Source organism: Papaver somniferum, chromosome 9 (assembly GCF_003573695.1).
Source record: "Papaver somniferum cultivar HN1 chromosome 9, ASM357369v1, whole genome shotgun sequence".
Classification (NCBI taxonomy): domain Eukaryota; kingdom Viridiplantae; phylum Streptophyta; class Magnoliopsida; order Ranunculales; family Papaveraceae; genus Papaver; species Papaver somniferum.
Window position 1 is genome coordinate 42,393,524 of NC_039366.1, and position 72,089 is coordinate 42,465,612.

A 72,089-nucleotide genomic window follows, 5' to 3' on the forward strand; every position below is an offset into this window, starting at 1 on the left:
GGTGAATATTGATTGCTTTGTTCCAAAGCTATCAAACCCTGATTTGAAGATTATATAAGAGATAACTCTAGAAACTGGGATACCTAATCCGCACACCTTGTGTTTGATATTATTTGCGACTAGAGTTGATTCTCCTTCAACCTTAGATTTATTCCAAAACCTTGTAGGTTAACGACTTGAAGACTTCATTGGGATTGTGAAGCCAGACCCAACTATTTTCTCTATAGTTGTGTATTCTGATCTTACTTCTACTATCGTAATTGAGTATTATCTTTTCTAAGATTTGCTTGAGATTTATATCCAATAAGTAAGATTAAAAGAAGTTACAAACATCTTCGTCTAATCGTTTGTGATTATATAATATCTTGTTTCGCTTCCATACAATTAAGATTATTGTGAGGTGATTGATAATACTAGGTTGTTCTTCGGGAATATAAGTCCGGTTTATCAATTACTTGTTGTGCACCTTGATTTATCAAAAAACGGAACAAAACTCATAGCTATTTCTGTGGGAGACAAATTTATCTATATCAATAGACTTTTCTGTGTGAGACAAATTGGTTTATCAAGTCTTCGACTTTGGGTCGTAGCAACTCTTGGTTGTGGGGTGATATCAGATAGTTATTTGAACTAGTTGTGATTAAGATGAATAAGGTTGTTAAAATACGAGGGTACCCAAATATACTTCAAACTAAAACTTTTCCACCAATAAGTCGTTTCTCCGAAAGTGATTGTCTATGGACTGAGTTGAGACAATACAACTAATCGGTTCACACTTCGTGTGATTGTCTATGGATACGAGATCGAGACAATACGACAACAAGATAACTTGTGTGATTGACTATGGATACAAGATCGAGACAATGCAACAACGAAGTATGTTTACTTGATAAAAGGTTCGGACTTAGCCAAACACAATAAGATTACTTATCAAGTAAATAGGAATTAACGTTTGTGTAATTTACTTTAAATTATAATAATAAAAATTATAAATTGCAGAAAATAAAAGTAAATGATACATCAAGATTTTGTTAACGAGGAAACCGAAAATACAGAAAAACCCCGGGACCTTGTCCAGAATTGAATACTCTCAAGATTAAGCCGCTATACAAAATCAAACCAACTTCGTATAGTTGAGACCAAACAACTAAACCTATAGGTCACCTAGTTCCGTTTGTATTCCCACGCCTCCGACCTGTAATAAGTCACGTACTTGGAACAATTTCTTTGGTTCGTATTCCAAACAGTAAAGAAACAACAAATCTGTTTGGTATCAACTCTTTTCAACCAAGTGATGTGAGTTCGACAAAAGGCTCTTCTGTTTATCTCAATAAACTCCTTTGCCAGGTTCTTAGATCTATCTTATTATCCACTACCAAAGTAATTGTTAAGATTTTGCAATCAATACTTTTGGTTTTACCTATTTCCAATCCCCACTTTCCCTAAATCCTATCCCAACTCCACATATCATATTTTGTTGAACTTTTTTAGTTTGGGTAAACAAAACTCACTCTATTCTTTATCCATAGTTAACCTAAACTCTACACTGCTACCAAATTGATCATAACGTAATTCTCAAATCGCCATCCTAACAGGTTTGAAGGTCGTATTCCATAAATAATATGATAATCAGATAGTGTGGGCAACTAAAGTAAATCAATTCATTAATATACAATAGTTAAACTTGGGAATAATTGAGTACAGTGTAAACCTAATTGAAACAGTAAACTCCCAATTGAACCCAATTTTTAACCATAATCGCCATATTAAAATGTTTCCTTGGCAGCTTAGTTTTGCTATTTAAGCTTTGTTTCAATCGTAAAAACTAAAAAGTTAAAATCCAGTAAAGATAGCAAAGATAAATTAGTGGATTATTAGTTTGGGAAGAAGTAATTTGTATTGGATTGTAGAGAGAGGAAGAAGGAAGATGTTTTTTGGGTTAGTAGTGGAACATTAATAGATTTAGGATTCGATTTTTACAGTATTTTTGTGTTCTTTCTTGTTGATAGATGATTTAGGAATTGGATTCGAGAATGGAAGAAGGAAGATGACGTCTGGTCGTATAATATGGTGGTTTCGTTTACCCAAACTAAAAAGAGTTAAATAAATTTTGGTTTATGTAGTATGGATGGGATTTAGGGAAAGTGGGGATGGGAAATAGGTGAAACCATACTTTTAATCACAAAGAATTTTATTGATGCCGATCTACACAACTAATCAATCTAATCTACCACAAGGATAAACCGATTATAGTTGGATCCTCGTTTACCGAAACAAGTATTATGCACACCAAAGATTATGAACTCAAATCAGAAATCTTCAAAGTCTTCTTTTTCTTCAATAAACACCTGCACACAATCAACTTTAATCTCTTATGATCAATCACGCACATAACGGAGTCTGTTGACAATGGATTATCACAAGACGTCTTTAGATCTAAAAACAGTCTAAAGATCCCCGTCAAAACTTCGGTCTAGTTTGAGTGAATCTTATATCAGAAGAAAAGATTCTCAAGCATAAAAAAACTAGGTGCAATCAAAGTTCAACCACCGTTAGTCAATCAAATCAACCGAAAACAAAAGATAAACCGCAATTATCTAGTTTCCCACCAACGGTTCTAATAGAGCTTCTCAATCCCAAAGAAGTCTTTAAACTGAGCGGCTGTAAGAGATTTCACCTAATTAGGTTAGTCTCCTCTCCGAATAGGCAGCTTCACCAGTAGCAGCACAACTGAGATAGTTTTTCTGTCTCTGAGGATTAGTTTGCTCGAAATGCAAACTTTGGTATTTATAGACCAAGGAAGTTTGGACACCAAGGAATTTGCACAACCGAAAATATTCTCAAGATATGCAATATATTCCAGATTTGGTTTCCATAATTCCTGGAAATGCTTTGTCCAAATAATGACCGAAAATCTCTTAGTAAATCTCCAACTAGTAAATGCACATTACTAATTTTTCATTTTCCAAAAATAAAATTAAAAACCTTAAATAAAAGATTCTCAATTTATTTTATTCGATCTGGGATTTTCTTCCTTTATATATTAAGGAATAACTTTGAACAATTAAAGATAAGCGTTACTGCACATGTTCAAAGTATGTCGACATCTTTACTTTGTAAGTCCTTTTTCATACTTACAATCTTGAAACCGATTTTCCACAGTTCCAAACAAGTTTAGAATTGGTTTTTCTGACTTTCAAGAACTACGTGATTGATCAAGAACACTCAATAACCAAACATGGGTTTCATGGTTCTACCAAAACAAATTTCGGTTCTACCTCCATGTGAGTACTTTGTGTAGTCACACTAGTTACCAAAATTCGATTGACTAGGTACTAGGATCGGTTCCCCACATATATATGGTATCTAACTTGTACTTCCTGTACATGTCCATAGGATCGGTCCCCCTTTGCCTAAAAACGTGTTGCACATGTCCATAGGATCGGTTCCCCTTTCTGCTAAAGACTTATTGCTGCACCTCATACAAGGATCGATTCCCCTTTGTGATAGGTTGCACCTCTTACTAGGATCGGTTTCCCTTTACCCAGAGTCGGTCATACCAATAACTCTAAATCGGTCATACCATCTCAGGTGATTACTTAAGATCGGTTTCACTAATAAAAGTCATACCAATACAAAAGTCAGGCCTTTGTGAATAGTTTTACCAAGAACATAAACAAGTCATGAGCGGTTATACTAATCACACATACTGGTAGTTCAAAAGATAGGCAATGAATAACAATACCAATAATGCCTGGCGATTTCTCTTTCGATTCACAAAACAAGTTCATGAATTTACTTCCTTAAAACAAATGTAAAACATTGTTTCCTAGGATGAAATCTTCACCTTATACCCATACATAATCACAATAACATTCAAACGATTATGTCGATGTCTTATCTACAAAGTTTAATGGTTAAGCAATAAACCTCGTATTGTATTCCTTAATATCATGTCTAACTAGAGTATAATCATTCATGCTTCGTAGTTTTGTTTTCAATATGCACGACTTGAAAGATAGTTAGGGAATGAAACAGTTCAAGTCAAATATCACTAACCTCAAGTGGAAGGATGATGTTGTCGTTGTAGCTCCTTGCTTCTTCACTTCTTTAAGTCTTCGCACTACTTGTAATGTCTCATATCCTAATACTTTCAAGCTAACCTATACGAAGTTGACTCTAGTACTTAATCAAGCGAATCTTAAATGAGTTTTGGCTCACTAAAATATGACAGCCAAACTTGACATACCAACGCTTGGTGGGTTCAACCGATCTATGCTCTAACAATCTCCCCCTTTGTCAATTTTAGTGGCAAAACTCTTGCATCATATGGATAAACAAATTACAAGAATTCGTTACACATACGCTTGATTCCCGAATTCAACAACACAATAGCCTGTATACATTCAATCCTTAAATGTCATTGTTGACATTATAATAACAAAGCTAATACTCTTCCTAAAGGTAAGATAGGTAGATTTTATCAATCCACACGTCTTTGTTATTCCTTTGTAGTCCATATAACTACAAGTATCATATGATATGCTACTCCCCCTTAGTATATGCTTTTACTCTTTCGTTAGATAAACGTTTAAGCACCAATGTCCTTTCCAATATAAATTAATGTTAGAGCATTGCTCGGTCGAACTCGCATGCGTTGCTATCTCAAGCATGTTTGTCAATGTTAGTGATCAAAACTATATGTCTTGATTTCTAGTATACTTAAGACTAAGTCTCGGCCTAGGATAGTTAGGTATAGTTGAGCTCCAGACTCCATGGCGATTATCTTACGAAGACGAAGAACTACTCAAAGAACCAGTGGAACTTCATCCGACCAAAAGGTATATGGAAACTTGAACTCATCTGTCACTCAAAAGTCTATATACTCTATCTCCTACTCTTGAGACAAAAGTCGTATAATCATACTGTTTTTGATTGTCGTTGTTGTAATAAGGATTCAAACTCTAAGACTTGTGAAGACTAAATTTAAAGGTTTAAATAAAGTAATAAATAAAAGAGAGATTCATTGGAACTAGGATTCCACCGAATTCATAACACATGGTTCAATTTATTTATTCTCAACAATTAAAGCTCAATAAATTAATAAACATCGACTCTTGTTTTGCCAAAGTAGATCCTCAAAACATTAGTTATAAATCGTAAGCATGGGACATCAAACATCTAAGCAAGCATGACCCATCTAATAAAATGATAACTAATTAATTCGAATCATAAATCAATTTAAAATAAGTGCAAAAGTCATACAGAAACTAATACAAATTCACCCATGTGTGAAGTTCAGCTTCCTCCGTCGACCCAATGTTGGGGTTTAGCTTCTCATGATGAAAACACACTCAAAAAATATAATTAATAGCTCAAATGGTGTTTACAATGGTGAAATGAAGAAAAATTAAACGCAACAATTAGCACCCTAATTAATAGCTCAAATGGTGTTTATAATGGTCCTGTTTTGTTTCCTCCTGCTAGTCCTCGAGCAAAACAGAAAAATTGACCCGTTACACAGCTGGTCATATAATAAGATAGAGAGAGACCCGCTACACAGCTAGTCATAATTTTTTTAAAGACCCGCTACACAGCTGGCCATAACATGCAAGAAAAAAATGAAAAGACCCGCTACACGGCTGGTCATATAATAAGATAGAGAGAAAGAGGCCCGCTACACAGCTGGTCATAATGTGCAAGAAAAAAGAAACGACCCGCTACACAGCTGGTCATAACCCTAACAACTACAAATTTTTTTTTATTATACTCGCTTAACAGCTGGTCATAAACTACCTACAAACCTTCAATAGACCCGCTCAACAGCTGATCATGATTTGCAATGAAACTCCTGAAACACTAAAGTAAAAAGTTAACCACTCCCCCACACTTAAACATTACATTGTCCTCAATGTAATTGAGTCATCCAACGCAAAACTTAAGATGAGAAATTCATAATGGAAAAAGTAAACAAAATATAAAAATAAATAATATAAAAGTACACCTACTGAAATATACAAAAAGGATCCCCAAAAATTAACAATCTGAAAATTTGGGGATCAACCCAAAATACAACATTTACAAACGACAGCTTCACAATTATGTTATGAAAATATGGTGACTTTGAAACTGTCAAAAACCAAGATTTACCCCTAAACCAAGTTTTTACTGCACAAGGAAGTGCGTAAAGAACAAAATATGGGGATTCTATTGAGACTGGGGAAATATCAATTGATTCATGCACGATATCAGGAATAGGCAAGTCCTCTGGGTACTTAGATGCAAAGTAATCCAACAATACTTTAGAAGCACACAATTCTAACCCTAAATTAGGCAACTTTTGGAAGTCTAGGGGTCTAGAAACAACCTCTAAGTTGGGTGATTGATCTTGTGAGGTAGATTCATCTATGGAATTAGGCAAATCATCCACATAATCATCCACAGGGTCATCTATATGTTCTGTTTGGAACAGAGAGTCACTACCAGATTCATCATCATCAGCAAATAATCTTTGATATTCAAGAACTCTCAATCTTTGTTCCAAACTAGCCGGTGTGTGTTTGTAATACTTCTCATATATCTCTACAGGAGATTCTTCACTTACCTCATGTAGAGTAGAAAATACATATCATTTCCTACGCATATATTCAGCAAGCGTCATCTCAGATGAGGTTTCCTGATAATTTGACTTTCTACGTATATATTCCGCCAGCGTCATCGTAGGTGACATTTCCTCAGAAGAAGTCATCATTCTCAAAAAGTCCCTGAAAAGAAATACAAAAAGAAACGCATAAAAAGGAAAAAAAAATCTAAAATGAAATGAAAATACTGTACAAAAAATAAATAAACCTAAAAAATTAATCTAAAAACAATCCCCGACAGCGGCGCCAAAATGATACTGTTTTTGATTGTCGTTGTTGTAATAAGGATTCAAACTCTAAGCCTTGTGAGACTAAATTTAAAGGTTTAAATAAAGTAATAAATAAAAGAGAGATTCATTGGGACTAGGATTCCACCGAATTCATAACACATGGTTCAATTTATTTATTCTCAACAATTAAAGTTCAATAAATTAATAAAATATTGACTCTTGTTTTGCCAAAGTAGATCCTCAAAACATTAGTTATAAATCGTAAGCATGGGACATCAAACATCTAAGCAAGCATGACCCATCTAATAAAATGATAACTAATTAATTCGAATCATAAATCAATTTAAAATAAGTGCAAAAGTCATACAAAAAATAATACAAATTCACCCATGTGTGAAGTTCGGCTTCCTCCGTCGACCCAATGTTGGGGTTTAGCTTGTCATGATGAAAACACACTCAAAAAATATAATTAATAGCTCAAATGGTGTTTACAATGGTGAAATGAAGAAAAATTAAACGCAATAATTTTGCTCTACCAAAACTCCCCCTCTTTTCCTCCTGTTTGGTCCTATTAGCACCCTATTTTTACATAACAACCCATTACTCAAACATCTTTTCAAAATATTCTTCCATAACTCCACCAGATCTTCTCTTTGATGAAAGATATCTCAGGAATAATTTCTTTCTCCATTATCACACATCTGCCTCTATTTGCTAGAATAAAATCCTAGGGATATTATTATTTTTTTTATTATAAATAAAACCACAGATTTTATTTCTCATTTTCAATAAAAACAAACTCATCAATATATTATATCTTTTAACTTCAAGATATGAAAACTTCTTGTATAATAGGCAACAAGATATCTTTGCCTTAAATCTTTGAGATCTCCCATAAATTATGTGAATCTTTTTCAAATGAAGAAGAAGAGGGTGCCTCTATCCATTTGTTCATTTGTTGGGTGTCTTTAACAAGTTGGGTGACCGTATCTGAAATGATGGGTGCCTTTATCAGTTCCTCTGGCTGCTTTTAACACTTTTTTGGATCTATTTTTCCAAAAGAGCTTATTTCGTTGAAAAGACTTAAAACAAGTTTATTAGTGATAAAATGAGTCTCAGCTAATGTATTTATAGGTGAAAATGCGTCGCACTTTCGTGCTTATCATATAAGTATGATACTTTCATACATACACATTTGCTATTTCGAGCCGAGTTTACTCGCCTATCTTTTTCTCGAAATATGTGTTGGTAAGCTTTTGCTTTAACCATTTTCTTCTTTACCCGTGACGAAAGTCATGATGACATTTCAATCTTGAAAATAACTTTGATGACGATAGTCGATTCTTTTTATCTAACGACTATTATAACATTATAGAAGAATGTTTCAATGATTGAAATGTGGAGTTGAGATTACGTAACCAACCATGGATATAAGCATATATAGTTTGTTCGCACATTAGTGTATAAATCCATGTGCCGGAAACCAAGTGCGTGCATATGTGTGCATGCAGTATTGGTGAAAGAGACAGGTTAGGTACGCGCACCCGTACGTGTACTGGCGGAAGTTTTCATACCGAAAATTTCTTTTGTAGTTTGTGAAGTTTGCAAACTGAAAACCAGTCACCTTAGGTATGCGTACCCGTACGCGTACCCATGGAAGTTTTCAAACTGAAAATTTCTGCTGAGTTTCCAAACTCAAGTCCGGTAGCTATGTTACACGTACCCGTACGCGTACCTAAGCTGGTTATATTTCTCAAATCGGTAGTTTCATGACTTAAAAAATAAATCAATAAGGAATACAATCTTTGCAAACCGTGGATATATTGTTCATGAATTGATTCAAGTGAATCAAACCGATTTTGTTTCAATTGTATCTATGTATAAAGATCTAAGCAATTGAACATCTCTTGAACTAGTTCTTATGAGTCATTTGAACTAGTTATGAGAAAGATGAATACGGTTAATATGAAAGTACTCATATGTCTAACCATTGGTTAACTATTTGTGAACCAACCCAATTTACACGTTTAGGAACGGTTACTCAAACCTAGATGAATACATTTCATTTGTGTGTGAGACAGGCTATGTTTCTATCTAACGGTTGAAAGATATTAGCTTGGATAAGTCAGGTTTTTTATCTAACGGTTAATATTGAATGCTTTGTTACCAAGGTAACTAAGATTGCAAACCCTGATTTGAAAACTATATAAGGGAGACGTCTAGCAACTAGAAAAACTAATCCCCACACCTCCTGTGTGATACTAGTTGGTTTTGCTAGAGTCGATTCTCCTTTAACCGTAGGTTTCTTCTCGAGACCCTGTCGGTTGACGACTTAAAGACTTCATTGGGATTGTGAAGCCAGACGAAACTACTTCTCTTGTAGTTGAGCGATCTGATCTTTCCATTTTCTATCGTACGAGTTCAATTGAATAATTGACTTGAGATTATATCTCCGATAGGGCAAGATAAAAAGAAATCACAAACATCTTCGTCTCATCATTTGTGATTCCGTAATATCTAGTTTCGCTACCATACGATTTAGATTATTGTGAGGTGAATGATAATACTAGGTTGTTCATTGGGAATATAAGTCCAGTTTATCAATTGGTTCCTGTTTACCTTGATTTTTATCAAAATACGGAATAAACTTGTAGGTTTATCTGTGGCAGACAGATTTATCTATTATCGTAGACTTTTCTGTGTGATACAAATTTATTTATTAAAGTCTTCAACTTTGGTTCATAGCAACTCTTGGTTGTGGGTGAGATCAGATAAGGGAATCAAGTGTGTATTATCCTTCTGGGATCAGAGATGTAAGGAGCGCAACTGTACCTTGAATCAGTGTGATATTGATTAGGTTTCAACTACATTCCAGACCGAAGTTAGTTTGTAGTAGGCTAGTGTCTGTAGCGGCTTAATACAGTATGATGTTCAATCTGGACTAGGTCCCAGGGTTTTTCTGCATTTGCGGTTTCCTCGTTAACAAAATTTCTGGTGTTTGTGTTATTTCTATTCCGCATTATATTTTTTGTTATATAATTGAAATATCACATGTTGTGCGTTGTATCGATCAATTGTGAAATCCAACCTTTGGTTGTTGATTGGAAATTGATTGATCCTTAGATATTGGTCTTTGGTACCATCCAAGTTTATATCTCTCTTGTATTTGATAAAGACTCGCAGATTTCTATTTACTTGAGTATTGATCAAATCGAGAGATAGAGATATTAACTCCTTGGTATATTTTTATTAAGATTGAGTCTGACTGTCTAGTTGATTCTCTTAAAAGTATATTCGAGTTAGTCCATACAGATTGCTAATCGAAATATTGGGTGTGGTTGTTAGACCCCCGCTTTTTCAATTGGTATCAGAGCAGGCAAACACGCATAAACACCTTATCAGTCTGTGTTTGTAGCGATCTGACTCTATGGACAAGAGCACTATCTCTGATGAACGCGTCACCAGAAATAAAAGTTCTGTTTCTAATAAGTCTATCAAAGAGAAAGATCCCTCAATCTCTGTCATAGATGAACCCAGTGTTCAAATGAAACAGACTAACACTGACATGTGTTTTTCTAATGAATCTAACTATGTTATTCAAGAGGAAACAACTAGAGAGAGTAAACTAATTCTAAACCTTGATAGATTCAAACAATTAATAAAACATGTTAATGTTGTTCTTGGTGTAGTAAAAGACTGTGGCTCCATTGAAAAGGCTTATCATAAAGAAAATCCAGAAGTTCGATCAACTCGTATCTTACTTGAGGCAAAACTTAAAAAGGATGCTTTGGATGTTGAACATCTCTTGAGTAAACTCTCCATTCAAGGATGTTCAGAAAAGTATGCTATACCATCTACTTCCATAGAAAATGCTAGGTTCACCGGTCACAGAGTGGGTTGTTGACTGAAGAATAAAATAATAATAAAAATATTCATTCTACGACCAACTTAGGCACTTCTAGTTGTGCTCCGGATTTTTTTAAAATCTGGGACAGTCTTGACCGTCAATGAGGGTCGTGGATGTGAGTTGAGAATACCCCATTTTCCACTAGTGTTTAGATATTAAGGAATAACTTTGAACAATTAAAGATAAGCGTTGCTGCACATGTTCAAAGTATGTCGACATCTTTACTTTGTAAGTCCTCTCTCATACTTACAATCTTAAAACCGATTTTCCACACTTCCAAACAAGTTTAGAATTGGTTCTTATGACTTTCAAGAACTACGTGATTGATCAAGAACGCTCAATCACCAAACATGGGTTTCACGGTTCTACCAAAACAAGTTTCGGTTCTACCTCCATGTGAGTACTTTGCATAGTCATGCTAGTTACCAAAATTCGGTTGACTAGGTACTAGGATCGGTTCCCCTTTGCCTAAAAAAGTGTTTCACATGTCCATAGGATAGGTTCCCCTTTCTGCTAAAGACTTTCTACACGTCATATAAATATCAATTCCCCTTTGTGATAGGTTGCACCTCTTGCTAGGATCGGTTCCCCTTTACCCATAGTCGGTCATACCAATAACACTAAATCGATCATACCATCTCAGGTGATTACTTAAGATCGGTTTCACTAATAAAAGTCATACCAATACAAAAGTCATGCCTTTGTGAATAGTTTTACCAAGAACATAAACAAGTCATGAGCGGTTATACTAATCACACATATTGGTAGTTCAAAAGATATGCAATGAATAACAATACCAATAATGCCTGGCGATTTCTCTTTCGATTCACAAAACAAGTTCATGAATTTACATCCTTAAAACAAATGTAAAACATTGTTTCCTAGGATGAAATCTTCACCTTATACCCATACATAATCACAATAGCATTCAAACGATTATGTCCATGTCTTATCTACAAAGTTTAATAGTTAAGCAATAAACCTCGTATTGTATTCCTTAATACTATGTCTAACTAGAGTATAATCATTCATGCTTCACAGTTTTGTTTTCAATATGCACGACTTGAAAGATACGTTAGGGAATGAAACTGTTCAAGTCAAATATCACTAACCTCAAGTGGAAGGATGATGTTTTCGTTGTAGCTCCTTGCTTTTTCACTTCTTCAAGTCTTCGAAATACTTGTAATGTCTCATATCCTAATACTTTCAAGCTAACCTATACGAAGTTGACTCTAGTACATAATCAAGCGACTCTTAAATGAGTTTTGGCTCACTAAAATATGACAACCAAACTTGACATACCAACGCTTGGTGTGTTCAACCGATCTATGCTATAACAGGTTGATATGAAAGTGTTCATATGGCTAACTTCGGTTAACTATTGTTGAGCCAACCTAGTGTACACGTTTAGGTACAGTTACCCATATCTGAATGAAGGTATATTTCATTTGTGTGTAACTAGCTAAGTCCATCTAACGGTGGAGAGATATTGCTTTGGTTTCAAGCAAACTTAGCTTGGCTCTTAGATCAGATTTCATCTAACGGTGAATATTGATTGCTTTGTTCCAAAGCTATCAAACCCTGATTTGAAGACTATATAAGGGAGAACTCTAGCAACTGGGAAACCTAATCCCCACACCTTCTGCATGATACTAGTTGCGACTAGAATCGATTCTCCTTCAACCTTAGGTTTATTCCAAAACCCTGTAGGTTAACGACTTGAAGACTTCATTGGGATTGTGAAGCCAGACCCAACTATTTTCTATGTAGTTGCTTTTTGTGATCTTACTTATACTATCGTAATTGAGTATTATCTTTGCTAAGATTTTCTTGAGATTTATCTCCGATAGGTAAGATTAAAAAAAGTCACAAACATCTTCGACCCATTGTTTGTTATTCCGTAATATCTTGTTTCGCTTCCATACGATTAAGATTATTGTGAGGTGATTGATAATACTAGGTTGTTCTTCGGGAATATAAGTCTGGTTTATCAATTGCTTCATGTGCACCTTGATTTATCAAAAGACGGAACAAAACTCGTTGCTATTTCTGTGGGAGACAGATTTATCTATATCAATAGACTTTTCTGTGTGAGACAGATTGGTTTATCAAGTCTTCGACTTTGGGTCGTAGCAACTCTAGGTTGTGGCTGAGATCAGCTAAGGGAATCAAGTGCGTACATAGAATCCTGCAGAGGTTCAGAGCATACTTAAAATGAAATTTTATTGAGTGAATAGTGGATACAAAAAAATTGTTGGCATTTTTATTTCAGATATTTAGATTAATCAGCTGTTGAAATTGGCTGGCATGTGAATATCTGAAACGATGCGTCGAATCATTATCCAAGTTTATTTTAGATATATAAAACTGGAATCTTGTCTATATAGATCATAAAAATGATACGATTCTTGTTGGTGATGAATTTGATGATTCGTGGGAGCAGTCCCTTCTAGTACTTGCGCTACTGGTTTCTGTTTGAATACAATGGACAATCAGTTAAAATGACAAGTTGTATTCCATTGTACATGGATTCATTAGTTGTATCCGTTGCCTACGGATTTTTTCTGCTTTAGGATTTCATCAGCTGAGTGGAAAAGAGTTGCATAATATAAGTGCACTTTAGATGGTGATGATGAGCATTATTAGTAAAATTTGTTGCCGATGATTTTGATTTTTACTAGTCCACAAGATTATTATTATTTTAGTTTTCGATTATTGATTTGATTGACTAGATAATCAATAGTTTGTTTATTACATGATCATTCTCTTATGATATAAGGTTACTTGTACTAGATTAAGGATCTACAAAGTTCATATCTGTTTTTAGATCTGAAGATAGGCTTGTGATCATCCACTATTAACAAACTCTATTCTGTGGGTGATTGATCACAAGGGAATCAAGTTATTCGTGCAAGTACATTGAAGACCGAGATTTGAAGACAATTAAGATTTTCCAATTATTATTCCGATCTTTGTGATTATACTTCGTTCACACTTGAGTGGCTGGGATCCAACAAGTTTGTTTATCTTTGATGGACCTCCATAACTTGTTTTGTATATTGACGATCTACCATTTGGTGGTTCTTTTCAGGATCCAAATCTGATAGGTTGTGAAATAAAATTGAATTATCTCGATAATCTAGATCTTGGTTGATCTAACCTATACAAATGAGTTTATATTGATTAAATGGATGAGCATTTGTGTATAACTCAACAAATATCTCTGACTTAGTTCTTGAGATTGATAGAGTGGTTATCCAATATAGATTAGTCTTTTACTGTTTCAAAATTTGATCAAAAGGAGTTGAGTAGTAGAAGTCTTCACAGCGGGTGAAGTAACTTAATATAGTAGATTCTATCTTAGAATTCACATGGGTTGACCAGATTGGTAGTAGGGCGCAGGGATACTGAAGAAATTGAATAACTTGGAGTTAGTTTACTTTGTCTCAATTATACGAAGTTGGTAGTAGTCTTTGTATAGCGAATTGATTCTGAGAGTATTCAGAACTTGGACTAGGTCCCATGATTTTTTTGCATTTGTGGTTTCCTCGTTAACAAAATCTTGTGTTGTGTTATTTACTTTACTTCCGCATATTTAGCTTGTCTTTATAATTAAAGTAAATACACTTGTATGTTAAAACATTTGGTTTGGTCTCCTAGTTGGTTTGTTCTGAATTTATACTATATACCAAGTGTACATCTTATGGTTGTTATGGTCATGACGGTCTCTATATATATTAGACGGTTAAGAGTTATTGATGAAGTTGTTATGGAGAATCCATATCTCCAATAAGGAGTGAGAAAGGTTTTAGAGAGCTAAATAAATAATAGAAATAGAAAGTGGGTAAAAAAATCTTCAGTTTGTCCAAGATTGAAATGGGCATTTTCTTTGCAGTAGGGTTCATCTTCTTGCTTTTTATATCAATGATGTGAAACAAAACACTAGGTGGTTGGGAATGGTGCTAATATCTCAGTGTGCAAGGAAATTTTGGATAAAAAACATTTCTTTGTATGAAATATTTCCAACTAATGAGTACATGGAAATAAATAAGGAAATACTTATTGTTGATCTTACTGTTGATGGTGAATGGTTAATTCCTAGGGAGATTCTGAATTAGTTTCCATTGGTGAGCTTCCATATTTGAATATAGGGGAAGATAAGAGGATTTGGAATGGTAGAAAGAAAGGTGATTTTATCTGAAGTCTGCTTTTCACATAATTGAAACTCATTATCCTGCAATGAACTGGACCAAGAAGGTTTGGCATTCTTGTCTTCACCTATCACTTCTTATAACGCATGAAATTTTGTGAGAGGGGTTTTTGCTTTAGATTATCGCATGAAAGAGAGAGGGTTTCATATTGCTTCAATATGTTATATATTTGTGTTGTAAGGATGAAAAGATTATAAAACATATTCCTTGGAAGTGCAATTTTAGTGAGATTATCTGGAAATGGATAGGGAATATGTTTCTGTTTCTAAATCCTAACTATAATAACGTGATGAGGTACGGAAAGGACAAGAATAATGTTATAATGGAAGTTTGGATTATTACATCTTCTATTACAGTGGTGGAGCTTTGGTTCTTAAGTAATATAGTTTCTTTTGAAAATCTTAACCCTTACCTCAATTCCTTCGAGACAAGATTTATGCAAGTTACAAAATATTGCACAGTAAGGATGAAAGGTTTTATGTGGGATACAAGTTATGACTTTCTGAGTGTTGAAGAACTTTGACTCAAGAAGAAGGTTTGTGAAGATACAAAGAGTAAGTAGAAGTGACATTTTGGCTACCTGATTTTAATCCGATTTTGGTACGTTGTGATGGTGCTTAAAGAGGAAATCCTAGGTCAGAAGGATATGGTTTTGTTTTTGTAGAAAGCATGATGGTGAATTTGTGTATGCTGCTTCTGGTGGATTGAGAATTGTTACCAGCTACCTCGCAGAGATAAAGACACTACTTAGTGAAAAGAGCTACTAGTCTCCATATCAGTTCTGATTCAAAGGAAGTAGTAAAATATTTTATTGGAAGGATACTTTGGTTTGTTAAATCTACAGGTGGAGAAAACCTTGGTTTATTAGTAATATCCTTTTTAGGGTACTTTGATTTTAGTCTCCTGTTCCTACTTTTGATGGTTTTTTTGTTTGGTTTTGTTAGTCATGTTTTGGGATTCTTTTTTTCTATTTTTTTATTTTTCTGGTCGATGAGTAATAAAATTTCATTGACCGAGAAAGAAAAAAATCACAGTAGAAAACAATTTTTGATCGGTCACTATAAAGACATAATATGTATGGAACACAACTAGTGTTACATGTGATTATAAATTTGCTTAGGAGTGTACCAAACCCCGATTTGTTTTTGATACGTCCTTCAACAATTTTAATGAAAGGATACATCAAATACAGTGTAACCTCGGCAAACAGTTACTTTCGTTCTTTTTCTTTTTCTCTTTTGAAGCAGTTACTTTCGTCAAACGAAGTATTCGTATTTTTTATACAGCCCTGGTCCGGGTTATGTGACTATAATAATAACTTTGCTAAATATGTTAAGTAATAAAAGATATTGAGTCCCTAAAGGCTCCATGTAAACGTAAGACTGCACCCCATTTAAATAAGCCAAAATACTTCATCCAACAAATAATTTTAGTACAAAAAAATCATTTCCTCATTTATTATTTTTCTTTGGCAATATTGAGATATTTTATTGTATTTTTTACGAGAATTTACATATAAGGGCAAAGTAGAATTTCAAAATGTTTTTTTTTCTTCCACCTAAATCGAAATGCATCTCATCCTTAATATTTTCGTAGTGCATGACTCGCGATTTTTTATGATGACTATTGTTTTAAAAGCGTATTCTCATGACACACTTCATACAGTGCTACTACATCTAGTTCAAGATCATTCTCATCATACTTTTCTAACTTAATAATTTCTTCTTCTGCTTGAGTTACATGACTACATCGTTATCGTTACACAACGAGTTTTTTTTTTGTTTGAAATCAACAAAAGGGAGAAAAGTTATTTGCATATTCGGTAAAAAAAAATAAAAAAGTGCAATATTTCGCATGATCATTTAAAGAAAAATAATTCAGATTTGTCTTTAATCAGTAACCCGGATCCATCCGAGTTTTAAATCCAAGATCGGGTCGAGTACGGATTTGGGTTGTGGCAGGGTGGCAACAAGCATGCCAACGCATATAAAAAATGATATGGAAACATAACCAATAATAATGTTGATATGGCCGAGTTGGTCTAAGGCGCCAGCTTAAGGCGCTGGTCCGAAAGGGCGTGGGTTCAAATCCCACTGTCAACAAGTTGTTTTTGAAGTGAAGGTTGGAATCCCACTGTCAACAATTTTTTTCTTAAATTTTTTGTGGAAGCATTAAGCATTCAAACTGAACCAAAATTATGTATCAGTTGACTACGAGTTAGCTGACTATGGATTTGGTTAAACTTTTTAGCAATGCAGGTAAACAGCGGTTATTACTGTAGATAAAGGTCTAAATGTCTCATACCTGGATGTTTGACGCGACAAGTAAAAAAACAAGGTTAGCTGGTGTAATCTTGGTATTGCCAGAATGAGTGTGTTTTAAGAAGCTTAGACTTGGGATGAAATAAATCGGAAACTCAAACAAAGTGGTCGATTCGCGGCCAAACCTTGGTTACACTAAAATTATTCTGTCATACGACTACCATTATCCAGGAGCCTGCTGCTATTACGGATTTCACATTCTTCATCCCTTCAAGAAACTCAGACTTTCCTGCATTAAGTAGCATCTAATTAGGATCCTAATACTCATCCATAGATGTGAATGGTTGATGCGACCATATATTAAAAAATTGCTGTGTTTAGATATAAAACAGCAACAATCTTCAAAATGATCCACAGTAACAGATCATTACCACATCTCAACCACCATCTATGTTTAGTCCAAAACTTAGGAAGAAGTGATGAAGACTCAGTTGACAGTGATTGAATTGGGATCTCTAACTAGTCCATTTCACTCATGGGCCGTTTCATTTTCTTTTGTCGTTCCATATTAGGCTTGATTCGCCAGTCAGCTGATTTTTGGAACAACAAAGCAGTTCATTCAGATGGTTATATCGCTTAAGCACTAACAAAACCATTATACAGTGAACACATTCCTAAGAGCAACCACAGTCATGAGACAGACCAAATACCAAAAGCCAGACTAAAAGCCAAAAAAAAAATGGTATTCTCAGTGTTCAAGCGCAATGGGAGAGACTAAAATTTGGTGAAGCGTAACTTATACGAACGCTTGATGAAAGACGGAACTTATACTCACGTTTCTTGATGGAGCGTCTTTATAATATGCGTCTGAGTGAAACGGAGGTATAATGCGCGCTTGATTGGGGCGTAGGTATAATTCACGCCGGACATGGGACGGCGATGGAAAGTGCGTCTACTGGGACGGAGATGAAAATTGCGTCTCACACATACGGAGATATAAAGTGCGTTTGGTTTGGGGACATAGAAAGTCCGTATGTTTTGGGCGGAGAGTGGGGCGTTACGGAAAGTCCGTCTGAGTGGGGCGTTTACGGAAAGTCCGTCTGAGTGGGGCGTTTATGGAAAGTGCGTCTGGATTCTGTCTTGGTCGGTGGTGGATTGCATGTTAACTCCTAATGAGGTTTTGAGCATAACATGAAGTTCTGATTATGTGTGGATTCACTGTTGTCATTATGTGTGGTTTACCATGAGGTTCGTATAACATGATTCTCATTATGCATGGATTCCCCGTTGTTCACACAGACGTACATTAAAGTTACGTCTCACACAGGCGCTCATAATACATGCGCCCAAACCAGGCGTACACTAAAGATACGCCTACACACAGGCGCTCACAATACATGCGCCCAAACCAGGCGTTTTTTTATAACTGCGCCCCGTTGGGACGTACATTCTAATTACGCATGCTATGGGACGTATGTTTTATCTCCGTTTGGTCCGGCGGTGTTTATAAATACGCCTCATTCATACGCTCTTTATACATACGCCCGGTGTGAAGCGCTCACTATACAACCGTCTAGATTCATACGCTCACAATAACCCCGTCCCACTATAACTGATTTTAGTCTGGGTTGGAGACCACATTTGGTCTCAAACCCTAATTATCTGGACTAAATATAGCTTTAGTCCGTTCCATTACGGATGATTTTGAGACCAAATTTGGATATAGTCCCCAAATTTAGTCATGACTGTGGTTGCTCTAAGAGACTTAAACATATCCCACGAGGACAAGAATGTTAACTAGGAAAGTGTTAAAGTCCAAGGTGGTGATATCAGTGATCTGAGTTCGAAATTAACATAAACTAAGAAAAAAGAAGGTTGCTTGACTGAAATAAACAAGGGTAACATGGCCAGCTAGATGTCCTCCTACTCCTCCTACAGTTCACATATATGAAAACCTGAATTAGCTTGAGTCAACGAAACCAGAAGAGGAGGAAAAAAATGGGAAAATCCGAGAAAGAAAACCTTACTACCATTTTGCATAAACAGCTAGAAGAAATGCAGGAGGCTTTCCAGGTAAAACCCATTTCTAAACTGATCAATCTTATCAACCCCAACTTGTTCAATTCATCTGCAATTTAGATTTCCGTTTCCGTTATCAGAAGATTCAATTTAAACTTTTTTTTTTTTTTTTTTTTTGAAGGTTTTGGAAAGTAAACCTCGTTCATCTCTTGAGAAAGTAGATTGGGAGAAAGTGATAAACATAGCGGAGCAATTATCAAAAAAAAAAAAAACAGTTGGTAACTACTCTATTCTGCCTTTTTCTTATGTCATCTTGCAACTTGCACTTCAAACGGGTCGTTTATATGCTCTTTATAAACTTATTAAGAATTCATTTGGAAAAATTAAGCTTTGATAGAAACTTTATAGAGTTGTGTTTATGAGATGCAGCTGGATTGCGTTGGATTGTAGAAGCACCAGACTGTGAAGAGTTGGAGGAGAACATGAAGATACACTTTAGCATGCTGCGGGAATTTCTCTTGCTAGCACACAGGAGTAAGATTGGATCCGGGCCTACTCTTGCGGATTTCTTCCATGAATCTGCAAAGCCCTTTGCTCATAGCGTTTATTCATTTTTTAAGGAGGCTGCCTCCAGACCTGGCTAACATGCAGTGATTGTTTGCAGGAATTCTTGATGAAGATCGTAAACTCTCGATCCAACAGCTAGCAGATTCTGTCTGGGAAGCATGTGCATTTCTCAAGAAAATTCCTACCACAAACCACGCAGCCATTGCACGAGAAATAACATGGCTTGCAAAATCCATGGAGGGTGCATTGCGTCAATTAAAAAGAGATTTGAAACCAGCTCCATTTGAAGATCTGGCAAATGATAATACTACTGATGAATTAACAACCGATCTGAATGAAAAAAATGATGACGATTACGTTGATAATGGATCATTTGAGGGTGGTGAGATTGGAAATGGCCTCTCACCTGATGAGATGAAAATGGCAGAATCGGCTGTAAATTTTTTTTCTGACACACTAATAGTAATCAACGAACTTGTCTGCGTCATCACCGGATTGGGTAGGCACTCAAAACCAGCCAACACTGATGTCAAATCTGTAAGGCTACTGGAGTTGTTGTTGGTACGCTGTCGTAGTATCAAAGTATGTATGTAGGAGCTTGGTGTAGATTTATACCCACCACAAGTGGTTACTGCATTGAAGCTGGATGTCCATGAAACTTCAGATGAAGTCAGCAAACTTGAAGCAGATGTACGTCAATTTGAGGACGCTTCCTGTGATAGTTTCTTCCAAGCTTGCGAATGTTCACTGAGAAATATGAAGACTGAATTGTATTCATTGGAACCAGTACCATTAGAAAGTGAATTGCAGAATATGTCTGTCAGTATCTGGCATGCCGATGAGTACTCAACAATTTAAACATTTCTTCATTGTAAAAATCCAATGTGAGTACAACTTCTTTAAATTCTGTAATTGTGAGTATAGGTTACTTTGACAAGTTTCTTCCTATATTTGAGTGGGTGTTGCGAGTTGGCCAGTCGTGTGCAACATTACAGAATCAAAGAAGCAAGTACTAAATGTTCTGTACGTAGATTCTTTAGCTGAAAGAGGCTGCACGCAATATCCTGAGGGTCTTATACTTGATTATGTGGGCTTTATTCACAGGGACGGGCCTAGCAAGGGGCTAACCCGGGCTATAGCCCGTCCCTATATTTAGGTTAATAAAAAATTTGGTATAAGAAAACTTTTAAAAATTAGTAATTAGCCCTCCCTATTAGTGTTCAGTCCTTGTAGTTGTAGTATAAATAATTTTTAGCCCAAAATCCTGTTTAAAACATAGAACTTTCCTTGTCACGTCCATTTTTTTCCCCATTTTTTCTTTTATAAAACATCAATTCCTTTCTACAATCTTTTTTCATAATTAAAATTTGTATACTTGTCTATTTATTTAGTATTTTATAGACAAATTCCAATTAATCACTAACTAGGGTATGATCCGTGCCGTAACGGCACGGGATTTGGTTTGTCCTCTGTATTTCCAAACGTCTTCGACATGTCCTATTAGGTATAATCCCGATTTTTAGATCAAATGCAGAGAAAGAGGTTGTATGCTTTATCAATCCATGCCTTGCAAATGTGCGAAATACAACTTCTTCATATTAGTGAGCATGTCACCACCTAATGTTTTTTCATAGATGATCCTTTCCTCAAAATATCACCATCCTACCAATCAAATTCGTAAACGCGTTATCCTTTGAAGTTCGGTCTTTTAGTGAATTGGTGCCAAATTTGAATTCGAAAGGAAATAAAGAGTAGAAAGTAGAACATATACTAACTACAGAAAAAATAGATACATTTACAAAAAGGAGTAGTAATTAACCTATGGTTGTAATACTTGGAACTAATGATCTCAACAATATTTTAACCTTTTAGTCTGCAAAATAAAACAACCATCTATTTTTCACCTATAACAATTTAAACATTTCGAAAGCAGTTTCCCGTCAACAAAAGTAATGCTTCACGAAAAAATTAAAAATTAAAAAATATAAAAAAAGAAAAAATCACTTCTGCTTGACAGTGTCCAACATCATCATACACATTACTTGTCGAAATAAAACTACTGTACTGTGTGTGTGCCGGCGATAGCTCCACAAAAGGAAGAGTGTTGGTGATCACTGTTATTATAGAGAACTGTTGCTGCACATTAATATAACCTAAAACTCCATCCACGCATCCATCATATAACGTTTTAAACAGATAGCAATACATAACAAATCACCAAATGGTTAAGAAGTTCTTTAACTAAAACCCCTCTATATTCCTTCAAAATAATTGCTATGAGATAATAATCTGTGTGCAGTTTGGTCCATCCCATCTAGTAGTATAGGTCACCATAATTGTGGAAACTCGTTGGGCGCCATATTAATTCAAGTCGCTATAAGATGATAAGGCATTACCCTAATTTATCTCCTTATTAGTACCTCCGTCTCCATTAAAGTGCTTGGCCTGCGTATTAACATCATTTCTGCAGTGAAACGAACAAAATAAGCTTTCTCTTTGTTTCGTGCCATCCTTTATACATACTATAATCTCGATTATTCCTTAAATCCTATAAACTTGATGATACTATGATAATAATTTCATAAATAAAGCACTGGAAACATCAACAAATGGCAAATATACTATCTTCTAGCTACATTGCAATTAAAATAAGAAACAAAAGTCTGCCTTGTTGATATATATGGTAGCCATGAGGGTCCCTGCAGGTGGGAATTTCGGTACGCCAGCAACAACAGATCCATGAGTCGTTTTTCAACCTATTTTCACTTTCTTCTCCAATACTAATGACATTTCACCCACCTGGAATCCCTAGAAACATGTTACAATTTATTATTCAATGACTTTGATACATTACTTACCAATTTCCTCAAAATTATAAGAATTTTGCAGCTACCATCTATGTCAACACAGATATACCTCCCGGAACTGAAACCACGGTGTTCTTCGACCACACAATAACCATATTTAACTCTCCAAAACTATCTAAACTACAACTGTCAATTATTGAAACAAAATGAGGGAAAGAAATTACTGCGAAATTGATTCATGTTGCTGAAAGGTGATCGAATTCAATATCAACAACGACTGCATTGAACGTTTTTGTCTCATTCCCATTTTTATTTCTATCAGAAGCCTTAGTATTCCATTTGATAATAGAATTTCAACATTTCTATAAGCGATAAACGAGATTAGTTTCCAATACAAAACACCCCCTCCCTGCAAACAAAAACATAAGAAACTTCTAAGCAATGACTTAAGCTATAATGAACCTAAGCTTGTTTTCTTGCATGCATTACTAACTGCTAAATACTTAAAAGAAGCCAGATCTCAACACTTTTTAACTTCTAAGCAATGATCCATATTTAACAACCATGATTACATGCCTATTATTATCTCTGTTATTTTTAATACCAGTTCCAACATGAGGTCCTTTAACAGTTTAGGAGTCATGAAAAAAAATAGGAAGCAAATTTGTAGAAAGACTTGAATAATCAGTAGCAATTAACCTCACCGACCAAACATGCACACAAATTTATTTCTAAAATTTACCCTAAAGTATTTTCGAGTTTATAGTCATATATTTAGTCATAATACACTCTCGAGAGTTTTTCTTAAAGTATGTATGAAGCCTCCATCATACGTGCATTGTTGCCAAAATGAAATCAAGGCCATCAAGAGTAGACTTTAAACTCACAGGAATACTGTTGTAACTTATAAGAATCACATTGCTAAGATGCCAATAGTTATGTTGTTACCTGGAGTGGCTGCTTTGATGTACTCTTTTCCAAACCAAAAAAAACAACAACATGGAGTATTTGGCGACTGAAAATAATGAAGATATTTGGTGACCAAGAGAACAAAATTCAATTAGTCGATAATCAAATTGAACTTGAAATATAATTATTCCCAAGTCAATATTTTACCTAACTTTGATGACCATTTTGATTGCTTCTAAGTTATAAGAACTGCTGCCCAAATTAAACGAATTCATCAATGTTGTACACATGATAAGAAAGGCACATCTTTCTCATCTTCAGGATCGTCAAAACTTCTCTAGTACCTATACTCCCCAAATTAGTCACTCATTGATTAAAACCCTAAATCAGAGAAGCAAAAAATAGGCAAAATTTAGTTAAATGCACATCAAAGTAAGATAATCCGAACCCTAAATAACCTGTTGTTGGGGCATGATTCTGAGCAAAACCTCAACCAATTCCATCAACCTAAATTTCGAAAAACAAAACCAAAGAAAATGATTAAAACAATCTGAAATATATTAATAAGAAAGAAACCTAATTTAGATGAAGAGAATGCATCTAGCAGGTTGACACACACAAAAAAACAAACAAACCAATAGAGTGTTAATCCATCCTTGTGTTTGTTTCTCGAATAAAAAATGAGATTAGAAAGAAAAAATTGAAAAATAAACCTAATCTGAACCAACAAAAATAAGAATGATACTTGGTATAATAGATCTTCTCAATGGATAATCTTTCTTTCATTTTTGATCTCTCAGAAGAGTAACGTCTTTGAGAATTATTATTTGATCGCCAAAAAGGGTAACGCCTTTTACATTGAATGGAAATATTATTTGGCGGACATTTCTAGGAGAAGAGAGATGTTTGTAATGGCGGGATCTCGGTCATTCTTTATCTCCCCAAAGTGTAGGGCACCGTTGATTCTGGTTATAGAAAAAACACTTAAATATTGAAAATGTTTTATAAATCGAGAATATAGGTCACGTATTAGCTGATCGATCACAACCGTTCTTTATATGCCCAAAATGTAGAGGGTCGTCCAATGGTAAAAACACCATTGTCCCTTATATTTTGCTTGATCTAGATCGTCCTTTATGTGTCCAAACTGTAGGGAGCCGTCGATGTAGTAAAACACCATTGTCCCTTATAATATAGATAGATTACAAAATTCTTTCTAAAAAATTTGCCGCACCCTTCGGCCGCATTGGCAGGTAGTAATATTCTAGCCCTACCCTTAAAACATTTCTGGGTCCGTCCCTATTTATTCAATCTCTTGAATGGCCGGGTATCGCTTAGTATAGATTTAAATTGTTTGAAAAGTTTCTAGGGATCTTGTCTTGTGCTCTCTTTTCTTTTCATAAATCTTTAATTTTTAATAAAATGAAAAATGAACTTAGGGATTTTGTAATCTTCAGGGATCTTGTAATCTTTCCTAATTATTTCGTTTGCTTTTTACAGAAATAGGCCCGTTTTTTTGGTGCTTTTCATTTCTGGGCCACTTTTTTTTATTTCTTGCTAGACTAGGCAAGTTTTGACCAAAAGTGATGGATGGAAAGTTAGCTACAGTTATCTTCCAGCTGTCCATATCTTCTTAGCTAAAAAGACGTTTTAGTCCTTCAAATCTTCATCAATGACACAGATTGCATAATAAAGAGAACGGGTAAGATGTAGTGCTAAGCCAGACTCTTCCTACACACAATTCATCAGTTGCAGTCACTTCGTAGACTACTTCAGTTGAACTCTATTCAACACTATTACTTCTATCAAACATCACTGCTACAAATCAAACTCTACAGCTCAGCTACAATGTCAGAACTAAAAACTCCCAAGACATCAACATCATCTCATCTCATTCGCCACAATGATATCTTCCCTATTCTCAACTACACTTTCACAGTATTGATACCAATCTCATACCCTGTAATTCACATTTACCCCATAACTTCGCAGTTCAGCTCCCTTAACCACTCCATGACCCTGTACTTATCACACTGACAACACCTGGAACTCCTTCTCAGCACAACCTGCACCACCACTTGCAATCTGAACTGCAGGTACAATCCACAAACCATCTAGAGATCACAATTACATACACAACAGGTACAATCCACTCCAAAAACTTGACCTGAGAAGCCATAGCATCATCCCGATAGAGTTGATAATAATGGGATGCAGCTTCTTTTCCAACTGTGTAACCAACCACAGCTCCAAGACCCACAGCTAAGACGGCACCTGTTAGTAAAAAGTGAAAATAAATGTGTAAATATGTTAATACAGGTAAATCCCATCCCTTACTAGATACATTCAAATTCTTTCTTTTTACTATCCTGGCAATGCACATAAGTTGAATGGTTTTGAATGTGATAATAAAGTCAACATAGTCGCTTCCAGTGTTAAGAAAATCCGCTACATTTAGAGTCCTCTAAGGGACTCAACTGAAGATACTGGTTATTCAAAGTTTCAATTCAAGGGATCCAATTTTCAGCAATTTCAAGCAATTGTTCAAATACAATGTTTGCAGGAGAGCATGGTAAACATGGTACTTAACGGAAACAACTTGTACTTTTACTATGGCGACCATATTCCAAAACTACACCAACCAAGGGGTAAAACAAAATCTAGTGCTAGCAAGAACACCCCTTTGAATATAAACTAGTATAGATAGTTTTAAACGATGGTAACACTAACCCCAGATCCCCCATAATTCAACATCGGAACTTCATATATTATGGGTAGAAACTAAGGAGACTAAGGAAGTCGCTAAACCACCACCTGACTGCTTAAAAGTAAAGTTGGACGCTTCTCCAGAGTAATAATCACTGTTTTGCATATTCTTAAGGGATTATGCAGGACATTTCCATGCAGTCAGATAAATCTATACAAGAGACGGCAGTGCCAAGCAGGCCAAACCTAGGGAATCTATTTCTCTAGAATGAACACATACGAGGTCACAAAACATACTGAAAGGATGCTAGATATCACTCACACAAATGTATGGAGAGCAACAACGGGATTTAATAGCACTAATAATCATTAGCCAATGTCAACCGAAATCGAAAAAATCCGCTACAAGATGACAGCAAAAGAATAAGGTTCCAGTAGTTTTATTTTCTCATAACTCGTTTTAGTCTCCAAAATTTACTAGGAGACTTGAGTGTAATGGCCCATGATAAGCAATACGAATACAACATTTGGTATTCAAACAATAGAGCTAGATGAGTACCGTGAGGACTCTTTGAATATCTCCAGGCAGTTCCGCCCAAATGAAGTTCTCCAACAACGCTTCCTATCGCAGCTACTTTTGCTGCTTTCCTTGCATTTTCCACCTGAAGAAGAGTCAGTGAAAAAAATATTAACAAACTAGTAACAAAACTAACAAAAAGGAAGGATCATATTAGGGCATTGACAAATCTACTTTAAACCATTCAGTCACTAATGGATGAACAACAATATTTAGCCAGCCAATGTAAAATTCTAATTCTCACATAAACTTCAGAATGAAATTTTAATTCTCCACATATCTAGACCTCAAATATGAAGCACAGAAATGTAAGATCAGATAAAAATCTAAGGAACACGGATATATTTATTCCTTTTACACTTACAAAACCTCAAAGGATAATGACTACTCTACAAATCCAACATATGCCAAATCAACGAAATGAAAAATACCGAAATTATGAGAATTTTTGATGAATCTAGATTAAAGAAAAGAAACTGGTTTGCTTGGAAAAGAGAGAGGGGTAACATACCACAGGTCCATGGATAGGATCAATAGAGATGAAAGATTGAACATCAGAATTAGACCATTTGATTCCGTTCTCATTAGCATCTATAAACTTAAACTCATGTAATTCTGTACAGCAATACACATCTCCACTTTTGCTCATTCTCTCAACTCAAACACACAAATACCTTAAACTCATGTAATTCTGTACCTTAGCTCAACACAGCCAATCCCAGAACCACTATGAGTTCTTCCCTGCACTTCACAAAACCACAACAACAATATCCTCACCACCACCTCCTTCCTCAATTATTCATATGTGCAACTTCAGAATCACCAAAACCACAACAGTAAACCACAATTACAACTCCATTATACATTGATCTCAATTCTGGTTATATTCTCAATCAAATAAATTGAATACTTTAATCAGCTCAATTAAAAATACCAGAATTAGAAATAATTAGAGACTTACCCAGCAATTCACGTTCTCTGAATTGTTAAATCACCAAATCATTTCCACCCAGAACCTAATTCCTGTTTTAAGGAAGAACATAAACCCTAACTTATCTCTGAATTAACCTTTCTTCACTTAAGTCTTGATTCCATCTGTATTTCAACTCTAATCCACCTAATCATTCAATACCCACCTAATCATTCCATCTGTATTTCAACAGAACTCACCACAATGCAAATATCGCGTTTCAGTCCATTCAGAACATCCTCACCATTTTCAGCTCTTGTAGTACAACACTTCAAACCTAGCCAATGCATCAGCAAAAACAACTAACAACAGCTGATTAAGCCTCAGTAGCTTCATAACCCCTCTTCCATCAGTTCATCTTCTCCCTGTAATTTGATTAAGCCTTTCTACAAACAACCTGTGTGCAGTTTACTGGTGCTTCACAGATGAACTCCATCTTGATTTACTAGTTCCTCATCTAAATTCAGATACCCCATAACAATTCATCTCCTTCTTAACTTCTCAACCATTCTCTGATTCCAGTCCCATCAAACCTTTGAATTTCATTCTTAATTTTTAAAATCAGAACATCAACTCAGACCCTAACAGCCATAACCATCAGGAATTCGTCTCCATTTCCTTGTTGTAAATCATATCTGATGAGAAACCGTGTATTCTAATTCATTCAAGACACTAGTACTTCCATTAAATCTCTTCTGTTTATTACCATGAATCAATAGAAATAGAAATTGCTCTTTCTTTAGATGATTTCTCGTCATCGAAATAACTTCATTAGACACTGATATTTAACAACAACAAAGAATCTTCAATCTTCTCCTAACTCTTCATCTCCTATCAAAATCAAGAAAAAACCCTGACTATCATCTCCCTCTCTCCCTGAGTTCTCTCGGTTCAATTCGATTCCAATTTTGGTAGCAGTTACTTCAGCCGAACACTCTCAGTAAAGCAGTGACGCACGTACAAAAAGGTTATTTCAGTAATCTTACCACATCCATGAGATATCCCTATATGATATTTTGGCGAGATATTGACAAGTCAACGCGATAAATTTACCGAGATGGTTAAAGTGGATGGAATCCGTTTAACTTGCCTAGTTTTGCAAGAAATAAAAAAAGTGGCCTAGAAATGAAAATGAGGGTCCAGACGAGGCCTACTGATGAGTGCTAAAAAGTGCATATTTCTATATATTTTTGTTGGCATTTAACTCATCTTTTGTGCATTAATTCTACATTTTATCCCATATTCTGTATTTTCATTGTTTTCAAGAATAAATATTTTTATTAATTAATTTTGCATTTTTAGGTTGTAAATAAAGTTTGGATGAATTGCGGAACGAAAAGAGCAGAAAAGTAGTGAAAAGCCGGGAGGAATTACACAAGGAAGCCGCGAAGAATGTTGTGCACAAGACCAAAAGGCTAGAAGTGGGCTCGAAGAGGAAGAATTGTTCTTAAAAAGATATGGGCTTGGCATACCCAAGGCCCAAAACCCTCACCCAAATCCATTTCATATATCCATACCCGTTTCCCTTTCTAGCCGTCAGATTGGATCATCTCAGCATCCTACGGTCGCAGTATCTCCAGTACATCAAAGTCTGAAGCTCCTGTCTAACACTACAGCACCTAACTCCATCTTGAGCCGTCAGTTTCGTTGTATCAGAAATCCGACGGTCGATACCAGTCTCTTCACTTGTAGCCGTTAGATCAATCTATCATTTCCGCATCCCACGACTCATCTTTGCGAATCATCGAGACTTGATGAAACCGCTCAACACACTAGTACCCTATACCTATAACCTAACCAAACGCCCCCTCCTTCTCCATCGACTTCTTCTCTTCCCCCCCTCTCTGCAACAGAACCACCTTCTCCATCATCACCACTACCCACTCCACTGCCACCGCCACCAACTCCTCTACCACCACCACACCTCCACCATCATCACCCCTACCTTCCTACAGTTATTACCCATCTTTATAGCCCCCTAATTCGTCAATTTCTCCCCTGCCGAAACCCTAGGTGAGTGGTTGACGAATTAGTGAAGCTAGAAAAGCAATTGAAGGCATGAGAATGGAGCTGGTGAACGAGGAGAGGAATGGGTTGAAGAGGGAAGCGTCAAATCGCAGGTTTGGTAAGAAAAATCCCTAACCCTAATTTTTCTGTCCATTTAGGGTTTGTTTGAGAAAACCCTAATTACTGCTAGGGAGAGCATGAGGAAGAACAGTGGCAACATGGGTATGATTAAATTAGTCGAATTAGGTGAGAAACCCTAATTTTGTCACTGTTCAATTTGGGGATTTGGGGGAATTTTTTTTGTAAACCCTAATTTGGGTGTCTGGGTATAAAAAGGGGACTGTGGTGTGTGTAATGGATATGCCTGGATTAACCAGAGCATCAGTATAATAGTTTAGTTTTGTTATGAACTGTAGCTTTGAGGGTTTCAATCTTTTCAATTCCATGATTCTCAGTTCAAATGCATTGTTAATTTTAGCTGTTCTGAACTCCAACATGTATTTAATTTGAGTGTGTGATTGTTACATTTTATATCAAGCTCCTGTTCATGTTTATGTTCTAAGTTTATCCACTGTTATGTGCTTCCCATGTTATGTTATTGTGTTTAAATTCATGTTTTGTTTCACTGTCAACTGTTAATGTATGTTTATCTTCATGTCTATCATGTTCTGAACCTCAAATGCTAGGATTAGATGAAGCTATGAACCAGTAAGGAGTCAGATCAAATTATGACATTCATGTTGTGTTTGGAATGCTGAGATAGTCTTCATCATGTGCAGCTCATGTTCAGTGTTGCTAAGCCCTTAGACTAGTTGTGCTTTAATCAGACAATTAGCACTTTGGTAATTATTTTAGCTGTGATTAGAATATCCCTTAGGTTAATGGTGGATTCAACGTCCTAGTGATCATCCTCTTGTCTTCATTGTTTTCTTATTTCTACTTCACTGTTTTCTTCACATCACTGCCCTTGGCTTAGGCCTTGGTTTATTACACTGTCATTTTATTGTCTTTGCTTCACTGTTTATCTCCATTGTTGTTTGCTGTTTTGTGCCTTTCTTATCACTTGCTGTTCACTGTTACTTTGTTAGTTCATTCTTTTTCTTACTTGTTTCCACTTGTTCACTTGTTTCCACTGTTACTCTTGTCTGTCACTCTTTGTTGCACCATCTCTTTTTCACTCTTTGTTGCACCATCTCTTTTTCACTCTTTGTCACTTCTCTTCTTCTTTAGTCCACTGTTAGGGTAAAAGGCCAAGAGCCTAGCTAATCTAAAGGCCCAGTTCACTGTTACCAAGCCCAGTTCAGTCCATCAAAGGCCCAAACTGCTTCACAGTTGATCAAAGCCCATCTTGCTCTTATTGTGAAAGCAAAAGCTTCAAAGTTATTCAAAGCCCATTGATATTCAAAACCCTTTGGTACTCAAAGCCCAATAGCAATTTAGAGCCCAAATAGCTAGAAACTCCAAACACTCCCAGTCTCTGTGGATCGACCCGTACTTGCACGAGCTACAACTGACGACCGTGCACTTGCGGTATTACTGTAAGCCCGCGTTTTTATTTCGCTTCAATTTTATACGCTTTCCCGGGCCCACCACCTACTTCTGCATATAATCCTTTTCTTTTTAATAAAAATTTTCAATTAGCCAAAGAAAAAAACGAACTTAAGAAAATTGTTACCCGTGGCTAACAGTCAGCGGGCTAACAGTCAGTTAATAGAAGTGAATTTGCCCATTCTCTTGGAATATTTATAGAGGGAAAATAATTTTTTGAGCATAAAAAATCAAAAAAGTGCGAAAGCATTAGCCAATCTAGCCATCTCCTGATCTAGGCAGTAGGCACTAACTTTTTCTTTTCATTTTTTGTTCTTTTGATCAATTATGTGTGGGGTTATAAATCTTCTCCCACGCTTTAAAGCTCACAAAACCATAATTTTTGTCAGGTAAAGTCTCCGGTGGCTTATCGGATTTGTGCAAAGCTACATCCTGCGTACCCCCAATTTCTGGACCCAACGGGACAAAACTTTGAGGGTATGTATTTCAGCAATTTATTTTGGTTGTATGTTTTTGCAAGTTGCAGCACCAACTTTATGATAAGTTGGTAGATATCACAGTCAAGCAGGGCAATCTACTACTGAGGTTGGAAGAAGTAAGTTTCACATGTACTATGACTTGGTCCTAATTGTGCAAGTTCAATTTAAATGCCAACACTAGTACTAAAGAATAAAGAAGACATCACCATTTCTTCAAAACTTGGATGGGTGCGTAATAGTACCCGGTGGTTTCTTTACCTAATTTAGCTGAATTGCAATTTTCTACTTTTAGCCGGAAACGCATTCTATATCGGTTACATATCTACACACCATCGGGCATAGATGGTGAGGATTTTGTAACACTTGAGACCAAATGTTAACAGAATGTTTGGATATCAGAAGTAGAAGTGTTTCTGTTTCTGAATTTTACCCGTATATGTGAGTAAAATATTATGACCTCTAATAACGTTGTTGATGAATAATGAGATGCACTTTTTATTCACTTGATAAGATGCCTTGATAAGAACCAAATAAACAGAAACGTCTAGTACTACAGCCATGTATGGTTTAAGGAGGAGCGATTGCCACACTCCCAAAAATGTATGGCACTCATTTATTAGGTTCGTTCTGTATTGACAATGACTAACCTCGGGAGGTCCCTCAAATCATTCAATGCCCAAGTAGCAGTTGCATTGCATGGCAATTCAAAAGGCGTGGCATCGTCGGCGTCTCTTATTTCGCACCAGTGCGATCCGCATTAAGCGATGCGAAACTCATATGACAAAGATTAGTGTTCTAAGTGAAGATTCGGGTCACCATTGCTTATATCATCCGACACTAGCTTTAAAATTTCATTTCAGTGTACCCTTTGGATTATAGTTAATACTACCTAACCCAATTCTTCAATTCCTCAATTAATAAAATAGCTATTGAATACGCAATGTTGACAAGTAGAGGCAAACTAGTATATATTATAAGTGAAGATTCTATTAAGATCATAAAACAAAAATTAGGAGATAGCTAATCATTATCATCACATTGTACTACCTAATACAAAAGAGTCACCAAACCGGATTCACTCTCTCCTAATTTAGACACAATTTTTCTTTTTTCTTTTTTCTTTTTTCTTCTTTTTTTTTTTTTTTTTTTTTTGCAGGATTTTAGTATTTGGGAAAATTTTGTATCTAACTCTCTTAGAACGAAAATAGTACAATAGAAAATATTTCACTTCATAACTTTTTATTTACCGGTGATGACACAATGTGCTATCTGCCACTAAGCCAAACTTTTTTTTAGATTCTCATACATCCAGAATCGTCTTAAAGACTTTCTCTTTCCAAAAATCGGATCAACGAAAATCACCTCTGCTTGAAAATTCTCTTCTTAGATCGGCTCCTTTAGGGTCGATCTAAGAAGATCAATCACCACCCAAACTCCTTTCACTTGTTTTTGCTTGTTTGTACTCTTTAATCTGTTTGTTTTTTTACCGATTACATGTCTATTTTTTAGGGTTTGGTTTTTGTTTTTTTTTTTGATTTTTTTCGATGAATGTGTGGATCATCAGTGTAAATATGTTTTGTGGGAGAAGACCCGAAGCATAGAAACTTCATCAACACTGATCTATGATCAAAACCAAGCACCATCAACATTTTCGGTACTTTCACCAACTTCTCCAAATCGAAGAAGATTTGTTATTTTTTCTGATTTTGGCGGTCATATGATGTTAGTTATAACTGTCTAGTTTTATTTTTCTCTCATGTGCTTGCTTATGCTATTAAATATAATTTCAGTATTAATTAAGGGATTGTTAATGTATTCTTTAAGTCTGAGATATTTTTAATAATCTTTATTTTCAGTACTAGTTTAAGGGAGTTGTTTCTGGATTTGAATCCTTGTTATATATGCTATTTGATTCTTCCTCTAGTTTGTTATCATCATTGGTGATATTATGAGCAAGCAAGGCGACAACTCAAGCTAGGGAAACCAAGAAAAAAACAATTTGTTCAACAAGATTACCATCAAGTTCACCGATCACTATAAATTTTCACACATCTCCAATGCCGAGACAACCCGATTTTTTCCGATTCAGTCTCTTAAAGATCTGTCCAGATTACACTGTTGTTTAAGACACTTTGGATACCACGGCTACCGAAGACACTTTGATTACTGGTTGCGTACTGTTACTGCTACTTGGGTCGTTGCTACCTTAATTTCTTTAGGCATTCAAAATTTCAAAATCCCCGGTTCATGTTATTCACATGTGCTGATGAACACTGGGTTAAATTTGAACCAGTCACTGCATTGTGCTTTGATACATATTGCTCTTGTTTTCAAAATTAGTTTGGCCCTAGCTAGTTGTTTCTCTCAATTATGAGAGAGAGAGAGGTCCTCTGACATTGTTTTTAGGTCTGAAAAGATGAATTTGATACGCAAGAATTGGTGGAGATACTACAACTTGAGTGATTCTTTTATAATCTTGAAATATTCTTATAAGATTTTTCGATATCATAAATCATCTTTATCAATATATTTACTGAGGTTAGCCTCTTTTACAAAAAAAAAATAAATAAATAAAAGAAACCACTCAGTGACACAAGTTTCCGGTTTAATAACATTGGTCGTTACGCCAAATGTACGTGCATCCTATCACGACTTAAAGAAGACATCAGTTATGAAGGAAGACCAGATTTTGTAAACTCAATTGAGTTACTTTATGTTTCTTATTTGGGCGTTTTTCAGAATGGTCACTGTCCCCTAATTTGTTTCACAAAATCATCACACCTTTAATTAGTCTTGACAAAAAAGTCTTTTTCCATCCGAGTTAACTGTTTTGAAAAAATAGTCATTATTTGGTCCTAAATACCCTTACTTCATTGTTGAGGTGATGGTGGTGGTGCGGGTGGCTATACCCAAGAGAGGAAGCAGTGAACCCTTATAGGGAATGTGATATAACGATCCTGAATGCGGGTTGAAGTTCTGGTGCAATTTAAGGATCCTGAATGCGTTTGTCGGAAACTAGCAGCAACAACAACAACAATAACAACAACAGCAGCATAATAGTTCATTGAAACAAAAGCAACAACAGTTCATCGAAAGCGGCAACAACAACAGTAATAGCAGCAACAGTTCATCGAAAGCGGCAACAACAACAGTAATAGCAGCAACAGTTCATCGAAACAACAACAGCAGCAACAACAACAACATCAACACCACCACCATCACCATCACCACCACCTTCAATATCCATTAATGGAGTTACATGAACAACAACAGGGTTAAGCAGGTAATTACCCCACTCACTTAATTCTGATTTGTGGGACATGATATCAATAACTCTGAAATTAACGGTGCAACGATCATTTTGGAAAGTGATTGTAACAGTGTGATGGTTTTTTGAACCGGACTATGATACTGAGTTTGTAAATACCCTTCTTATTTTTGTTTTAAGTAGTTTATAAATTTTTGGGTTACTTGACTTTTTTTTCTTTTTTCTTTTTTCTTCTTCTTTTAACTTTCTTTAAATGTTGTCATTTCTTGATACAATTTTCTTGACTTATCAAAAAAAAAAAAAATATCACGACTCAGTTATAAACAAACTGAACTGAACCAACCTTGTGGTTACAACGCAGTTCCCAGGAACCAAGCAACAGCATACGACATGGATGACTTGGTCCAAAATATAGGTGGAGTTAAAATGCAAGAAAAATCATGAATCATCAACCATAAGTAAGGTCCATAGCCTCCCGTGTGGACCAATTTTTACTTTCCATTTCACACCTTTACTCACCAAATTTAATTACGCACCAATATCCACTGTATTTATGCAAAATGGCTCACAAAATTCACTCCATTAGTGACATGTATGCACTAATCCACTGTACTTAAAAAGTAACGCTAAACAAAATTGGTAGGTAGGTGAGTAATTTGACCAATGTTGAATATCTCTCCGAAATCTCATCCTATATAAAACCCCCAATCTATCCTCTCCATTGTCAGAGCTTGAAACAAACTTTAAGTTCATCAATCTCACCCTCTCTAGAAAATTCAACTCAAAAATTTCTGGTTACAAAAAAATGAATTCAATAAATCCGTCAAAACCTATACTGAAATCATTAAGTTATTTAGATTCTACACCAAAATTGTCAATTCATAGGAAGATTCATCATCATCAATCAAATAGATCTCAAATTTGTACCATCAAATCAATCTACAAGCATGAATCAAGAAATTTCTCAGTTGGTTCAAACAGAGCAGATTGGCAAAGTTCTTGTGCAATTTTGGCAAGTAATGTAGTTTCACAACAAAGTACTGAGAAAACTGATGGTGGTAATGCAGACATAACGTCCATTAATGGTGTTCATCAAACTCTAGATCTAGTTCCGGTTCAGCAAGAAACGAATTTACCAAAGCCTCTTTCGATTACCGATCTATCTCCAGCTCCGATGCACGGTTCGCAATTGCGCGTCGCTTATCAGGGAGTTCCCGGTGCTTACAGTGAAGCTGCGGCTGGTAAAGCTTATCCTAATTGTGAAGCGATTCCTTGTGATCAATTCGAAGTTGCTTTTCAAGCCGTAGAGTTGTGGATTGCTGATCGAGCCGTGTTACCGGTTGAAAATTCACTCGGCGGGAGTATTCACCGGAATTACGATTTATTACTCCGTCATAATCTTCATATTGTTGGTGAAGTCCAATTACCGGTTCACCATTGTTTATTAGTCTTACCTGGTGTGAGAAAAGAATATTTAAATCGGGTTATTAGTCATCCACAAGCGTTATCTCAATGTGAGTTGACTCTTACAAAACTCGGTCTCAGTGTTGCCCGAGAAGCTGTTGATGATACTGCCGGCGCGGCTGAATTCATTGCTACACATAATCTACGCGACACTGCTGCGATCGCGAGTGCTCGTGCCGCTGAATTATACGGATTACAGATTCTGGCAGATGGAATTCAAGATGATTCCAGCAATGTTACTAGATTTGTTATGTTAGCTCGTGAGCCGATTATACCGAGAACTGACCGTCCGTTTAAGACTAGTATTGTTTTTGCACATGATAAAGGAACATCGGTTTTGTTTAAAGTGTTGTCTGCTTTTGCATTCAGGAATATCAGCTTGACGAAGATTGAGAGCCGGCCGTATAGAAATCGTCCGATCAGAGTTGTTGGTGATGCTAGTACTGGTACCGCTAAACATTTTGAGTATATGTTTTATGTTGATTTTGAAGCTTCAATGGCTGACCCAAGAGCTCAAAATGCACTTGCTGAAGTTCAAGAATTTACTTCATTTCTAAGAGTTTTAGGAAGTTATCCTATGGATATGACTCCATGGAGTCCTTCTAATAGAGATATGTAGAGAAATTGTGGAATTGGAATTGTAATGTAATTTATGTTTGAAATTGAATTTGTTTGTTTGACGGAGTTTGAATCGGATTTTTTTTTTTGGAAATCGCCGGAAACGGTGATTGTTTCCGTTTCGGTTTTCTTACTTTGTTAGGTAGCCGTTTATATTGAGGTACTGTTAACTCACAATAAAGTGGGTCAAAATGATTTAAAATCATGTGGAGTTGACTATGACCATTGACAGGAACATAATTGATAAGGGGTCTCCGGTGTCCTTTAGCTATACAATAAAACTAAAAGTGGGTCGGACCAGACGTGAGTGTCCAACACTCTCTCTCTCTAATCTTCTTCCTCCTCCTCCACACCGAGTTTGAAGTTTGAACCGATTTTCATTGATTTATTTTCTATTACCTGAATCCATCGGATAACTTAAAGGCGATACCATCTGATTGGAGTGTTGTTGAACATGAAGATGTTATAAATTTGATTGTCAATCTATGTGATTTTAGGAACGATACTAGCATCGGTGTAAAAGGAAGGCGATGTAGAATTAGAAAACAAGGAACAAGCTGTTCGTGCTGATCATAAGGATGGGATGAAGAATTTCAATATCGAGATGAATCCTAATTTTCTTGATTTAAGAGTGACTGGTGATGATATCAAGGGTTGGGAGGGAATCGCTAGATTGTATATTGCTAAACTGAAACCGGAAGAAATCAAGAATTATAATAAAAAGATGCAGGTTTCTAAACTGACAAGTGAAGAAGTCAGAAAATGCCACTGTAATACCGTGGTAAAGTCACTGGACGATGATACGAGTGATCAGATTTCGAAACTCGCCAACATCAAATTCTTTACGGATCAAAAAAAAAAGACAAGAAAAGAAATCAAGAATGCTAGTGCAGGGATGAAGAACTCTAAACCCAAAGCTGAGAAAAAGATTAAGTATTATGTTGCTAGGATCAATGTTTCTTAATTCAAACATTGAGAAGAGCTAATGCTGAATGAATTTTAAGTTTGGTGCTGTGCCGGTTTATTTAGGGTTCAATGGGTTCAATCCATTCTGGTTTGGTTATAATCTCCGTTTATTAGGATTTTGGAAGTTGTTTTGAGATAGATATGCTGATCATAGATTCTACATTGTAAATTCATCGGATACAATGATCGGATCTTATATGATGAAAAATCGTGGGTGTCTGACATAAAATTGTACTTGATATGTGGGATATGCTAAAATTCCAAATCTAATATGCCTGAAACCGAATCTAACTTTTTTACGAAATATCTCAAGTAGATTTTTAGATAGAACACAGATTCTAGTTGACAAGAGTTAATATGTGAAAATGATACATGCAGAAACGAACTAAAGAGGGAGGAGGGACCAAAATAACATGTCATTAGTTGAGATTTTGTCATGTATCCATCTGACTAAATTCGGTTAATGGGGTATTATTTTACTTGGGGGTGTACCAATCCCTTACCAAATAAAATGGTACCCCATTAGCAGCATTGTGAATAAGTTGGTCTTCGCAACTTCCACCATCACCACCACCAAACACCACATTTGTCTTCACTCTAAAATAAAGCTCTTGTCTGCTTAATGAAAAAATTCCACGAATAGTGTACTTAATCAAATTTATTTTATATATTAAGCACATTATTAGTTCGCCACGACTAAGTTCTTCTCATCATAATCACGTATTTGAAAACCAAGTTTAGTGTGGTAAGTAAGTAGGTGCACATAAGAAAAGCAAGTCACGCCGGCTTTACCTATAACCAACACCAACTTCCATGCACCATGAGAGTAGGCGAATTAGTGCATGATGATGGGGTTGTTAAGTTGCCACGCACCTAGCTGATTCATTCGTGTTTGCCACCCACTTTCTGAATTGTCTCAGGGAATTTTCCCTTTCAAAGACCCCAGAAAATGGACAACTAGTCAGTAGAATCGGGTAGGTACACAAAATTGGTCAATTAACCCAATAACGATAATTTTTAGGTAAAAAAAAACATGTAAAATTTGATACTATTTAAATGGATGAAAATATAAAAATAGTCACGATGTAAATAGTTTCATCCAACCCATTTTCAAATATTTTTTCTTATTTTTAATTTACATCAGGATGCATTCAGTTTCATCCTCGCTAATTTTTAAGTTTAAGCCAGGATGAATCCAGATTCATTCTTGCTATTTTTTTGGTCTCCATTTCACCCATACTAGTTTTTACTCGTCCATTAAAACCTTGTTTTAAAAATATTTGGGCAATTGACCCAATTTCTCAATCTGGTACGGACCTGATATTAACTTTGACGTGTTCTTGCATATTCCTCGAGTTGCAACCTCATTGAAAATTTGAACGAAACCATAAACACTATCCACCTGTGCTAGTTAGCCGTCTAAAATCTTGTAAAATGATGTGCAATTTGTCAAAGCAGCTAATGGGGTATCATTTTTCCTGGAAGTCTACCAACCCAAAAACAAATGCTTTTTTATCCTATATGCATATTGGTACACCCCAAGCAAAACGATACCCCATTAGTAGTCTTGCAATTTGTGGGGAAAAATTTAGCTCTAACTCATTTTTGATCTAGCAGCTCCAGGACCAAGCATGTATCCATTTGTGATGTCAGCTAACCCATCCTACTATATTTAGATGCAAACCTCTACCAAAAGATTCTACCAAAATCAGTATTATCCTTTTTAGGTTTCCTACAAATTTACATAATTTTATTTTTACTCGTTCTTGCCGCCAAAAGTAAAGATGTATCCAGATATTCTTTGAAAAATACGGTGAATGCTTTTGGTAGCTAAGAATTCGTTCACATATAATTAGGGTTAGAACTTGTTTGTTTGCAGCTGACTCGGCGTCTGAATCTGAGTCAACTCCTGACTCGGACCGAGTCAGCAGTCAGACCGTTTGTTTTCCATTTTGAGTCAGATCTGACTCGACCTCTGACTCAGACATAACCCCTGACTCGGACTCATTTGAGTCAGGTAACAAAATACCCCTGACTCATGGGACCAAACCACTGACTCACTTATTTCCGAGTCAGATGAGTCAGATCTGACTCAAAACAAACATATCGACTCAGATCCAGATGAGTCAGGTGATTTCACTCAGATCCAGGTGATTCATATCCAGACGACTCAGATGAGTCAGGAGTACACAAACATGGTGTTAGTAGGATGGGTTAGCTGACATCACAAATTGGGAAAAGATTTTTGCTCTGGCGCTGTTTTTGGTAGCTAAAGTCCGAAAAGGGACAAAAGAGAAGAATCCGATCCATCTTAAAGTTAGTGATACACTTTCAATCTCGTCGCTTAATTATTTGAACTCTTTATCGATTGAAAACCCAAACAAAGGGTCCCTTCTTCACCCAAGTTTGCATATACACTTGGGACTTGTTCACAAACTTTTCCATTTGTAGGCTTTGAAATGGAGGCACAGTAACACTAATCAGAGCCTAATAACAGAGGCATTCTACAATATTGTTATAGAAGTAGCCTCTTGGGTGATGGTTAAATTAGAGAACCCCAATTACCTTTTCACCATTTGCAGATTCTTATGGGGCAAAACGGTTTTGGGGTCCTTTATTGGGACAGCTTTTGTTAAAAAAAATCTTATTCCTATTTTGATTGATATTGATATAGGCTCAAAAACGAACATTCCTCATTCAGAACAAATCAAAAGAGCAAGAACTTTCTATCTGCACGGTTGATTGTATATTTTAAGAAACTAGTCGTTCCAAAAGTCTTGCAAGAATCGGAGAGTCGGCATTTTTCAAGCTTTTTTGTTTGGCAACAAAAAGTAGATCGACACCCAACAGCCGCGTAGGTTTTTTTCCTAACAGAAGGTTTTTTTCTCTCTTTTGCTCTTTTAAGGGAAGTTGAAGTATTTCCAGTAGAGAGATGAAAAGATAATTCTATCTCTAGCAAAATTGATAAAGCATCTTCATCTAAATCTATTAAATTTTTATAAAAATCTACAAATTTATGTGCTATATCGATTTTATTATTCAGACAGATGTTAGATTTAAAACTGATGATTACGCGGAGAAAATGTCGTTTTTTGTAGGAATGTAGAATCTTATACGAGGGACATACCATCAAAATATTAGACTTAAATTCATTGTCGTTTGGGTTTTGCGGAGAAAATGACGTAAATCATGTCTGACCTTGTCTAAGAGTTTCCATGAATCCTTCCTCTTACTTAAAATCAATATTTGTATTATTTAGGTAACCATAGGTGTATATTTTGGCATATTATAAAATCAAAAGAAAAAAAAAAGGTAAACTAAGGGATCCACAAAGAATTCCTTTGAAGACAAAAATAATGAGATATTTTTCCCCCCTTCATATTGGCATGTTTCGATATAGCTTGATAAACTGTAAAAAAACTCGATGATATTTATACCAATGTTTTAACGCGCTTTTTATATTAAAAAGATTTATCTTAGTTCTTTCGGGGAAATAAAAGTGCAGGTATAATTATATGTCGGGAGACTAAAACTTGAAAAGAATCATCTCTACTAAAATTAATAAATATCTTTATCGAAATCCTATAAATTTTAATTATCTACAAATTTATCTGATATATTGGTTATTAATCATACGGATGCTCGATTTGAAATAGAGAATTTTTATATGGTCATTACTAAAATTCAATTTGTGATTCACTAGGTAACATAGATATATACTCCCTCCGTTTCTAAATAATAGGCTGGTTTCATGTGCAATTGAAAAATAGAAGAACCAGTGGAACCATCTGGGGTTAGTCCAGTTGGCTAGGAGCCTGACTCTAAAGGAGAACGTTAGGAGTTCGAGTCTCCACTCAAACATTGGAGTATTCGTGTAATTATACTAACTTTACTATGGGGTTCATGGGGCCGAGTTTGCTCAGTGGGGAGTAAGCCGGTGGTCACGCTGCCAGGGGGCAGGACAGACCTATGCTTAGTTTCAATAAAAAAATAAAAAATAGAAGAACCAGTGGATATATAGAGAATCCCTTTTCGAGATAAAAGATAATCCAAAATTTCTTTCACATTCACCATGTTCTTATTAAAGATGCTCGATAAATTATAATAAATTCGAAGATATTTATGACTGATATTATTACGTGCTTTCTACATTAAAGATAAGCTTTATAGATTTGGTATTATATTTTATTTTCTGATAGAAAATTTATTGATTCGATAAATTATTTGTGTTTAGTTAATTGTTGTTCTTAACTAATATTCATAAATTTACGGATCAATTGAAAAAAATGGGAGGTAAACTAGTGACTTACGCTCAGACACAACCTTTTCTCAGCATGTCATATAAAATGGGATTTAGAGGAGATCTTTGAATAAACAATCAATAAGGAACAAATTTCATATAGAGGTATTGTAACGTTGGATAACTGCCAACGTCATGTAGCAGTAACTCATTTGCCGCACATAACTTCAGATTATGCTCTAATTCTGCTAGAGCTCAAGGTAATAAATTATCAAGAGACAAAGAACTATAAATTCGAATACTTGCGGATCGCTCCTAGAATAAGTTAACGTTTCGGTAATATCTTAATGTATTAAAGTGCTTTTTATATTGAAAATATATTTTATTGATTTGGTTTTTTATATTAATTCTTGAAGAGAAATAAAAGTGCCGGTATGATTACGTGTCCGGGGACTAAAAATCGAAAAGAATAACCTCTACCAAAATTGATAAATATCTTCATCAAAATTCTATAAATTCTAAAATATCTACAAATTTGTTTGAAATATACCGATTTCATTAATTAGATGGACGCTGGATTTGAAATGTACAATTTTTAGATGGTCATTACAAAAAAATCAGTAAGCGATTTATCAGGTTATATATAGTCATTTCAATATAAAAATTGTGAACCAAGGGATACACACATAGAGAATTCCTTTTTGAGACAAAGAGTCATCTAAAATTTCTTTAACATTCACCATGTTTTCGTTAAAGATAACTCGATAAATTATAAAAAATTCCATGATATTTATGGTTGATATTATTATGTGCTTTCTACATCACATAAACTTTACAGATTTGGTATTTTATTTTATTTTCTAATAGAGATTCTAGTGATTCATTAATTATTTGTGTTTAATTACTTGTTGTTCTTTCCCGATATCCATATATTTACAGATCAATCGAAGAAAAAGGAAGGTCAACTAGTAACTTATGCTCAAATACATCTTAGAATGTCACATAAATGGGATTTGGAGGAGACCTATCTACCTGAATAAACAACCAATAAGGAACACATTTCATTATGGAAAGATTAGATAAATCTATTGGAATGTTGATAACTGCCAACACCATGCAACAATGACTCATCTGCTAAGCATAACTTCGGATTATGCTCCAATTCTGCTACTGATCAAGGTAATAAATTAGCAAGGGATAAAGGATTATAATTTTCGAATACTTATGGCTCGCTCGCAGACAAATCCAACTAATAGTCAATATCGCTTGGAACCAATAGAAGAACTCTGAACCAACTCTAGATTTACAAATAAAACTCATTACAACAAGGAAAGTTCTTATCCAATTGAATAAGTCAACATGCTGACACTTACTTACAGTGACAAAAGAATGGACGAAGCATATCAAACTAGCATAACACAAGTGTGCTACCCAGAGCCGACCGAATTTGAATTTATTGGTCCAAGAAGAAAAAGAGATCATAATTTGGCACATAGGCTACTTCAAAGCCATGCCACCTACTTGGAATAGAGATATAGAGTTCAACGTTTACAATCAAGAGAAAACAATACAACTTTCTCCCATACAAAGGAAATTGTTCATAGAGAAAGAAACAACATCTAACAACTACAAAATCAACAAAACAATTGGATCACCGACAAACATGACAATGTCATCCTTGTGATAGACCACTTCATATCACAATACACTAGTATTTTTAAAAGTTTGTTGGGATGCCAAAAGTTGACCATCCATCTATACCAATTCATATTAGACCTATATAGATCTGAAACGTAACCTACAAAGTTATGAATGAAATACTAGTAGTTAACATGTCACAACCCCCTGCCATTTATAATAAGCCGATAAAGTGTCTTTGTTCTCCGAAGATCAATACATATAATATATCTACTACTGAGAAAATTTTCCATCATATTATAACATCAGATACCACCAAAGAACCCACCATTGCGCCCAAACTAGATATTCAAAAAGTGTATGATAGCTTAGATTGAGGATTTATCAGAAAAATGTTTACAGGATTTGGATCCCAAAGCATGTTTATAAAATAAATAATATTATGTATCTTTTCTTTAACTTATTCAATCAGTATACGTGGGGCGTCGCACGGTTATACTAACCCGACTGTAGGAATAAGAAAGGGTGATCCACTAACCCCATATGTATTCATTATAATTTGCGTAGATATCCTTTTGGTTAACCTAGCAAACCTGGAACATTCAAGCAAAAACAAAATACTTAACATATCCTGTAAACCACCTCAAATCCTTCATCCCATGTATGCTAATGATCTTCTCATTACATATAAGTAACCAACACTTGAAATACTTACTAAAATCATGTTCTATTTCAGTAGGACAACACATCAACACAACAAAATCAACAATCATCCACTGCCCAGAATGAAGTAGATAATATTCAAAAAAATATTCAACATGCCAACTAATATAATTCCTCTATTTTACCTTGGCGTCTAATTAATAAAATGTAGATCCAAAGCTTGTTCACACCTATGCTTCAAACACTTTCTCGTGAAGCTAACGACTCGATGACTCAATACTGAAGTCCAATACGTAGGTTATAAATGATCAAATCCTCTCTCACCCCTATACAAACACAACTTCTGCATACCTATATCCATAACAAGAAATACCAAATAATCGGAAACTTCATCTAGGGTCACGACTTATCTATCAAAAAACTACACCTATTAGGTTGAGATAAATTAACCAAATCAAATAAGGTTGTACTAATGAAACAAACTTGAATATTGCATGATAAACCAGACTCCATCTTCTGGGCTAACTTATGTAGAAAGATAATCTAGGTTTTTACCCTGCAATTGAGTATTTGAAGTGAGGTGTTGTTTGTCCCATGCATAGGTTGTTCGTCCCCTTTCTGATTTAGTCTTGTACTTAGTTATCACGCCTTGTAAGTCTAAGTTCATCTTCTACTATATGAAAAGAAAAGTATAATTTAGATGTTCTTCAGTGACATTTGCCAAAACCACAAATTTCAGAAAACATGTGAATATGCAAATCAGGTTTTTCTATGTACCATGATCAAGGTAGTCAATATGCAAGAGCGTTACGTTAGCCGCTCAACTGTAATACAAGAGCGTTGTTTTTTTATGACCGCGATAGATAAATTCCCATATGCGCATATTCTCCTAATGAGTTTGAACATTCGGTCATCTTATAAGAGCCCTATAACCGAGAAATATGTTAATTTAAAAACTCTACTGGAATTGTATAAAGTGGGGCGAAAAGATATTTTCTTTTGATATTGTTAGAGCATTGCTCGGTCGAACTCGCATGCGCTGCTATCTCAAGGATGTTTGTCAATGTTAGTGATCAAAACTATAAGTCTTGATTTCTAGTGTACTATAGCTAAGTCTCGGACTAGGATAGAAAGTGTAGTTGAGCTCAAGAACTCCATGACAATCATCATACAAGACGAAGAACTACTCAAGGAACTGGTGGAACTTCATCGACTAAAAGGTATGTGGAGACTTGAACTTATCTATCACTCAAAAGTCTATCTACTCTATCTCTTATTTTGAGAAAAAAGTCGTTTTGCTATATAGACTTTGATTATACACATTTGCTATTTCGAGCGGAGTTTATCTCGCCTATTTATTTCTCGAAATATGTGTTGGTAAGCTTTTGCTTTGGCCAAGTTCATATTTACCTAGTGACAAAATTCATATTATGTTTCAATCACTTTGAAAATTGCTTACTTTGACGAAAAATAGTTTGTGAATAACAACTATATAATAACGTCCTCTGAGAATGTTTCAATGATTGAAATGAGAGTTTAGGTTATATAACCAATAATGGATTTAAGCATTGTGTGGTAACACATATATGTATAAGTCCTTTTTCCTTGAACCGAAGTTTGCGAACTTTGTTGATCAAGAGAACCGGAACAAGAGCCGTGAACTCAGTCCGCGAACCCAGTCCGCGAACTGGAGGAAGTTCTCGACCCGAGAAAATCTGCTGGAGTTTGAGAACTCCTTCCGGGAACTTAAGTCCGCGAACTAAGTCTGCGAACTTAAGTTGGTTACATCTAAAAACGATTGTTTGTGAACTCATATTTATATTAACTAAGGAATGCAAAATGCAAACCGTGGATATAAAGTTCATGAACCGATTCGAGTGAATCAAATCGTTTTTTCTTCGATTGTGTCTTGTGTAGTTACATAATATTTTCTTGCAATTGAACAACTCTCTAACTAGTTCATTTGAGTCATTTGAACTAGTTATGGTGAAGAAGAATATGGTTGATATGAAAGTGCTCATATGGCTAACCATTTGGTTAACTATTGTTGAACCAACAAATGTACATGTTTGGGTACGGTTACACAAACCTAAAATCGTGCATTTCATTTGTGTGTAACAAGCTAAGTTTTCGATCCAACGGTTGAAAGATATTAGCTTGAATCTAATCAGGTTTTCATCTAACGGTGAATATTGAATGCTTTGTTACCAAGCTAACATTGATTGCAAACCCTGATTTGAAAGACTATATAAGGGAGAACTCTAACAACTGGGAAACCTAATCCCCACACCTCCTGTGTGATACTAGTTGTATTAGCTAGAGTCGATTCTCCTTTAACCTTAGGTTTCTTCTTGTAAATCAGGTTAACGACTTAAAGACTTCATTGAGATTGTGAAGCCAGACCGATACTACTTTCTCGTAGTTGTGTGACCTGATCTTGCTGATTCTATCGTTTTGAGTAAAATCTTAATGATTGGCTTGAGATTAATATCTCCGATAGGAAAGATATAAAAGTAGTCACAAACATCTTCGTCCCATCGTTTGTGATTCCACAATATCTTCTTTCGCCGCGTCGATTAAGATTATTGTGAGGTGATTTATAATACTAGGTTGTTATTCGGGAATATAAGTCCGGTTTATCAATTGGTTCCTGTTCACCTTGATTTATCAAAAGACGGAACAAAAACTCGTAGGTATTTCTGTGGGAGACAGATTTTTCTATTACTGTAGACTTTTCTGTGTGATACAGATTTGTTTATTAAAGTCTTCGACTTTGGGTCGTAACAACTCTTAGTTGTGGGTGAGATCAGCTAAGGGAATCAAGTGCGCAGTATCCTGCTAGGATCAGAGACGTAGGAGCATAACTGTACCTTGGATCAGTGTGAGATTGATTGGGGTTCAACTAAAGTCCAGACCGAAGTTAGTTTGTAGTAGGATAGTGTCTGTAGCGGCTTAATACAATGTGTGTTCTATTTGGACTAGGTCCCGGGGTTTTTCTGCATTTCCGGTTTCCTCGTTAACGCAATTCTGGTGGCTGTGTTATTTGTATTCCGCATTATATTTTGTTATATAATTGAAATATCACAGGTTGAACGTTAGAATCAATCAATTGGAAATCCGACCTTTAGTTGTTGATTGAAATTGATTGATACTTGAACATTGGTCTTTGGTACCATTCAAGTGATTTCTCTTGTATTCAACTAGATTCGCAGATTACTATTTGCTTGAGTAAGAATTGAATCGAGAAAGCGATATATTAACACTTTGATATACTTTATTAAAATTGAGTCTAGTTGATTCTCTTAAAAGTATATTGGAGTTTTTCCATACAGATTGCTAATCGAAATATTGGGTGAGGTTGTTGTACCCCCGTTTTTTCAATTGGTATCAGAGCAATCAAACACGTTCAAGACCTTACAAGTCTGTGTTTGTAGAGATCTGACTCTATGGACAATAAAGTCTCTAGAAACACTTCACTAGGATTAAAAACCAATCGTAGAAGAAGTTTTAATAAACTGGTTATTCTCCAGAAAAAATTGGATGAAGAAATTCGGATCAACTCTGATCTCGTTGCAGAAATTGCAATGCTTAAGGATTTGAAATCTATCAAAATTCCTCTGATGGATTTGAAACCTTGATCTGGGAAATCAAGGTTTTCAAAGCCTTTAGGTTGAGCTACATAGACTTCCTCCTTTAAAATTCCGTTTAGAAACGCGTATTTTATATCCATTTGGAAAAGCTTAACCTTGAGAAAACAAGCATGAGCTAATAAAAGTCTAATGGACTCAAGGCGTTCCACAGGAGAAAAGGTTTCGTCAAAGTCGATACCTTCAATTTGTGAATATCCTTAAGCGACAAGTCTGGCTTTATTTCTGACAATTGTGCCAAATTCATCAGACTTGTTCTTGAATATCCATTTTGTACCAACAATATTAATATTGGAGGGACAAGGTACAAGTTCCCAAACGTCTTGTCTTTGAAATTGATTTAACTCTTCATGCATTGCATTCATCCAAAAGGGATCGCTAAGAGATTCATCAATATTCCTTGGTCTACTTGTGACAGATAACAACCGAAATTGCAAATATTTTGAAGTTATCCTCTAGTCTTAGCTGTAGAATCTCTTCCCCCAATAATACTGTTGGGATCATGATTCCTTTGAACCCAGAGGTGTCGTGGAGGGACACGTTCTTGTTCGTCAGGAGTAGCCTGATCAGTGCTCTTCTCTTCGTCACTAGAAATATCAGGATCAACAACAGTTGGGATGACTTCAACTGATTCTGGTATTTCTTTGACTTTCTCAATTGTCTCAGTTGGAGGCAATTCAGCAGGAGGATTATCATGATGAAAATCACTAATATCATCGATGATAACACTAGCAGATTCCATCATGACCTGGGTTCTGTGATTAAACACTCGAAAACCACGACTATCAGAAGCATAGCCAAGGAAGATACCTTCATCACTTTTGGTATCAAATTTCCCTCTCTGTTCTCGATCTTTTAGAATGTATCACTTACTACCAAACACTTTGAGATAGTGCAAGTTGATTTTTCTACCGTACCACAACTCATAAGGAGTGTTTAGGGTTTTAGACCGTAGGTAGACACGGTTGATCAAATAGCATGCTGTGAAGACAGCTTCTCCCCAAAACCTTAAAGGTAAGTTTTTGTTATGGAGCATTACCCTGGCCATTTCCTGAATGTTTCTGTTTTTTCTTTCTGCAACTCCATTAGCTTGAGGAGTAATAGGTGGAGAATATTGTTGAATAATGCAGAAGACTGCAAATGTAGAAGAATAGTGAAGGATCGATTAGGGCAGAAAAACAACTATAATTAGATTAACAATAGTAATCTACAGAAAACCCTAACAACAATTTTTATATGCAATTAAACAAAATCCCAATCGTATTACTTATCAGAATATTAAATTAGGGTAGAATAGTAACGGAATATCATGATTTGATGAAGAACACAAGAGCAGTAAAAATATTCCAGAAGAAACTGGTCTAAGGCTTAACGAAATCAAAAGCATTTTTTTGTTTATTGAAGGGAAATTTTTTCTTACAGTAAGGAAATCTCATATGCATCATTACTCTGTAGATTTTTTTCTTTTTTGAAGCATATTACTCTGTAGATGTACAACGGAGATTACAAAGAAGTATCGAAAGATAATTGAAAAAGTAGTGAGAGACATACCTCGATTGAAGATAATAACCGTCCATAAAAACGTGGTTAGTGGTGATCTAAAATATGGGAGTAAAACACGCTAGGGATTTTATTTTATTTTATATACTTTTTAATCTTTTTTATTGGGATGGATAATTTGTCACACAATTAAGTATGAAAAAATTAATTAAAAATATAATATAATTATATAAAGATTTTTTGTTACACTTTTTCATGATGTCACCTATTTGTGTAACAATATCTGTCACACAAATTAGTGTAACAATTCAGTGTTACAAATTACTCAAGTTGGTGTAGTGGTGTTTACTTCAATTATGCATTTGTTTCCGTAGGTTGGTTTTCGGTCAGGTTCTATTTTGGTGTATTGTGTCCAAAGAAATCCTTCTTTTCTTTTGAAATTAAGATCGCTCTTGTTGTTCTTTTGGGAATGACATATTATGTGGGAGAGTTGTTAATTGAACTTGTGCTTAATCGCCAAATCTTTGTGGGGAGTGCAGCTATGGTATATTACAGGGGTTATCTTCTATCTTTATAAACTCCTTGATGAATGCATTTAGCTTCGGATTTATGATTGCATCTAAACAAGTTGATATATGATTTCTTTTGGTCATGAAATGTCTCTTTTGGAAATTTCATTAGGATCCCGTTTTCGTACCTTTGCCAATTTTATTGACAAAAAGGGGGAGAATTAATATGTAGTTCACACTACAAATACATATGGTTTTCGGATCATTATGTAAGGGGGAGTGGTTTCCATGTGAGATAGACTATTGACTAAGGGGGATTGATACATATCACCATAGTATTGTTGTCGAAGTTGTGATACAATTGAACTTGGATACTGTATAATAATACTATGTCACTGTATAAAAATGATTGTGAACTCTTGTTTTCTCATTGTTATAGCTACCGATGATGCTGAACTTACAACCTTTGGGATCATTGGAGTACTTGGAAGTGACGAATATTTCGAGTAATGTTGAAGATTAGGCATGTGGAATAGGAGCTACAAAAGTTAATTCATTTATTTTTTTGTATTCCATATGTATTGATAGTTTTGTCACTAAAATTGACAAAGGGGGAGATTGTTAGAGCATTGCTCGGTCGAACTCGCATGCGTTGCTATCTCAAGCATGTTTGTCAATGTTAGTGATCAAAATTATAAGTCTTGATTTCTAGTCTACTATAGCTAAGTCTCAGACTAGGATAAAAGTGTAGTTGAGCTCAAGAACTCCAAAGAAATCATCATACAAGACTGAGAACTACTCAAGGAACTGGTGGAACTTCATCGACTAAAAGGTATGTGGAGACTTGAACTTATCTATCACTCAAAAATCTATCTACTCTATCTCCTATTTTGAGACAAAAGTCGTTTTGCTATATAGACTTTGATTATACACATTTACTATTTCGAGCCGAGTTTATCTCGCCTATCTATTTCTCGAAATATGTGTTGGTAAGCTTTTGTTTTGGCCAAGTTCATCTTTCCCTAGTGGCGAAAATCATGTTATGTTTCAATCACTTTGAAAATTGCTTACTTTGACGAAAAATAGTTTGTGAATAACAACTATATAATAATGTCCTCTAAAAATGTTTCAAACTCCTTATAGGGGTTATCTTGTATCTTTATAAACTCCTTGATGAATGCATTTAGCTTCGGCTTTATGATTGCATCTAAAGATCAAGTTGATATATGCTTCCTTTTGGTCATGAAATGTCTCTTTCGGAAATTTCATTGGGATCCCGTTCTTATACCTTTGCCAATTTTATTGACAAAAAGTGGGAGAATTAATATGTAGTTCACACTACAAATACATATGGTTTTCGGATCATTATGTAAGGGGGAGTGGTTTCCATGTGAGATAGACTATTGACTAAGGGGGATTGATACATATCACCATAGTATTGTTGTCGAAGTTGTGATACAATTGAACTTAGATACTGTATAATAATACTATGTCACTGTATAACAATGATTGTGAACTCTTGTTTTCTCATTGTTATAGCTACGGATTTTCAACAACGATGATGCTGAACTTACAACCTTTGGGATCATTGGAGTACTTGGAAGTGACGAATATTTCGAGTAATGTTGAAGATTAGGCATGTGGAATATGAGCTACAAAAGTTAATTCATTTATTTTTTTGTATTCCATATGTGTTGATAGTTTTGTCACTAAAATTGACAAAGGGGGAGATTGTTAGAGCATTGCTCGGTCGAACTCGCATGCGTTGCTATCTCAAGCATGTTTGTCAATGTTAGTGATCAAAATTATAAGTCTTGATTTCTAGTCTAGTATAGCTAAGTCTCAGACTAGGATAAAAAGTGTAGTTGAGCTCAAGAACTCCATGACAATCATCATACAAGACTGAGAACTATTCAAGGAACTGGTGGAACTTCATCGACTAAAAGGTATGTGGAGACTTGAACTTATCTATCACTCAAAAATCTATCTACTCTATCTCCTATTTTGAGACAAAAGTCATTTTGCTATATAGACTTTGATTATACACATTTACTATTTCGAGCCGAGTTTATCTCGCCTATCTATTTCTCGAAATATGTGTTGTTAAGCTTTTGCTTTGGCCAAGTTCATCTTTCCCTAGTGACGAAAATCATGTTATGTTTCAATCACTTTGAAAATTGCTTACTTTGACGAAAAATAGTTTGTGAATAACAACTATATAATAATGTCCTCTAAGAATGTTTCAATGATTGAAATGAGAGTTTAGATTAAATAACATCAGTTGCATATATAATCTTACTCCTTTACGTTCAAGCATATCCAAAGAACTGAACCTCCGATGCACAACACACCACATGAGGAAGTTTATTTTTGGAGACCGATAATAGCAAGGGACATTTCATATTTACTACATGAAGAATTTGTTGGATGGCTTGGCCGAGATAATGCCACAAGTATACTTATGCTGGCAAAATCGTTAAGAGTGGTCTGTAGCTTTTGCAAGACGTGGATATTGTACTTCACATGGTGTTCACGAGAGCAACACCTTTGGACTACTATCAACGATAAAGTTCCAACACATACCGTCAATTTTAGTTTTGCGGAAAATTTCCAAAAATTGCAACTAAAAAATATCCTAGAAAATTCATCCGAACGATCAAAGTTTTTTATAAGCATCAATGAAAAAAAATTACAATCGTATCTGTGATATCTCAAAATTCAAGTTTCTTCAGTTTATTTACTAGAAAATGCAGTGATCCCAAATTCCGAAAATTGAAACTTCTTTCAATCATAAATCTCTAATTGAAGGACTCCAAGCAGTCATATCCATGGGATAACTTCCTAAAACCCTTAGAAACGAAGTGAATTCTTGAACTTCAGCAAGTGCATTTTGTGCTCTTAGGTCAGCCATTGAAGCTTCAAAATCAATATAAAACATGTACTCAAAATGCTTAGCAGTACCACCCGTGCTAGCATCACCAACAACTCTGATCGGACGATTTTTATATGGCCGGCTCTCAATCTTCGTCAAACTGATATTCCTGAATTCAAAAGCCGATAATACTTTAAACAAAACCGACATTCCTTCATCGTGCGCGAAAACAATACTAGTTTTAAATGGACGGTCTGTTCTTGGTATAATCGGTTCACGAGCTAGCATGACAAATCTAGTTACATTACTCGAATCATCTTGAATTCCGTCTGCCAAAATCTGTAACCCGTATAATTCAGCAGCACGAGAACTTGCGATAGCAGCAGTGTCGCGTAGATTATGTGTAGCAATAAATTCAGCGGCACCAGCAGTGTCATCAACAGCTTCACGGGCAACATTTAGACCGAGTTTTGTAAGAGTCGACTCACACTGAGATAACGCTTGTGGATGACTAATCACACGATTCAAATCTTCTTTTCTCACACCAGGCAAGGCTAACAAACAATGGTGAACTGGTAATTGAACTTCACCGACAATATGAAGATTGTGCCGGAGTAACAAGTCATAATTCCGGTGAATACTACCGCCGAGGGAATTCTCTACCGGTAAAACAGCTCGATCAGCAATCCAGTGCCCTACAGCTTGAAAAGCAACTTCAAATTGATCACACGGTATAGCTACACAATTGGGATAAGCTTTACCAGCTGCAGCTTCACTATAAGCACCAGGAACTCCCTGATAAGCGACGCGCAATTGAGAACCGTGCATCGGAGCAGGAGATAGATCGGTAATCGAAAGAGGCTTCGGTAAATTCGTTTCTTGCTGAACTGGGACTAGATCTAGAGTTCGATGCACACCATTAATCGAAACGATCTCAGCATCAGTTTTTTCAGTACTCTGTTGTGAAACAACATTACTTGCTAAAATAGCGCAAGAAGTTTGCCAATCTGCTCTGTTAGAAACCAGACCAGCTGAGAAATTCCTTGTTTCTTGCTTATATATAGCTTTGATGTTGCAAATTCGGGCTCTTTTTGATTGATGATGATGAATCTTCCCAGGAATTAATGTAGTAGTATCTAAAGAACTTAATGATTTGAGAATATGTTTTGATGGAGTTATTGAATTCATTTTTCGAACCAGAAATTTGAACTGAAGGTTTTAGAGAAAGAGATAGAAAATTGAACTTCAAAGTTTGTTTTAAGCTCTGAAAATGGAGAGGATGGATTTGGGGTTTATATAGAAACTCTCAAAATTAGAGTGTAAGTGGTCAAATTACTCAACTACCTACCATTTTCATTGTAATAAGTCCATAAAAAGCACTTTATTAATAAATGATGAATTAATGATTAATTAAGTTTGGATTATGAACAATGAACATGTGTGAAATTGAATGTAAAAAATTGGTCCCCGGATCAAAGGAGGCGACTACTTGGTAATGTTTAATGATTTTGTATAACTTTTCCTTGTAAATTTTCATGCACCAGTTAAAGACTGAGCCATCTTTGTCGTATGCGCACTTTTGCGGTTTGTCCTGGTTTTCCTGGCAAGTACATTGTAACTACGTGGTTCGTTCCATCTTCGTAGAGTCAGTCAAGTGAGTCGAAACATTGAAATCTTTAGTGATCGAAGCTAGGGGATTACGTTTTTCTCATACACCGAGTATTTGTGTTAGGTGGTCGGGTTTGGATATGATTCTAAAAGAATTATTATATTGACTATTGAGGGATCGGAACAGTTCGAGTTTGGTGAACATTTTCTGAGCAAGTGTCGGATGATATAAGCAAATGCATGGATCACGCTTAACTGAATGTCTATCTACCCCGAGCAGTTTTCTGAATGAATTTTCAAAAGGGAAAAAAAATGAGGTAATTTATAGCATGTCTGGAAACTAGAAGTAGAAATGGCGATGCAGAGGTTAATTCCAGAAATTTAGAAGTATATTTTTTTGTTACTTTATAAACCTGACTAAATTGGGGCCTATAGGATTTAATTGGGGCCTATAGCTATATGACAAAAAAGGTCATTAAAAATTACCTACACACCACCCCTTATCAAAATAATTACCTAACTACCTATTTTATCCCTGAATAATTAGCACTAATTAATCGTATTAGGGGTTAATTTTGTTTTGGATGTGAGATTAACTAATGTTAGAGATTTTATCAAAAAATCAAACAACTTAAATTTTTTGATTTTTTTTTCGTGAACAGAACCCAGAATCGGTTTACGTTCGTGCACTCATAAGCCGATTCTGGGTTGGTGTTTTCAGAATTATCAGAAGACTTTCAAAATCGGTTGACTTTGGCATATGTAAAATCCGATTTCAATAATCGGGGTTTTATGTGACATATATAAACCGATTATTTACTTTCATAAGGAATTTTTTCATTGATTTTCATTATTGTAGGATGCATTTAGCACATGCATCAAGCCTTTAAACCCCTAGGTGACCCTAATGGACGAGTTATAATCTCGTGAGGGTTTACCTAGAGGTCTACCCACAAAACATGTACAAAAACTTCTAAAGCCATCAATCTTCCTCCTCCGAAGACGATAAAACATCCAAGTAGTCGGGGTTATCCTCCGGGATTCTTTCTGCCAAGAAGTGATAGCTTGCATCGAATGCGAATGCTTCCTCCTTTTCCTCCAAGTAGTGCGCTTTCACGACTTCGTGCTACAAAAACACAAAAACAAACTTACATTTGTTAGTGGCGTTTCATTGGAAGATAAAAAAACATGGATCACGCAAAATAAACCACAAAATTACTTAAAAATTGTTCAATGGGCGAGTGTTAAAAATCCGAGGTTGGAGAGCTAAAAAAGCAAGTATCGCGTTTTCGATGACTAGGTGCCTATCGTGCACTTGTTGAACACTTCTTGCATTAGGATTCCCAAACTATTGGCTAAATTTGTTGTGTACCCTAGCCCAAAAGGTTGTGGAATCCACTCTTTCGGAGGATTGACGTCTAAGTCGTTTTTCCGCGTACCATGTTTTGGTGATTTCCAAATCTCCGTTTGAATCAAATGATGTCATTTCTTGTATGTGGAGGTATGAAATGAGTAGTTGTGGAGCATATGGAGTGAGGGGGAACGAAATGATCAATTTTGGGGCAAATGGGGTCCAAGGGTGAGGTCTCTATTTATAGAGAAAGTCCCTAACGGATTTTTTTCTTCTGAAAAACGTGAAATAATTTGAAATAATCGGTCTTTTAGAAGGACTGTAAAACCCAATTGTGTTTACATGCCACAAGGAATCGGTTTATGTTGACATATCGAGTAAACCGATTGCTTGGCTTAAAAACATCCAGGAAAAATGGCTTGCACAATCGGTTTATGTTGACATATCGAGTAAACATTAAGTGCATTAAGTTCAACACAAGATCATCCAAAATAAAAACATCAACCACACAAATATCATCCAAAATACAAATATCAACCATCCCAAAATACTTAAAACAACCACGAGTCTTATAAACTTAAAGTTTTAGTATTTAAAAGTTAAACTTAAAAACTTAAGGAGCACCAGGAGCATTTGCAACAACACCAGCATCAAGAGCATTTGCAGCACCACCAACATCAGCACCATCAGGAGCATCTTGTGCTTGAGCCATTAGTTCCCACATACCTTCCATTTATGCAGGGGCCTCCCTCTCAGCTGAAATGATGTTTGTCCTCATCCTAGCGAACCTCAAGACCTCATAAAGATCCTACAGTGAAAGCTTGTCAATCAATGCGAGGGCTTGTTCAAAATTGGTCTCACGCCCATAAGCAAACTTGTAGAGACTTCTTTCTGGCACTCGTTGCGGTTTCCTAAGAATGTCCTCCAGTGTGATCTCTCGAGAGTAAAACGCTAGGTGACCGAAGTCCATATCTATATAAAACAAAACAAAAAAAATCAGTTAAGAATCAGTACGTAAGTAATCATATGTAATCCGATTATGACTACAAAATCATAAGAAATCGGTTTATGTGGTTGTTGACGGTGGTTTTTAGCTTAGGGTTAAAATCGTAAAACTATACATCTGACGTGACGTCACGATGAGCATTAGCGCATTTATTAGAGCAATCAACATGCCTACGTAAGAATTACCAGGGTACCTTTTTTATATTTATGTGTCATGTTCCACGACAAAACCCTTAACATTGACCGACATCATCTATGCCAAACCCTAATTCTCATGCTATCACGCCAAAGCATGCCAACCATGCCAGCCGCACCACTATGCCAATGGAAAACCATGACAGCCACATCTCCGCGCCAAGGCATGCCAAGCATGCCAGCTGCACCACCGTTCCAATGGCAAACCATGTCAGCCACGTCTTCGCGCCACTGTGCCAATGGAAAACTATGCCAGCCACGTCTTCGCGCCAAGGCATGCCAACCATGCCAGCCGCACCACTATGCCAATGGAAAACCATGTCAGCCACTCCTTCGCGCCAAGGCATGCCAACCATGCCAGTGGCACCACATGTGCCAATGGCATGCCAGCCACCTTGCCGCGCCATACCTTGTCGTCCTTCCCTTCACGGCTTCCAAAACGAAGGCGTGCGACAATCAACGGCCACCCTTCCATTTTAGATGCAAATCTTAGTCGTCCAAGGTCGCCAACCAACGCATGGTAACCTTTGGCCCAACGCCAAAACCCTATTTTTGGCCACGCCTAAGCCGCGCCAAGGCATGCCGGCCACGCCACATGTGCCAATGGCACGCCAGCCACCTTGCAACGCCATACCATACCGGCCTTCCCTTCGAGGCTGCTAAAACGAAGGCGTGTGACAATCAACATCAACCCTTCCATCTTAGATGCAAATCTTAGCCGTCCAAGGTCACCAACTAACGCATGGTAACCTTTGGACCAAAACCCTAGTTTGGCCGCGCCTAAACCGCGGCAAGGCATGCCGACCATGCCACATGTGCCAATGGCATGTCGCGCCTAAGCCATGCCATGTCGGCCTTCCCTTCACGGATGCTAAAACGAAGGCGTGCGACAATCAACGACCACCTTTCCATCTTAGATGCAAATATTAGCCGTCCAAGGTCACCAACCAACGCATGGTAACCTTTGGCCCAAAACCTTAGTTTTGTCGCGCCTAAGCCATGCCATGCCGACCTTCCATTTGCGTCTGCCAAAACGAAGGCTTGCGACCATCAACGACCATCCTTCCATCTTTGATGCAAATCTTAGCCGTCCAAGGTCGCCAACCAACGCATGGTAACCTTTGGCCCAACGCCAAAACCCTAGTTTTGGCCACACCTAAGTCGCGCCAAGGCATGCCGGCCACGCCACATGTGCCAATTGCACACCAGCCACTTTGCCGCGCCATACCATGCCGGCCTTTCCTTCACGGCTACTAAAACGAAGGCGTGCGACAATCAACGGCCACCATTCCATCTTAGATGCAAATCTTAGCCGTCCAAGGTCACCAACCAATGCATGATAACCTTTATCCCAAAACCCTAGTTTGGCCGCGCCTAAACCACACCAAGGCATGTCGACCATGCCACATGTGCCAATGGCATGCCGCGCCTAAGCCATGCCATGCCAGCCTTCCCTTCACGGCTGCTAAAACGAAGGCGTGCGACAATCAACGACCACCCTTCCATCTTAGATGCAAATCTTAGCCGTCCAAGGTCACCAACCAACGCATGGTAACCTTTGGCCCAAAACCCTAGTTTGGCCGCGCCTAAACCGCGCCAAGGCATGCCGACCATGCCACATGTGCCAATGGCATGCCGCGCCTAAGCCATGCCATGCCGGCCTTCCCTTCACGGCTACTAAAACGAAGGCGTGCGACAATCAACGGCCACCCTTCCATCTTAGATGCAAATCTTAGCCGTCCAAGGTCACCAACCAACTCATGGTAACCTTTGTCCCAAAACCCTAGTTTGGCCGCGCCTAAACCGCGCCAAGGCATGCCGACCATGCCAAATGTGCCAATGGCATGCCGTGCCTAAGCCATTCCATGCCGTGCCGTCCTTCCCTTCACGTCTACTAAAACGAAGGCGTGCGATAATCAACGGCCACCCTTCCATCTTAGATGCAAATCTTAGCCGTCCAAATTCACCAGGCAACGCACGGTAACCTTTGGCCCAAAACCCTAGTTCGGCCACGCCTAAACCGCGCCAAGGCATGCCGGCCATGCCACATGTGCCAATGGCATGCCAGCCACCTTGCCGCACCATACCATGCCGGCCTTCCCTTTGCGGATGCCAAAACGAAGGCTTGCGACCATCAACGACCATCCTTCCATCTTTGATGCAAATCTTAGCCGTCCAAGGTCGCCAACCAACGCATGGTAACCTTTTGCCCAACGCCAAAACCCTAGTTTTAGCCACGCCTAAGACGCACCAAGGCATGCCGGCCACGCCACATGTGCCAATGGCACGCCAGCCACCTTGCCGCGCCATACCATACCAGCCTTCCCTTCACGGCTGCTAAAACGAAGGCGTGCGACAATCAACGGAAACCCTTCCATCTTAGATGCAAATATTATACGTCCAAGGTCACCAACCAACGCATGGTAACCTTTGGCTCAAAACCCTAGTTTGGCCGCTCCTAAACCACGCCAAGGCATGCCGACCATGCCACATGTGCCAATGGCATGCCGCGCCTAAGCCATGTCATGTCGGCCTTCCCTTCACGGCTGCTAAAATGAAGGCGTGGGACAATCAACGACCACCCTTCCATCTTAGATGCAAATCTTAGCCTTCCAATGTCACCAACCAACGCATGGTAACCTTTGGCCCCAAACCCTAGTTTTGCTGCGCCTAAGCCATGCCATGCCGTCCTTCCCTTTGCGGCTGCGAAAACGAAGGCTTGCGACCATCAACGGACATCCTTACATCTTAGATGCCAATCTTAGCCGTCCAAGGTCCCCAACCAACGCATGGTAACCTTTGACCCAACACCAAAACCCTAGTTTTGGCCACACCTAAACCGCGCCAAGGCATGCCGCCCATGCCACATGTGCCAATGGCATGCCAGCTACCTTGCTGCACCATACCATGTCGTCCTTCCCTTTACGGCTACGAAAACGAAGGCTTGCGACGATCGACGACGACCTTTCCATCTAAGATGCATATCTTAGCCGTCCAAGGTTACCAACCAACGCATGACTTTTGGCCCGACACCAAGCCATAGTTTTGGTCTCGCCCAAACAATGCTAAAACCCTAACTTTTAGCCGCGCCAAAACTATGCCATATTAAAGCCATGCCGGCCATGCTTTCATGCCACTGGATACCAAACGTAGGGTTGAAATAATCGACGGCTACCTTTCCTCTCAAGATGCAAAATCTAGACCGTCGAAGTTCACCACCGAGCCGGCAAGTCTCCCAATCTCAACTTGCCAGACAACAACAACGTGTTACACGTTTTCCAAGAAAACACTCGAGACATCAACGCATGTCACAAACTGGGGGATGCTCATTGGGTATTGGTTTGGCGGTTTACAGCGTGCGGCGTACACTACGCCCGTTATAAGAAAGTGTCATAAGGATGAGGCGGTTAGTAAATACAGGGAATAATGGTGAAACGCTTTCTTTTATGGAACATCAATTCCAGGAATTACCGGTTTACCACCTCCTCCCATTTACTCATCCGTTTTTCCATCTCTTACGAGACCAGAGTAAGTTTCACTTCGACTTGTATAAATAGGTCTTACCTATTTCCACCGAACAACAAGTTCAGCTCAGGAGTATACAACACTCAGAAAATATTTGCTAGATTTCCATCTGTTAGGTTCCCATCTTCTGATACAAGTCGTGAAACAACTATTCTGGTCTCAACACTCTCTTCGCTTCCCTCCCCAAAACCAACCCTTCTCCTTCACTTTGTGACCGAAGCAAGTCTGGAACGGCCATTTCTTGGTTTAGGACGGATTTGTACAAATTGATCTCTCGAATCTAAAGTACTCCCTTGCAGTACATTGTTTAGGGTTTAAACTCATTTCTCACCCACACACCCGAAATTACCAAAATCAGCAGAAACCGTTTTCACCCTCAAACAGTGGTACATGTATAAAATCCGATTATGAATAGTAATATGAAAAGACAAACATAATCGGTAAATTATCAGGCACTCATAAACCCGATTATGGGATCGCATAATTATTTTTTTTTTAAAAAGTACCCAGAATCGGATTATTTTAAAGCACTAATAAACCGATTCTGGTGATGTATTTTCATCTTTTGTTTCAAACCCTAAAATCGGTTGATATTAATCATCATATAAACCGATTACTATGCATGCTCTTCATGGCGGAAAACAAATCCCAGAATCGGTTTATGTTAATCATCATATAAACCGATTCTTGGTCAATCAGAGATTTTGATCGAAGACTTAAACATATAAATCAATGAAGAAATGCAAATCATAGAATGGGTTGATGGAGATTTACCTTTTTCTTTGTTGGATTGAAGATAGTCGCAGAAGAGGATGATTTTTTTTTTGATTTGGGTTTTGAGAATTTGGAAAGTTTATGATGGAAATAGAAAGTTTTTTTAGGTTTAGGATTTTTTGTTTTTGGATTTACTGAAAATGGTACGGATTAGTATTTATATGAGATTTTTTTAGGAATTAATGTGGGGGTAAATTAGTATTTGTTAGAAGTTTGGGTGCCTGTAGTAAATTGGTGGTGTGGGAATGAAAATGTCATAGGCCCCAATTAAGTCCTATAGGCCCCAATTTAGTCAGGTTTATAAAAAGTTGATTTTTTTTTAGTTTATAAAAGTCGTTCTAAAATTGTAGTGCCAAACTAACTTTTGAATATGTATTTTTTTTTTACTCGGCAAAAATGAAAATTTCATTAAGGAAGATTACATTAGCAAGCAGGGAACAAAGGATCAAGAAGACCCTAACATGGAGGAATTACAAACACAACCAACCCATGCCCAAGAAGAAGTGAAAAGTTAAGAAAAACAATAACATAAACGAAAAAAATCCCAGACTTAAAACCAAAGTATTTGAACCCTGTGTTACAAATAACGTATCGCAGTTAGTCATAATATAGTCCATGCCGATTCCCTTCAAGAATACAGGTTTCTGCACCGGAAGAAAGCTTCCGTCTTTATCATGTCAATGGTTTTGGTAATGGTCCAAGTGATGGATGCAGGAAGTACTTGCCAAATAGATCTAGCGAAAACATGTAAGTTCTTTACTCTCTAACCTTTGAAGATTGTGTCAATACAATTGGGCATAACCCGTTGGAGATTCACAAATGATTAAAAAATACAACCAAATGTATCTTGTAAATGTGCAGTGGAGAACAAGATGAGAGGTGGATTCTCCCTCTTGACAGCACAAAAGGCATCCATTGATTATTAGCTTCCCATTCCGATAGAGAACATCCATGGTAGCTAGATTTTATGATAAACCTGCTAAAGAAAGTGTTAGAGCACTACTCGGTCGAACTCGCAAGCGTTGTTATCTCAATCTTGTTTGTTAATTTTAGTGGTGAAAACTATAAGTCTTGATTTCTAGTCTACTTATAGTGATGTCTCGGACTAGGATAGATTGTGTAGTTGAGCATTAGACTTCACGGCGTTCATCAATTGAAGAAGAAGAACTACTAAGGAGAGTTTGTGGAAATTCATCAACAAAAGGCATGTGGAGACTAAAACTCATCTATCACTTGAAAAGTCTATTTCTACTATATCTCATATATTGAGACAAAAGTCGTATTACATAGTTTTCGATTGTACACATTTGAGATTTCGAGCTGAGTTTAACTCGCTTACATATTTCTCGAAATATGTGTTGGTAAGCTTTCGCTTCAACCAAGTTCATTTTATATTCTTGACAAAAGTCAAAAGATGATCATGTGAAAATCTCCGAGTAACATCTTACATGATTTGTGTGATAAAATCATTTGCTGTAGACTTGGAATGTTTCGTTATGATTATTTCAATATCTTGAAAATTGCTTTGATGCTAATGGTGTGTGAAAACGGCTATTGTCATCCTCTAAGAAAGTTTCAACGATTGAAATAGAGTTTAGAACTATTGGATTATGAACATAGTATCCATTCTTGCATGTATGTAATCCATGACCAGAACTATAGTATGCATACCCGTATGCGTGATCGTATTTTTCAATGATGTTATAGTAAGATGATTCGTTCACTCAGATTTGTTGAGAATTTGTTTTAAGAGTTAATAAAGAAAATAAGGAAAAATATATATACACAATTTGTCACAAGATGAAGAGACGCTGAGACGCGGGATTCCACTACTTTTCATATTGTTATGGTTCAGTCATTAACTCTAGACAATATAGCTCAAACAAAAGAAGTTGTGACTCTAGTTCTTTTCCAAAAATAGATTTCCTAAAATATTATTTGTAAGTTAAAAGCATGACGCATCTAAAGTATTTAGAACTAAGCATGCGGCATCTAAAAAATAACAAATAATTAATAGAAATCATAAAGCAATTAAATCTATGCAAAAAGTCAATAAAAGAATTAATTCATTTATCACAATCATGAAAAGTTGCTTCCTCCGTTGTCCCAGTGATGGGGTCTAGCTCCGCATGGTGAAAACACACTCAAAGGAATTTTTCATTGCTCAAAAAGGTGTTTACAAGGAGAAAATGGAGAAATAATTCAAAATCGGGTTTATAACAATTATATTTGTTACAAACCAGAGAACTACTGTTGCTCTAAGACTGTCTCCTGAACTACGACCCTCGTCTGTGGGTCGTTACCACTGTAGCATAAACGACTGTCCTTAGGCGTCCAATGAGTGTGGGTCGATGTTCTTCGTATTCTTCACAGCAGCAGAAATGGTGGTTTCCTTCCACTTGATTATCTCGACTTTCTGATGCTCTGCTCTATCCCCTAACTCTCCATCCCCTTTTCTAAAACATACCAGCAGGCTATATATACTCGACAACACCAAGAACAACTCGTAATAACAACACATAATCCTCCACTACTTGTTATTATTCTCGCTTGCCTTGTTAAGGAAATAATCTCTTATTCTTCTCTCGCATGCGTCTGTGGCAGCTGAAACTTTCTAAACATGTTACTATCATGCCAAAGATTGAGTGAAACTCTCTCCGATCACACGCCATTATTCAATTATACACGGGAAGGAGAGAGACATCACGAGATATTCTCGTGCTCTGATTCACCCAAATCCACGTAACCAACACATTTTGTCGAATCAAATCTCATTACCATCCCTGTTTGGATAAAACAGGCCCAAATCAAACAAAATCCGAGAGAAAGCCCAACACAAACTCTCTCGAAATCATGTCAGAAATCATCGCTGGTGAAAGCTAGTTTCCGTGTCTTCCCTGTTTTACTTCGAACTGATCATCCAGCGAAATCTAATTGATTCTAAAGCCCATACTATCTCTGTTATGCTCAAACAGAACTTCCCAAAGAATTTCAGCTATTGAATCGCACTGGAACACCTTCACAATCCAAACCCTAATTTTGGTCGTATGCTGCAAAAGTTCCCGCCAAAAACTAAAATTGGAATGAAGAAGATGGTGTCTGGGGTGCGAATAGCAGGTGCCCAACTGAGTTGCCCCTTAACCAAAATGAGAGTCCTCATAGCACGTGTCCTCCGGGTGCCAAAATCAACTTTTCGAGCCGAATTTTCCAAAAATGTTTATTTCCCAAAAATGCCTACAAACACATAAAATAACAAAATTAGTACAAAATCGAGTACCAACAATACGAAACATTGAGGAAAAATTAGATACATAAATGCGTCTATCAAATACCCCCAAACTTATTATTTGCTAGTCCTCGAGCAAATTTATTCTAGAAAAGAAAATTCAAACTCACTAGGTGGCCCTAGTGACCGAGTTATAGTCTCGGGAGGGTTTACCAGAGGTGTACCCACAAAACCTTTACTCCAGACCCTAGGTATCTACGCAGAACCTTGGAAGGCACTAAAGAATCTCCTTGGTTAGCATACTTATTGACTACAGGAGGAAGTACCATGATGCGAAATCCCAATTGCTGTACACGAGTTTGCACTCAAGGATACTAAAATTCATATAAAGTGACAGAGCTCTACTCAGATAGTTTCTGGACATTATAACCGGAGTCAACCAATCACATGGAAAGATTAAGAAGCCGGATAAAGAAAAAGATGGTTTAAAGTGCAAGGTGTTTTCCATATCTGTCTGAAGGCCTCTACCAAGATGAACCTATCCTAATGGACTGAGATACCGGTCTGACTAATATCAACACAACTGGCATATACAAGGGAACCAGTGGTCGATAAACCTAACTCTAGGTCAACACAACTGGCATATACAAGGGCACCAGTGGTCGACTTTATTGAATTTATTCCGGTTGGTCTGATGGTCTGGTCTTAATTTTTTTTTTTTGGTATCTCAATCACCCTATTTCACCCTATCAAAGGTAACAACTTGAATCGTGTGCCCCACCAAATCACTTAAAAAAATAAAAACAGAAGGATTAGGATTCAACGAGATATGGTGAAACTACCATGTTTTTTTTTTTTAATTCTAACACCTGAGCTCTGTGCTTTTATGAGTAGACTCTTTAGATGTTTCCATCTAATCAGATTGGTTCCTCAACTTCTACAACCAAGATGTTTCCATCCACTTAGATAGGTTAGTGCTATCCTTAATAGGCATAATTTCTAGGCTCCGGAGTTTATTTATACTGCAACTAAAAAGTTTCTCCCATACCCCCAAACTTAAATTTAACATTGTCCTCAATGTTCTAAAGATAAAATTAAAAGCATGAACAAGGAGAAACTGTTACCACTTGAAGCAAAAGAGTCAAGGAAAGATATTACCGTGTTGCATGAGCATGGGTTACCTCCCAAGAAGTGCTAAGTTTAAAGTCTTCAGCCAGACATTGGAAGAATTAGTCACCTCGTAGAACCATATAGCAGTAGCCGAAATAATTGTGGGTCATCTGGATCAAAAAGTGTTACCCACAAGAAGAGGAAACTGCAACAGACCAAGAAGATACCGAATATACCCTTGCTTAAGACAACTACATCTAGTTGTAGTTCAGGTTCAGGCTCTATAAGAGGGTCTAAATAAAAATCTTTCATTGGTTGGATTTCCTCAAAGCTAAGATCCGGTTCAGGCATTAGAGTCTGGAAAAACTCAACTAAGAACTTAGAAGCACATAACAACAACCTGAATAATTGGGGATCCTCTAAGTCAATTATATTTGACTCACAAAGTTGACCATAATAATGGTCATTCTTAAGAAAATGTGTCGACCCTAATATCCTAAAGTAATTTGGTTTAGTCTCAAAACTTAAATACCGACACATCTGAAAATCATATGTTCCCACAATTAGAAGAAAAGTTTTTGGTGGGAAAACAAAGTCAATCTTGGTATCATAGCCTGGGTTAACCACATCAACCAGAGGATGGGTTTCTAACAACTGAGCTTCTTTCTGGACATCATTAGGTTCGGCAAAACATGTATGAAGATAATCTTGTAAGATGGTTGAGGCATAAATTTCAAGTCCTACACGAGGGAACTTTCTAAGAGATAAAGAACACGGGGAATGATAATCACCCCCAAACTTAGAGTTTTCTGTGTCTCTATAAAGACTAGTCATAACTTCCCTAATTTCTAGGTCATCAGATTCCTGGAAATGGTCAATTGATTCTTCTAAGTTGGGTTCATCCTCACTCATTTCTACGAGTTTATCATCTTCTAAGACTAGTGTTTCTAAATCGCTAGATTCTAAAGCAGTATTCTCAGGGTAAACTCTTTCCTCTAAATCATTATCGGATTTGTAGACTGGAAATACTACATCATCTAAAACGGGGGTATCTCTAGTCAAATCCTCGTCCTTTTGAATAGGTGAATAATTATTAAAATTATTTGGATTTGAACTAGAAATAATATTATCATTAAAGAGCTCATTGGGAGTAACATATTCCTCATCACTATGCCTATATATTTCAGATTCTTCATTAATACTATCCTCATCACAGTCCTCATTATAATAACATGAAAAAGGTCGAACCTCATCAAAACAAGTAGTGTTACCAATTCTAACCTCGTCATCTTGATTATGTGAATAAAAACTATCCTTATTTTCGAGGGTGGTATTGGGAAAACTACACTGGAAATTAAGACTATCCTGAGCAAGTTTTTCCACAATCCTATTTGTACTCTCAGTAAATTGCTTGAGGGTCTCTTCTAGAGATATCTTAGTTGACCGCTCTACGAACTCTTCTGGGAGAAGAATATTATAAGTCTCTTTCATAAATAACTTCTGTGTTGACTCATTGAAACTCTTGAGAGACTCTTCTAGAGAAATAGAAGGATTGTTTTGCTCGTATGACCTGTGGGTATATGGATAGTAATTGGGCTCACAATGGTATGGACCATAACCTTCAAAAGTTTCGCGTTCCCAATCACTATTCACACTATAGTCATAAAAAGGATAATGTCCAAGCTGCTCAGTCGGATACTCATTGTATTGGCTATTATAATACCAGTTCGACATCCTAACCGCAAGGGAATTCTAAACAAACACAAAGGAGGCTGACTCGACCACAACAAGCCTATTTTATCTAGCAAACAAAAAGCATGATGGCTCCACTTAGATTGTTTTAGACCAGCTTCTAATCCTTCGAAAGGGAATTCGTTACAATTTAAGAAAACCCCTCTTGAATCAATCCTAGTCAAAGTAAGTTGAATAGAGGCGAGGGAAGCTGCGTGGAGCTTTGATACCCAAGGCCTCACCGTATTACAAGGCGGCGCAGTCACGCATTCAACTCACAGAAACCATCATGAACTTCGAGGTATGCTTAAAAGAGTAACCAATATTTTTCGAATGACTTTCCTATTAGGCTCGTTACCCTATCGGTCTCGTTCTAGTCCAAATTTTAAGTCTTAGGTTCGTGTAGGTTACGTGTTCCTAAGGCGGGAAAGAATGAAACGATGATGAAATCCGATTCCTTATCTTGATTTGGCCAAGCCTTTCCCTTTACTAGAAAATTAAATCCGATTTCCGGTCCTCAACATATATGCATACAAAATCATCCAGTAAACCCGTTGACAGGGGATTCACGGGTGTTTAGAATTCTTACCTCCCGTTCCAGACGGGGGATGAACCGTTGAAGTCGACTCGGGCCACGACTCCTATGTCATGTACGAACCCGAGGGGCCGAGGCGATATCGTAATCGCCGACCTTCCCTGTGCAGTTTATATTTGAAACTACTCTTCCGTAGGGTTTAAAAAAAATTAATGTCCAATGTCCAAAAATAAAGTCCAAAAAGAAAAAAAGGTCCAAAAATAAAAATATTACAAAAATATAACCCTAATTACAGTTTCTAAAAAAATAAAATAAAATAATTTACAAAATCTTTTTCTTCACTCCTTTTAGATTTATCTTTTCTTTCCTTTTTGGACTTTTCCTTTCTTTTCAGCACTTTCTTTTTTTCTTAAACTTAGATCCAAATCTGAAAGCAAACAAAAATGCCAAAACGCGTAAAAAAGAACAAATATAATAAAAAGAAAACCTAAAAACAAATCTATAAACAAATCCGCGTCGGCGGCGCCAAAAATTGATCGTATTTTTCAATGATGTTATAGTAAGATGATTCGTTCACTCAGATTTGTTGAGATTTTTTTTTAAGAGTTAATAAAGAAAAGAAGGAAAAATATATATACACAATTTGTCACAAGATGAAGAGACGCTGAGACGCGGGATTCCACTACTTTTCATATTGTTATGGTTCAGTCATTAACTCTAGACAATATAGCTCAAACAAAAGAAGTTGTGACTCTAGTTCTTTGCCAAAAATAGATTTCGTAAAATATTATTTGTAAGTTAAAAGCATGACGCATCTAAAGTATTTAGAACTAAGCATGCGGCATCTAACAAAATAACAAATAATGAATAGAAATCATAAAGCAATTAAATCTATGCAAAAAGTCAATAAAAGAATTAATTCATTTACCACAATCATGAAAAGTTGCTTCCTCCGTTGTCCCAGTGATGGGGTCTAGCTCCGCATGGTGAAAACACACTCAAAGGAATTTTTCATTGCTCAAAAAGGTGTTTACAAGGAGAAAATGGAGAAATAATTCAAAATCGGGTTTGTAACAATTATATTTGTTACAAAACAGAGAACTATTGTTGCTCTAAGACTGTCTCCTGAACTACGACCCTCGTCTGTGGGTCGTTACCACTGTAGCATAAACGACTGTCCTTAGGCGTCCAATGAGTGTGGGTCGATGTTCTTCGTTTTCTTCGCAACAGCAGAAATGGTGGTTTCCTGCCACTTGATTATCTCGACTTTCTGATGCTATGCTCTATCCCCTAACTCTCCATCCTCTCCTCTAAAACACACCAGCAGGCTATATATACTCGACAGCACCAAGAACAACTCGTAATAACAGCACATAATCCTCCATTACTTGTTATTATTCTCGCCTGCCCTGTTAAGGAAATAATATCTTATTCTTCTCTCTCATGCGTCTGTGGAAGCTGAAACTTTCCAAACATGTTACTATCACGCCAAAGATTGAGTGAAGCTCTCTCCGATCACACGCCATTATTCAGTTATACACGGCGAAGGAGAGAGACAACACGAGATATTCTCGTGCTCTGATTCACCCAAATCCACGTAACCAACTCATTTTGTCGAATCAAATCTCATTACCATCCCTGTTTGGATTACCATCCCTGTTAGGGTTCTGATTCTAAAGCCCATACCATCTCTGTTATGCTCAAACAGAACTTCCCAAAGAATTTCAGCTATTGAATCGCACTGGAGCACATTCAAAATCCGAACCCTAATTCTGGTCGTATGCTGCAAAAGTTCCCGCCAAAAACTAAAATTTGAATGAAGAAGATGTGTCCCCCTATCCTGTTCTGGGGTGCGAATAGCAGGTGCCCAACTGAGGTGCCCCTTAGTATTTGAGGTTCCCCTTAACCAAAATGAGAGTCCGCATAGCACGTGTCCTCCGGGTGCCAAAATCAACTTTTCGAGCCGAATTTTTCAAAAATGTTTATTTCCCAAAAATACCTACAAACACAGAAAATAAAAAAATTAGTACAAAATCGAGTACCAACAATACGAAACATTGAGGACAAATTAGACACATAAATGCGTCTATCAATGCGTACTTGTAGTTGTGGAATTCCGGGTACCAAGTACACGTACAAGTACGCATACTTGCATAAGGTATAGCTCCGGGAATTTCTGCTGGGTTTTGGAAGTGCACTAAGGTATGTTTACCCGTTCGCATACTGACAAACCCAAACTCGGACCGTCTACTTAGGTATGCGTACCCATATACATACTTGAGTGGTTAAAGTTCTAAAATCGGTTAGCTCATGAACTAATACATTTATATATTAAGGAATGCATTCTTTTCAAACCGTGGCTATAATGTTTATGAATTGATTCGAGTGAATCATATCTATTTTCCTTCAATAGTGTTCTTGTATACTTCTATGAGAATATAGCAATTGAACAACTCTTTAACTAGTTTCATTTGAGTCATTTGAACTAGTTATGGTTAAGATGAATAAGGTTGATATGAGAGTGTTCATATAGCTAACCTCGGTTAACTACTGCTGAGACAACATGGTGTACACGTTTAGGTATGGTTACTTAAACCTAAATGAAGTACATTTCATTTGTGTATAACAAGGTAAGTTCGATCTAACGATTGAAAGATATTAGCTTGAGTCTAATCAGGTTTTCATCTAACGGTGAATATTGAATGCTCTGTTACCAAGGTAACTTAGATTGCAAACCCTGATTTGAAAACTATCTAAGGAGAACTCTAGCAACTGAGAAACCTAATCCCCACACCTCCTGTGTGATGCTAGTTGCGACTAGATTCGATTCTCCATTAACCTTAGGTTTTTAACGAAACCCTGTAGGTTAACGACTTAAATACTTCATTGGGATTGTGAAGCCACACCCAACTATTTTCTCTGTAGTTGCGTGTTCTGATCTTTCCCTGTTTTATCGTATTGAGTACTATCTTCTCTAAGATTTGCTCGAGATTAATTCTCCGATAGGCAAGATAAAAAGTAGTCACAAACATCTTCGTCTCCGCGTTTGTGATTCCACAATATCTTGTTTTGCTACCATACGATTAAGATTATTGTGAGGTATTGATAATACTAGGTTGTTCTTCGGGAATATAAGTCTCGTTTATCAATTGGTTCCTGTGCACCTTGATTTATCAAAAGATGGAACAAAACTCGTAGGTATTTCTGTTGGAGACAGATTTATCTATTCTAATAGACTTTTCTGTGTGAGACAGATTTGTTTATCAAGTCTTCGACTTTGGGTCGTAGCAACTCTTGGTTGTGGGTGAGATCAGCTAAGGGAATCAAGTGCGTAGATTCCTGCTGGAGTTAAGATACGTAAGAAGCACATCTGTACCTTGATAAGTGTGAGATTTATTAGGGCCCAACTTCATTCCAGTCCGAAGTTCATTAGTAGTAGGCTAGTTTCTGTAGCGACTTAATACAATATGATGTTTAAAGTTGGACTAGGTCCCGGGGTTTTTCTGCATTTGCGGTTTTCATTGTTAACAAAATTCCGGTGTCTGTGTTATTTCTATTCCGCATTATATTTTGTTATATAATAGAAATATCACAGGTTATGCGTTGAATCGATCAATTGGTAAATTCAACCTTTGTTTGTTGATTGAAATTGATTGATCCTTGTTGGTCTTTGGTACCATTCAAGTTATTTCTCTTATATTAAATAGGGCTCGCAAATTCCTATTTATTGATTGAAGATTGAATTGAGAGATAGAGATATAAAACTCTTTGATACACTTTTCTCTAGATAGAGTCTGGCTATCTA

General features: G+C 36.6%; 4 protein-coding genes and 1 non-coding gene across 5 annotated transcripts; 3 read left to right on the plus strand and 2 right to left on the minus strand.

Annotated features, from left to right (window-relative positions):
- Window positions 1-17,010: 17,010 nt before the first annotated feature.
- On the plus strand, window positions 17,011-17,091 carry TRNAL-AAG. The gene has a single exon. It is a non-coding gene; the product is annotated as a tRNA-Leu (tRNA).
- A 2,156-nt stretch (window positions 17,092-19,247) lies between these two features.
- Window positions 19,248-20,694, plus strand: LOC113311872. Its single transcript, XM_026560667.1, has 5 exons — window positions 19,248-19,323; window positions 19,451-19,547; window positions 19,699-19,803; window positions 19,934-20,271; window positions 20,431-20,694. The coding sequence occupies exons 1-5, from the start codon at window positions 19,249-19,251 to the stop codon at window positions 20,692-20,694; spliced, it is 879 nt and encodes a 292-aa protein (XP_026416452.1). The 5' UTR covers window position 19,248.
- Window positions 20,695-25,525: 4,831 nt separating this feature from the next.
- LOC113311873 (succinate dehydrogenase subunit 6, mitochondrial-like) lies at window positions 25,526-27,484 on the minus strand. Its single transcript, XM_026560668.1, has 4 exons — window positions 27,347-27,484; window positions 26,818-26,920; window positions 25,684-25,826; window positions 25,526-25,642 (listed from the first exon to the last, which is right to left on the minus strand). Exons 1-4 carry the CDS (start codon window positions 27,482-27,484, stop codon window positions 25,526-25,528), a joined length of 501 nt encoding a protein of 166 aa, XP_026416453.1.
- Window positions 27,485-35,804: 8,320 nt separating this feature from the next.
- On the plus strand, window positions 35,805-37,267 carry LOC113310843 (arogenate dehydratase/prephenate dehydratase 6, chloroplastic-like). Its single transcript, XM_026559643.1, has one exon. The coding sequence runs from the start codon at window positions 35,913-35,915 to the stop codon at window positions 37,188-37,190; it is 1,278 nt and encodes a 425-aa protein (XP_026415428.1). The 5' UTR covers window positions 35,805-35,912; the 3' UTR covers window positions 37,191-37,267.
- A 15,728-nt stretch (window positions 37,268-52,995) lies between these two features.
- On the minus strand, window positions 52,996-54,491 carry LOC113310945 (arogenate dehydratase/prephenate dehydratase 6, chloroplastic-like). Its single transcript, XM_026559765.1, has one exon. The coding sequence runs from the start codon at window positions 54,410-54,412 to the stop codon at window positions 53,141-53,143; it is 1,272 nt and encodes a 423-aa protein (XP_026415550.1). The 5' UTR covers window positions 54,413-54,491; the 3' UTR covers window positions 52,996-53,140.
- Window positions 54,492-72,089: the final 17,598 nt, after the last annotated feature.

Bases quoted from the DNA above. Each gene is read 5' to 3' on its own strand.
- LOC113311872 (XM_026560667.1), top strand. From the start codon at position 19,249: ATGGGAAAATCCGAGAAAGAAAACCTTACTACCATTTTGCATAAACAG. The intron at 19,548-19,698 runs GTAACTACTCTA...TATGAGATGCAG, and splicing joins AAAAAAAAAAAAAACAGTTG to CTGGATTGCGTTGGATTGTA. The intron at 19,804-19,933 runs GTAAGATTGGAT...GATTGTTTGCAG, and splicing joins TCTCTTGCTAGCACACAGGA to GAATTCTTGATGAAGATCGT.
- LOC113311873 (XM_026560668.1), bottom strand. From the start codon at position 27,484: ATGAGCAAAAGTGGAGATGTGTATTGCTGTACAGAATTACATGAGTTT. The intron at 26,921-27,346 runs GTATGTTACCCC...ACTCTTCTTCAG, and splicing joins ATCCTATCCATGGACCTGTG to GTGGAAAATGCAAGGAAAGC. The intron at 25,643-25,683 runs GTAATTGTGATC...TTGTACCTGCAG, and splicing joins GGATTGTACCTGTTGTGTAT to TTCAGATTGCAAGTGGTGGT.
- LOC113310843 (XM_026559643.1), top strand. From the start codon at position 35,913: ATGAATTCAATAAATCCGTCAAAACCTATACTGAAATCATTAAGTTAT.
- LOC113310945 (XM_026559765.1), bottom strand. From the start codon at position 54,412: ATGAATTCAATAACTCCATCAAAACATATTCTCAAATCATTAAGTTCT.